The sequence below is a fragment of the Stenella coeruleoalba genome (assembly GCF_951394435.1).
Source record: "Stenella coeruleoalba genome assembly, chromosome: 20".
In the NCBI taxonomy this organism is placed as follows: domain Eukaryota; kingdom Metazoa; phylum Chordata; class Mammalia; order Artiodactyla; family Delphinidae; genus Stenella; species Stenella coeruleoalba.
The window spans coordinates 34,845,494-34,917,582 of NC_137166.1; the positions used below are offsets into that span (position 1 = coordinate 34,845,494).

The 72,089-nt window shown below is 44.7% G+C and overlaps 1 protein-coding gene across 1 annotated transcript; it reads left to right on the top strand.

Annotated features, from left to right (window-relative positions):
- Positions 1 to 45,383: 45,383 nt before the first annotated feature.
- On the top strand, positions 45,384 to 46,142 carry LOC307178432 (TSSK6-activating co-chaperone protein; the record flags this gene model as incomplete). The annotated part of the gene is made up of 2 exons (XM_079906627.1): positions 45,384 to 45,407; positions 45,720 to 46,142. 2 exons carry the CDS (start codon positions 45,384 to 45,386, stop codon positions 46,140 to 46,142), a joined length of 447 nt encoding a protein of 148 aa, XP_079762753.1.
- Between the last annotated feature and the right edge of the window lie 25,947 nt (positions 46,143 to 72,089).

Below are 72,089 nucleotides of genomic sequence, written 5' to 3' on the forward strand. Positions count from 1 at the left end.
CCAATGCAGGGAACATGGGTTCGAGCCCTGGTCCGGGAAGATCCCACATGCCACGGAGCAACTAAGCCCATGCGCCACAACTACTGAAGCCCATGTGCCCAGAGCCCGTGCTCCGCAACAAGAGAAGCCATTGCAATGAGAAGCCCGTGTACTGCCATGAAGAGCAGCCCCCGCTCGCTGCAACTAAAGAAACCACACACGCAGCAACGAAGACCCAATGCAGCCAAAAATAAAATAAAATAAAATAAAATTGAAATACAGGTATATAAGATGGTGATTATTAGCCAGACCCATTCCCGAAGAACAGATCTGAGCAGAGTGGGAGGAGGCTAAGGAAGTGATTCTGTGAAGAAAACTGTCTGCCCTTTCTTCCTTCCCTTTATTTGCACCCACAGATCCCCTAGTTAAGGGCACATGAAAGACGTCATAACAAGAGTCACACGGAGAATTATTAATCCTCCAGTTTCAACTGTTGCAATGTAATGCTTTGCTCCCGAGTTACCTGAAGCCAAGTTGGCTGACCTCTGGGGTAGGACTTTTCCACTGCAGTGAAAACAGCATTCTCCTGGGAGAGGAGCAGCCTCAGGCTATGGGAAAGGCGCCATGTGGGGCAGGGGTCCTTTCCACCAGGCTAAGTCATGCTCTCTACTGGCCTGTGCCCTGACCAGAAGATGACTGTCACTGATGGGTGCTGAACAGGGGAATGGTGGGTGGGCAGTGGGAACACTGACAGCAGAACCAGCTCCTTGTGATGCAAGAGGTTTTCAGAAGGTTTGCTGACATCACAGACATGCAGGGTGGATCAGAAGCCCTCCTTTAGGGAGGGTCATCTTTACATTTTATTTTTTGTTTGTTTTGTTTTGTTTTGTTTTGTTTTTGTGGTACGCAGGCCTCTCACTGCTGTGGCCGCTCCTGCTGCAGAGCACAGGCTCCAGACGCGCAGGCTCAGCGGCCATGGCTCACGGACCCAGCCGCTCGACGGCATGTGGGATCCTCCTGGACCGGGGCATGAACCCGCGTCCCCTGCATCAGCAGGCGGACTCTCAACCACTGCGCCACCAGGGAAGCCCTAGGGAGGGTCATCTTTGATTCTTCACTCCTAACCCTAACCATCTCCAAACAGAAGCGCCTTCCTCAAGATGGTCTCTCCCCCTCTTTCCCTCTTTCTTTATTTCTTCATATCCCTTGGCTTTTAACTCAGTTGACTAGTCTGCAGGCCTAATAGAGTCGTAGAATCCAAGGGCAAGGCCGTTTTGTGCACAGGAAAGTCAGAAAGGGGAAGGAACTTGCCAAAGCCATGTAATAAGCAGTGACAGAGATGGAGAAAACCAAGGTCTCCAGGTAGGGCTCCAATCTCAGGTTCTTTCCCCTGCAGGAGAGTGGACCCTGGCTGGATTCCACCTAACACTCCTGCCCAGTGCTAACAGAGATGAAATCCAAGCACATAGGTCTGTGGTCAATTATCTTGGGTACGACTGAGTTGAAATAGGAACAAGGAATATGCCGGCTGAATGCAGGACTTTCCAAAGCCTCTGATAAATTATGGTCCACAGGAAATCTGCTGATCTGGGGGGTGGGGGAAGGCGCTAGGACATACAGCATTTTCCACACTTATTTGATGCTTCTTTTCCCCAAGGACCATCTTGCGGACTAACACGCAGCAGAGCGCATTGGAAAGCTCTTTGCCACATGATGCAGCCCCATGACCCAGCCCCAGAACGGACACCCCTTCCAAACTGTGTGCCCAGGGAAGAAGCAGCTGCTCCCACACCAAGAGACCTGTCTGGGTTTTTGGAAAAACGGAACTTTAAAAGCAAAGCTTCAGCATAAAACAAATCCAAACTAACAAACGCTTTTTCTTTCACCTTATCTTAGTTCCAGAACTCCACATTTAATGAAATACTTCAGGATAGAAAAGGCGAGGAGATGGACTGTCTCTCCTGCTGCTGAGACTCTCTGCCACACTTCAGCCCAGAGCAAATTAAATCGGGGGCTCCTTAGACAGAAGTTCTGTGATGAGAGGAGAGAGCAAGCTAGGAGGGTTTGGGGCTGAGCCCTCGCCAACTGTGGTAATAAAACACAGTGCATGGACACGGAGGCTTTGGAACAAAAATACCTTGTAGCTATTATTTTCATGAGTCTCTGCCCAAGCACACCCCCCCTCTCCCATTCTTTTAATCTGGAGCCACGGAGAATCGGTATTTTTCTCACTTTTGCAATATGAGAAACAAGTTAATTAAAAATCGCTCCCAACTCCAGTCTCAGAGCGTCCCTGCTTTGGCTGCAGATCTATCAACAGTGTGTTTTGATAGCGGCGCATGAAGCTGGTTATTCGGAGACACTGATAATTGCATTAATTTAGGAGGCATTAGCTACATCCTACGATTAATTACACAGGCAGCAGACAGAGCTGTAACCCACCAGATAGCTGGATGAAAAAGGTAGAAATGCCAGCTCCCTTTTATTCAGATCCAAACACCCAGAAAACTCAAATAACCAGAACTGTTTGCACTGCTCACAGATGTTTATAAAAGTGACCCTGGGAAACCCTGAGACCTCGAAGGTCTTTCTTCAAGAATCCTGCAAGAGAGATTAGAAGCCTATTTGCATCATGTTCATTTTAAGGGAATTTTATTGGACTCTAACTCTTTGAAAGTTGGTCATTTATGAGGGGTATTTGTGACATAGCTCATGGAATCAAAATTTCTAGTTAATTAGTTTTGATCCCATTTCTCCACTTATTAACCAACCTGAAATAAATAGAAATTAGAAATTCTTTCTCGCTCTCTCTCTCCCTGTGCGCCCCCCCCATTTTCTACATCTCTCTCTCTCTCTCTCTCTCTCTCTCTCACACACACACACACACACACATACACACACACACCTATCTTTCCTGTGAATATAAAGACTACATGCAAGTATATACATAGGTAAATTTTAAATAGAGAAAAGGCAGTGGAATATGTGGGGACGTGGGAGGGAATATTTCTGTTTCTCCTGTCATTGTGCCACAGTTCCCCTCTCTCCACCCATTTCTTTTTTTTTTTCCCCACCCATTTCTTAATGCCCAACTCAAGAGCCTGGCTTTTTCTTGAAGAGTTTCACAAATGCCTGATTGGGATGACAGAGTTCTGAGCCAGTGCCCGAAAAGTGCTTCAGGCAGATTTTAGACCTATTTTCTGGCTCATAAGTGAAATTTGAGCTAATACTAACGTAGCTTTTTGGCAAGGGTGCGGTTTCAGAAGGGGCTCCCTGAGATGGGTGTTAACCCAGTCCTGCAGGTGAGGGACCCAGGCTCAGAGACGTAAAAAACTATATGTAGCACTCATGACTGCCTGACTCCAAAGCCCAGGATCTTGGTCATTGTGCTGCCCCCCCACTCCCAGCAGGGACTCCTGGCACCCAGTGGGCAAGGAATGATTCCATCTTGCCTGGGCTCTAAGGCCCACTTCTCCATGGGGCCATGGAGACCCTTTGGGGACCACCTGGTTTAAGAACCTCATTCTTTGCGTCCAGCTTGGCCACTGGCTGTGGAAAGGAAACAATTTTTATTTGTATCCCTCAAGTGAAATGTGAGTGCATTCTCATTAGAAAAGATTCAGATGATTAGAAGTAAGCCGGAAAACCCCAAACGGCTCTTTACCAACTTCGACTCCCTCTCTTCTCACTAGGGCTTACACTGTCAACAGTTTGGTTCATATATTCGTCTGATCATCTCTAGGTACATTTACACAGATCAGAGTTTTGTTCTGTTTTATGATCATACCACATTTTATAAGATGCTGCTTTATTTAATAATATGCCCTAAAAATCATTTCATAGTGGTACATATAGCTCTACCTCCTTTTTTTTTTTTTTTTTTTTTTTTTTTGCGGTATGCGGGCCTCTCACTACTGTGGTCTCTCCTGTTGCGGAGCACAGGCTCCAGACGTGCAGGCTCAGCGGCCATGGCTCACGGGCCCAGCCGCTCCGCAGCATGTGGGATCCTCCCAGACCGGGGCACAAACCCGCGTCCACTGCATCGGCAGGCGGACTCTCAACCACTGCGCCACCAGAGAAGCCCTACCTCCTTCTTTTTTAATGCATAACATTCTAATTTAGCTTTCTCCAAACATCTTCTAAAATACCTCTTTGTGAACACATGCAAGTAGATTGCCAGGCTAGATTCCTAGAAGTGAAATTTCCAGGTGTTATGGATTGAACAGTGTTCCCTTCCCCAAATTCCTATGTTGAAGTCCGAACCCACAGTACCTCAGAAAGTGAACTTCCTTGGAAATGAGATCATTGCAGACATAAGAAAAGGTCATTAATGGGGGCCTGACCCAATATGACTTCATAAAAAAGGGACATTAGGACACAGAGCCAAGCCGACAGCAGCCACGAATGCCAGAGATTGCCAGCAAAGCAACAAAAGCTAGGGGAGAGATTCTCTCTCGTAGCCCTCAGAGGAACTAACCCTGCCCAAACCTTGATCTTGGACTTCCAGCCTCCAGAACTGTGAGACAATACATTTCTATTGTGTAAACCTCCCAGTTGTTGGTTTGTTATTATGGCAGCCCCAGCAAACTAATATGCTGTGTGTGCACTTTTAAGCTTGATGTATAGTGCCAAGTCACTCCCCACCCCCTGCAAAAAAAAGAAAAGTTTTATCATTTCACAGCTCCAGGTATAGTGTGTAAGAATAGTGAGGGTTTCAGAACCAGCAGGTGTCATATGCATATGCGTCATCAGCAGTAAAGAAAAGGTCTAGGTCATCACCTTTGTGATTCCACTTAGTACTGGAGCTGAGTCTGTCCTGATTTCACATCTACCAACTTGGATTTTATTAGCAATATTATCACAACCTTTTTAGGGTGAGAACGGGGAGAAATGCCTCACTACAAGATAGTATAGGCTAAAGGCCCAAGAAATCCAGGCAGGAAAGTCTCAAGGTTCAGAGAACAGAGAACTTAATTCTAGCTTGCATGACCTATGGAGAAATGGGCCTTAGAGCTTGTGAGGATGGAATCACTGTTTGCCTACTGGGTGCCAGGAGTCTCTGCCCAGAGGAGTGGGCACAATGGCCAAGAGTCCATGCTTTGGGCTCTGGCAGTCATGACGTGTTTGCTTGTCTCTGAGCCTGGGTTTCTCATCTTCCAGTTTGGGTTCTTATCTCAGGGGGCCCCTTCTGAAACCACACCTTGGCCAGAAGCCTACATTAGTATTGGTTTACATATGAATGTAAACCTTCACCATGTCCTTGGGTTTATATTTGCTATTTATCTGACATGACTTTGTTTAAAAAAGAGAGAAAAACAAAAGAAAGCTGGTGATGACACTGATGATGATCAGGGCCGACTGAAACTGCTCTTTCTCCCCTGGCCTATGTTGAGGTTTAGTGTAGGGGGTCACAGGGACTAGTGTGGACACCCTTCTGATGTGTTTGAGAGAATAACAGAAATGGTGATTAGCTCCAGAATTATGTAAAATGTGCTGAAGGTAAAAACCGCCACATGAGCATTAAGTTCTGTGATTATTACACTAAACTGTACCAAGTCCATTCAACAGATGGACTCAAACTTACCCCCATAGGACACCTAGGGCCATAGAAATATTAGTGGAAGTTGATGTGTCTGTAAATATGGCCAATATCAAGGGCAGCATGTGACAAAGTGTCTCATCAGCAAGTTGAGATCAGCTTTGTTTTCTGCCAAACTATTGCAAGAGAAGCACCACGTAATCAAGGCTCTCTGGTTGCAGGTATTGAAGATCAATTCACATTAGCTCAAGCAATCGAGGGAATGTATGGTCAGTGTCATTTGGTCCCTGTCCCCTTCCATTGTTCAGCTCTGCTTTCTTCTGTGTCAGTTCCATCAGGCAGGCTCTTCTGTGGTGGAAAGGAGCTCACCAGTGAGTCTTGGTTTATATACTTCTCTGAGTAATTCCAATGGAAATCATAACTTCTTTTGCAAAAATAATCAGTAACCATCCAGGGATAGCAACTTATTGGGTCAGCTTGGAACATGTGCCCATCCTGAACCAATCAGTGTGGCCAAAGGGATGGGGATATGCTGATGGACCACCTGGACCACATGACACCCAGACTTGGGGAGGGGACTGAGAGCTGGGGAGGGTGTTGTGGTCTGAGGGGCTAATAAATAACACTCCTCCTTTTCTTTGCCCGAGTCCAGAACAATTGAGAGATGGACACAGAGTCAGGCAGACAGAGCTCAAAACATTACAGTTATTACCGGTAAAACGAAGTTTGGAGAATGTAACTTCAGTGTTCAGCAATAGTGAGCTTCTAAATACTAACATCCCCAAAGCAGCAGCCTATCACAGGCAGAACTGGTAACTGCAGGTCTCCCTAACCCTTGGGGCCCTGACCTGTAAAATCATGGCTCAGAAGAGCAGGGTCTCTGTAGTTCCTGAGGGATAAGTGGGAGGAAGGGGTTGAGCAGAGCATGCCCAGTTCCTTCCCTAAAAATTCACCAAACTGACAAGTCACTTCCTCTCCCTGGGGAGGGATAGAGGACAAGTGAGAGGTCAGGAGTGTTACTCTGGTGGAAACAAGCAGAGTAGAAACTAAGAGCCCTGCCCCTTGCTCCATAACTAATGGGGGATGTGCAACAGGAAGTCAGAGTGACGTCATACAGGAAGTGGAATGGTCTCAGAGCTGGTGAAAATGGCGGAACTCCACTACAGACATAAGTGATGAAATGCCTTCACCCACTCTCTTTCCCAAGTAACAGAAAGATGTACACTCAACACTTTAGCATATGTAAGTAGAGTTGCATACTCCAATCTGACTTTGAGATGGTCAAGATCTCAGATTTTTTATAAAGTCCTTTTTAGTGAAAAAATTTAAAGGCAAAGTAGAATGAGCCACCAGTGTGATCTGGGGTCAAGTACTAAAAATCACAGGCACCATCACACAGTCCTGGACATGGACTCAAGAGAACTGAACTCTGGCTCAGCTCGCCCCCGCCAGCAGGGTGCCCTGGACGAGGACCCTCACCCTCCTGAACTTGAGTTGCTTCCTGTGATGAGAATTCTAAGCCAATTGGCCCAGCTGATCTTGTAGTGCTGTGAGGGTCAAATGGGACTGGAGGAAGAGCACTTCGAATGATAATAATAATAGTTAACATTTGAAGCCTTTCCATATGCCAGGCACTTGCCTAAGAATTTCACATTGTTAACCTCTCCAATCTTTAAAACAACCCCACAAAGTAGGTACCTAGTATAGGTTCCATCTTATAGATGAGGATACTGAGGCACAGAGTGGCCAGGAAGCTTGCCCAAGGCCTTGCACACTGTAAAGGATGCTGCAGCTGCTGTCACAGACAAGGTTGTCACTGCTGACAGGACAGCTCAGGGGAGCAGCCTGAAAGGACAGAAGGATGTTCAGGCAGATGGTGGGAGTGGTGACCTTGCTGGCCCTGTGCCTCCTCACAGAGGGGTTCTGAGCAAAAGAACCTTGACACTTGGGCACAGGACAGAGTATCCAGACCTGGACGGGGGCTTCATCCATGTCTGGTCTATGCATGGGACTGGCAGAAGGTGTCAGTTCCAGAAGCTGACATGGGTGCCCAGCACACAGCCTGCCCCAGGCAAGATGCTCAGGAAATGTGGTACCAGCATTAGCACCTTGGCATGGACACCAGTAAGCCCACTGCTCACAAGTTAACCCCACCTGGCTACCTCCTCTTCTTAAAGTAGGGAGACTAAGGGGATCCAAGGCAAGGGGACCCTATCCAGGCCTTTCAGGAAGTGAGCAAGGTGACTGAGGATGGGCCCTAGGTCAGTGATACCAGCTCCACCGTGCAAGCCTCATGTACCATTGTATAGAAAACCTGACTCTTCTTCTAACCAAACATATCCCTGAGTTTTCTCAGCAAATTTAATATTAGGGCTGGAACAATTTTTCTCTTGTAGGGTGTCCTTTCTAGAGAGAAGAAAAAACATTCTTTACAAAGGCCTCCTAGCTCCCCAAAGACAGAAGGATATAGATGTTCCCTCTGGCTAAGAGAGAGAGTGAGAAGAAATCATTTTTTAGCACCTGTCCAAATTCTGGTATACTGTATTAGATGATTTAACTTTGCATTTCAACCTATGTTTGATTTTTGCTTGAAGATTTATAGTAAAGCTATAAAAACATTAGTCATGGTGTTTCCTTTACCCAAATAAGGATGGCAAATAGTTACCACACACAGCCCTACCTCTCCCTCCCATGTCAGTGGTAGATATTGCTAAGCAGTCATGATGCTCTGTCCCACTGACCCCAGACATGGGGTCAAAGCCTAAATGTAGCTCTCGACGCTATCAGAGCTGGCACATGAGATGAAAACCATTTGCTATTACTGCCAACGAAGGAGGGTAAGCTGGGAAGAACAGAAAACAACAGAAGAGACAGACATAACATCAGGTGACTGGGAGAAAAAAATACAGAGAGGGAGAGCTGAGAGCTCTGCCAAGTGGATGGTTCTAAGAGACAAGTGATAGAAAACAGGCATGGAGAATTGAAGAGAGCTGTTGATAAGCTGTAACTCTGGTAATCAAAAAGAAAGTGTTGCTGTGACACGTAACACATGGACTGTAACTCTTTAAGGGTTAAAAATAAGCTGGGAAAAAGTCAGAGCTGCAAAGGGAGCCAGAGACAGTCAGCAGTATTTGTAGGATAAACACAGCAATTGCTTAACCCTGAACTTTATGAGTGCCGAATAGCTGTAGAACTAGATACAGATACAGATCTACCTACACGCAATCCCTTTCTAATAATATTGATAATAGCTGACATCTGAGTGGTTACCATGTGTCAGGCACTGTGCCAACTGTCTTTCATGCAGTTTGACATAGGGATGATTATGATCCCATTTTTCACATATGGAAACTGAGGCTTGGGCAGGCTAAATAACTTATAAGATCAAACGGTTGGAATTTAGTGGAATCAGGATTGACTCTAAGCCATATTACGCCAGCAGCTTCCTAAATAAACAATTAAAAATCATATTTGATTGCAATAAAACGAGTCACATGAATTTTTTGGTTTCCCCGTACATATAAAAGTTATGTCTACTCTATACTGTAGTCTATGAAGTGTGCAACAGAATTATGTCCAAAATGCAATGTACATACCTTAATTTAAAAAATACTTTATTGTTAAAAATGCTAACCATCATCTGAGCCTTTAGTTAGATGTAATCCTTTTGCCAGTGGAGGGTCTTGCCTCAGTGTTGATGGCTGCTGACTGATCAGGGTGGTAGGTGATGAAAGTTGGGATGGTTGTGGCCATTTCTTAAAATAAGACAACAATAAATTTTGCCGCATCAATGGACTCTCCCTTTTAAGGAGGATTTCTCTGCAGCATGCAACGCTCTTTGATAGCATTTTGCCCACATTAAAGATTCTTTAGAAATTGCAGTCAATCCTGTCAAACCCTTCCACTGCTTTATCAACTAAATTTATGTAATATTCTAAAAAAAATTACCTTTTTTTAGCAACAAAGTATGTTTTAATACTACAAATCTTCAATTTGTAAAAAAACGCAGTACCTGTGAAGCACAAGAAAACAAGGTATGCCTGTATACATTTATCTAAACCCATAGAATATATAGCGCTAAGAGTGAACCCTAAGATAAACTATGGCTTTTGAGTGACTATGATGTATCAGTGCAGGTTCATCAGTTGTGACAAAGGCGCCACTCTGGCAGGACATGTTGACAGAGGGGAGGCTGTGCGTGTGTGGGAGTAGGGGGCATATGGGAAACCTCTGTATCTTCCTCTCAATTTTTCTGTGAACTTAAAACTATCCTTAAAAAAAGTCTTTAAAAAGAAACCAAAAAAAAAATCTATACTTGAACACTGCAATATAGAGTTTTCCTAGGAGAGAAGCTAGCCCAGGTCTTCCCATGTCTGCAGAATTTCTGTTTTATACATGTATTGCTTGCTCATTCATTCATTCACTCATCCACAATATTTACTGAGTGCCACTGTGTGCCAGGCACTGTGCAGGCACTGAAGATGCCAGATGAACAAGACAGTTGCAGGCCCTGAACTCACAGAGCTTTACTGCCCTTTCCCTGAAAGTAAAGAATTTCACAGCAGCTAGGATAACTTATACCAAGCCCTTCACACTGTAACTGGGGAAGTGGGATTGGGATTGAGGGATGAGAAGGGGACCAGAGGGAGCCCAGACTTATCCCATGCAGTTCTGAGCTTAACAGAATCAGCTCAGCCCATCTCACGCCCAGCACTTGCCTTGGCCCGGTCAGTGGGAGCTGTGGCTTCTTCTGGGTTGAACTAGGAATCAAATCACCTCTTTGGTCAGAAGGGTTCCTTTGCTCCAGATGATTCTGGTGTATAGTTGAGATTGAGAACCACTGAGGAGGAAGTTTCAACAAATGCATCCATCTGAAAACAGAAGACGACACAGCCCCTCCCCTCTGGATGTCCTCCCCCACCTCTAACATGAGTGGCTGGGGCACACGGGTGTCCAAGGTTCTTTGACCTGTGATGTTCCCTGGTAGGGACCACCTTAGAACTGGTGCTATGGTGATTCAGGGTCTCACCACTCCTTGGAAGGCCTTGCAGAGAGGCACATGGGGGCTGCACAGGATCGACCCCTGGGCAGCAGGCAAAGGGCACAGGATGAGTAGGGGGTCCCAGAAAACCAGCCTGACGACCCAGGGCCAAGAGTTGTTAGGGTTGATTTCAGAGACTATTTTGAGGACCTGGTTCAAAAGCTTCAGACAGTTTTGAAGTTCATTATAAGGTCATACTGGTTCAGTGGATATTAGGGTCTTCTGCTGATGTTTGAAAAATAAAATTACCTTGGCTCAGTTCACAAATCTATAAAGAGAAAAAGAAATCTGACTTGGTTTTGATACAGTTCGGGCTTTTGAAGGTGAATGGATGGTTTTAGTTCATGGTTTCACACGTTCAAACCCTGGAGTACAGCCTTAATGGTCAACATCAGTCCAATTGTTCCAACAAGGGTGGGAGGAGGGGCTGTAGCAGCCATTAACCCAGACTCCCAGAGCAAGAAATATTGTTGCGGAAGGTGACGAAGATTCTGTAAAGGAAAACTCACTTCTCCTGTGTCTCTCCTTTACTGCTCACACAGAACACTTCACTTCTTATACTTATGGTCAGCCAAATGTGTATGGAATTTTCCCCTACCAAGCGATTCTCTGAGACATCAGCTAAGTATCCTACACTTCAATTCAATTCTGACACTAACCAGAGTTCGCGCAGACCCCACAGCTTAAGGGCTCAGTCCCAAAGACCATGCCCACTTCAGATGCCAATCCCAAGTAGTGGGTCCTCAGGTTACCCACAACTTCTGTCTGGCTTGGCTACAAATCAGAGATTCCCGGGACCCACCCCCCTGGATTTGATGATTTGCTAGAATAGCTCACAGAACTCAGGGAAACACTTATTGTGTTTACCAGTTTATTAGATAGTAAGGGATATGATCAAGGGTACAGAGGAAAAGCCAGATAAAGAGAGACATAAGGTGAGGTCTGGAAGTATCCTGAGAGGAAGAGTGTCTATCTCTATGGAGCTGGGATGCACCACCCTCCAGGTGTGTAGATGAGTTCACCAACCCAGAAGCTCTCCGAGCCCCATACTACTGGGATTTTTATGCAGAATTCATCACGTAGACATGATTGATCATTAACTCAGTCTCCAGCCCCTTTCCCCTCTCTGGAGAATGTGGGATGGGGCTGAAAGTTCCAAGCTTCTAATCATGGCTAAGTCTTTCTGGTGACCAGTCCGAATCCAGGAGCCATCCATGAGTCACATTAGGACAAAACACGTCTATCACCCAGGAAATTCCAAGGGATTTATGAGCTCTGTGTCAGGAACCAGGGTCAAACACTAAGAATAAAAGATGCCTCTAGCACCCCTATTTACAAGGGTTTTAGGAGCTCTCTGTCAGGAACTGGGGGCAGAGGGCAGTACATATATATATTTCTTATTATGTCACAGGTTCCCAGAGAAAAGAAGCAACTCCCACCCCAGAGAACCCCAGAGAATATCACCCTATGACAGTTACCCCAAACCCCTCTGATCTCAGGAAACCTGGAAGGTAAATGAAGTGTGATTATAAATAAATGCTAGTGGAAAGTCCAAGGAGACAGTTACAAAGCGAGGCAGCGTAGAAAAACAAAAGTGAAAACCAGGGGAAGGGGAGGCCTAAGGCTGACTCGGACAGGTATGAAGAGTTGGAGTTGACCTTCTGCTCCGTCGACAAGTAACCTTGCAGGCAGGCGACTCACCAAGACTCCTGGAGGGGAGAGAATGGTCCCCCGGGAGTGGAAGAATGAGCCAGCACTTCTTCCTGGACAGAACAGATGGAGTTAAATTAAGACTCTTCCCTCTCTCACCAGGTTTTATTAAGTCTGGCTGCTAATTCACTCCTTTTGTAAGGATTCCTGGCTGACCTAACGGAGAAAGAAGTGTCTTTCTAGGGAGGAAGCCCCTAGAAAGTTCATGCCCTGCTCGGGCCCCCTCAGTGTGGCCATGGGAGCGCACTGGGCCCTGGACAATGACTTAGGCCACAGAAAGATGCTGCCCATCAACCCATCCCCAGCTCCTCTCCATCTCAACAGGCTGGGTCTGACCTTCAGGACACTTGTCATGGTCTTGCTTATTTATCTTCTTCATTTATTTGCATTCTTGTTCGTGGTCTGTTGCCCAGATTTAAACTTAAGAAGACAAAGATCTTTTCTGACTTATTTTCAGTTGAACCCCCAAGATGTAGAACAAGGCTTGATCCATAAAAGGCGCTCAAAATTTGTTCAAGGAAATGAATGAATGAGTGAGAGAATGGATGAGTCAAGAATCCAAAACTCCATCCAGAGATGTCACAGAGTGGATGAGAAAGGAGCTGCAATCAATGACTCAAATAAGAGAGGTGGGATGTGGTAAAAGTTTGAGGGTCTGAGCTGTTGTGTTCTAGTCTCTCTCCTGGGGCATCCAGTCACAAGGGGGTGGGAGGGAGAGAGAGGGTCTGGTTTAGGGGACTTGCAGTGGGGTGTAGAAAGGATTGTTAGGGTCATAAGCAGGAGGGGAGAAGGTGAGAGAAGAGGCACGGAGGAAGGGAATCAGTGAACCTGGAAAGGAAAGCAAGACCTCCCAAATGAGGATGGGACAGGGAGACCTGTGGGAGGACTCCATCTCTCTGGCAACAGGCTCACCATCCCAAGTCCCATCTCTAGCCCTGGGGCAATAAGTCACCCTAATGAGCCTCAGTTTCCTCATCTGTCAGATGGGGTAACAACAGCCCTCTCTGTTAGGGCTGTGCTGAGGATTTAGAGAGGTGATGTGGGTAAGAACTTGGCACCGGGCCTGGCAGGTAGCTTTTTTCTCATGTCAGAAGCCATAATACTAAGCCAGCTTCTCCAAGGGCCTTCCTGAACCCCTGGCATAAATGTGCCATCTCCATCCTGCACAAGCATCCTCCCTTGAGAAACTCACCTAAGGAAGGAGCTGGGACAAGAACTCACTCAGGGCTAACAGCCTAGCACTTGGGTGGGCTTGAGGAGGCAGAGCCCATTCTGGTCCACTTGAATAGGTCACAGGGTTGTCCTTGCACAAAGATGACCGTTGAGTGCCAGTGGCTTCTGTCTTCTTTACTGGTTTTCAACACTAATGAGCATTTCTGGATGGTACTGACCATAAACCCAGGTAAGTCGCCCTGGCTGCGGGCAAGCTCTAACCCCTCACAGGACAAGTTTCTGCCCTTGAAGCCCTCCTTCAGAGGAACAGGCTATGAGAAATCCTTTGCCCCTGCCTTTCTGAGTCATGGACACTCCCTCCCTCCCAGGGCCAGAAGGATCCTATGCCATAGGTCAGAGGATGAAGTTGTGAGAGAGACACGGAAGCTTTTTCTTCTGTTGAACAGAGTGTCCCAGGGAGAGTTGACCGCCCACACTCTCTAACTGTCTTAGGGTGGACCGACAGCCTGGGCAAGCCCACAAGAGCTCAAATGAGGACTTGGCTGCCTCCCCAGCAGGTGGTCTGGGAGCTTGCTCTGCATGGAGGTGGGTGGAGGTCTGCGGACCAGGCTTTTGTTACCCAGAGTGTGGGCGGTAGCAAGGTCTTGATTTTTCAAGAATAAGTTAAGTATCCATAAATTTTCACCAAACAAAAATTCCATTGCCAGGCAGGATCTTTTGAGAGCTATTTCACAGTCAAGGATGCTTAAGACATTCTGTGATCCTCTCTTGAGAGTTTCCAGGGTTCTTGGGGTGCTTCGTTCCCCATCCTCTGGTAGGGCTGCACCAGCCTTGGGTGGAGGGAAGATGCTGTTCACTGGCTCTGGGTGGAGGTGTGCATCGTGGAACAGTCATGAGCAGGGAAAACAGAGGCGAGCAACAGTCTCATCCAAACTAGCTCAGGTAACAAGGACCTTGAAAGGAAGTGAGTGGCCAAGGACAGGAACCCAAGAACAGCTGGACCATATAGGGTCTGGGACTGGACAGCCAGTGTCCCTGACTGTGTCTCCCTCTTATGATGATGCTCACCCCTCCTCTCTACATCTCCCTAAACATCTGCTTCATCCCCTTGATGTTTGCTGCAAACTTCCATTTTCTGCTAGCATGTGACCTCTCTGCTCTTCCCAAACATCAGCTGCAAGGTGGCTTGGCTTACCTTAGTTGACGTCCCATGTCACCATACTCCAGATGATACAGACCTGGAACCAGGAGGCCTGGATTCAGATTCTGCTCTACCTGTGTAACCTTGGACACATTACACCTCAGCTTCCTCCTCTGTACAAGTAGAAGAACTAGTGTTTCTGTCTCGTAAAGCTTGTGTGAGTATAAAATGAGTTGATTGATGAAAAACACTCAGCACGGTGCCTGACGAATAAGTGCTTAAAAACAGTAGCTTCTGTCAACTCCACGAGGGATTAAAAACTCAAATGCTCACCCAGCCAAGGAGATTCCTGAAGTCATTTTCATAGTGAAATTGGCCCCAGATCACCAAAAAAAGGGAGGCATAGGGCTGGGGAACAAAAATAGCATTTATCCATTCCACAAAGATTATTATTTCTAAAGAACTGCTAGACAGCTCTGTCTGTTAAAAAATATATATACATATACATATATATGTATATATATATATGTGTGTATATATATATATGTGTGTGTGTGTGTGTGTGTGTGTGTGTATGTGTATATATATATATATATATATATATATTTGGATATGCAGCCAAGCCCTGCCTGGTTTTTCTGCCCATTCTCTCCATTGCTCTTAACTCTGTCCTTGAAGAGTCAAGGAGAAAAATTCTGCTGTCAACATGGGTTTGAGAGTCAAACAACCCTGGGTTTGAACCAGATTTGCCCTTTTGCAAGTGACTTTGTACAAACTACTCAATCTTGCTGATTCTCAGTCCCCTCATCAATAAAATGGGGATAATAACTCTACCCACCTGTTATCATTGTAAAGAATGAGAAAAAAATGCAAATAACAGCTCTTTAAGAGTTTAAAGCTGGACCCCAATACCAGGTCTTTTTGCTTCCAGGCGAAAGAGCCCCATTCATTCATTCATTCTTTGGGTGGCACGTGTCCAGATCCCTCCCAGTTGTAGTGGATTTGTGCTGCTCTTTGCCTGCCTACATGAAATGTGTTCCCCCTTCTCTGGACAACGGCATCCTGTTTTGTTTTGAGGAACCACCTTTGGCATTGTATAGTCTGATGGGACTGTCGATCAAAATGCCCTGCTCTCCGCCTACCAGGCTCAGCCAATCAGATATTCTCCCTTCAAGCTTCCATCTTGAGCTGAATGATACAGAGACTGACAATAGCTGGCACTCATTTGCCTTGACTAGGGGGTAAAAGTGGTCCAGCTTTCCTGCCACCTTAGCTCCTCCCTTCTTCAGCCTGGATCTTCAGCCTTCCAATGATAATGTGAACTGCAAACAAATTCCTTTTCTGTTTGTTAGAGTACATTCCTATTGCTTGTACCCAAGGAACACTAACAGACTACAGTTCAGGTGGAACTTTGGGGTTCTTGGTGGAGTTGTGAGTATTCCTGTGGGTGAGCTTAGGATGAATTCTCTGGGTCTGGTGATATGGAAAGCATGAGAAGTGAACGCTGGAATGAGAGCATCTGGAAGAAAGACCTCATTAAAGTGGGAGGACCTCATGTCTGTGTGTGGTCTGAGGAAGCACTCGGAGGTGATGGGGTTTTAGGAAAGATCTGTCCAGGTGAATTACTTGGGAGACCTTACCAGAGCACTACCTGTCCTTTCTGCCTGCTGCCAACATACCACCAAGCTAGAATTGAGGGGACACGGGAAGGTTTCTCTAACTGGCACAACTCCCGGGCTTTGAGGGGGAAAGAGAGAAGTGCTAAAATTTGTTTCCTCCAAATGTTCTGGACCGCAGCCAGGAGCACCCATAAAAGAAAGTTGGCACCCACCTCAGAAGTGAGGCGATATATTTCTCTAAACTGCAGTCATAATTCCTAACTGAATGTCTCTCTCAAAAATTCATGACACGAAAGACTGAATTATTAAGTAAATAAAATCATAAATGAGGATCATAACGGAGCTAATAGCTGCACTGAACAGCTTTCTATCATGTGGGAGCTCTCAGACAGCTCCCCGATGGTCCAGGGTAGCTGTATCCCTGCAAACTTCCAGAACTATCCCTTCACCCAGCGAAAGAATGGCGCACCCTGCTTTTCAAACCTTGCCGTTGGTGGATTGGGTTTTTCTATCAATGAAGACGACCCAATAGCACAACTTTCTTTTCTCCAAGATGATCTGTACTTGGAGGCAGCCCCTGCTTGCCTGTTTCTCACTGAGCTGTCACTCGCATTCTTTCGGCATCAGCTGCTGCAGCCCTGATAGCCTTTGACAGCCACGAGTATATTACCACTTAGACCACACTCCTCAATCGGATTTTGATTTCTAGCTAGTTTGATCAATTTTTTAGATAGTTCAGCAGTTTTCTTCCATAACCTTTATATTTAAGTCTGAATTCCAGAACTGGTAGTTGAGATGGAGTCTTTTAAATGACTCATGTTCTACCCATTCTGGCTGTCCATCAATTATTCAACAGATATGTAGTGAGCTCAGCTCTGTGTCCAGCACTGTGCTGGGGGAAAGGCATTCTGTGGTGGCCAAAATCTCCACCACCCTGCACTCCATGACCTCATGGCTCAGCAGAGGGGAGGAGTTCAGCAAACAGGCCCAGAGATAATACTAGATTCGCAAACTGAGATATGTGTTATAAAGGAAACAAAATGACATGTTATGAAAAGGCCTGATGGAAGAGATCTTGTTTGAGGGGGGGAGGTTAGAAAAGGTTTATTTGAGCAAAACATACCTAAACTGAGGCCTGAGGATGAGCAGGATAGACAGCAAAGGGAGGAAGGCCCAGGATGGAGAGCACTCCAGGGCGGGAGCTGCATGTACAAAGCCTCTGGGGGAGCCCAGAGCTTGTTCTGTTCAAGGCACTGAGAGCCAGCCAGTGTGGCTGGAGGGGAGGTGGCCATGCTGAGGCTGGAAGTAAGGGTGGGCAGCTTCCTCTGATGGGCATGGGATGTTGGCTCAGCTGGGGGTCCCCTGAGAAGACACCCACGCCCTCCAGTAGTGGTTGTTGGCAGAACTCTGAGGCACAGTGTGAACCATGCTGATCTGGAAATCAGAGGTTGTGTGGAACCTTCTAGTGCTTGTGGCGGGGGGTAAATGGGTGAAGTAGGTGGAGCTCTGAAGTAGGTCTTGCGCACAGGAAGCACTCAATAAATGGTGGCCTCAGCTCTCTCTCTTAGCATTGGGGTCATGCTAAGTTCTTTCATTTTCTTGGACTAGATTCCCTTCCTATAGAATGTGGGTAGGGGTAGGTTTGCATATGTGGAGGATGCTGCCCATCTGGATTCCAGGGTCTTTTCCTTGATGGGATGGTACAGGCCTTGGCCTCCCAGCCCCAGGCCCTGGGCTGTCTGTCCCATCTCTTATCCCAGGCACCACAGCCCGGATGTCTGGCTGATGTGCTGGAAGGTGGCTGGGGCTCCACTTGATCCTGGTGTTTTCAGCCGTCAGTGTGTTATTAGTGAGAGGACACTGCTGGATCTGCCCTGGCGCCCCAGTTCCTGGTGTCCACAAAAGCATCCTTAAATTAAGAACAAGTAACGTGTACTCGACTTCTCCCCAGCACATCCTGACCTAGCCCTTCATTCTCCATCACTGGAGGGTCCCCAGATTCCTAACCCCAAACAGGTAAGTCTAGTGTCTGAGAGCTGCTAGTGGGGTCAGAGCGACTTGGGTTGGAATCCCATGTGTGATCTTGGAAAAGTTCCCTCTCTGAGCCCATTTCCTCATCTGGAAAATAAGGATTTCAATACCCAGAGTGTTTCTTCGAGCATTAAATGAGAAGGGACACACAGACTGCATAGCACAATGCCCAACTCACAGTATATTTTCAATACAGGCTAGTTGCTATCATCATTGAATTATTATTTTAAAAATTATCATTGTCATCAGTAACAGAGTAAATTCCTAATAAGAACAGTGAAGCTGAGAGCAAAGTAGGGGCTGAATCCAGACACCCAGCTCCTCATAGGTCCCGAAGTTTAGATCATCATAGAAAGACTTCCTGAGTCTCCAGGGGCCTCTGGAGGGAGTAGCAAGGCACCTTGATAGTATCCGGGAAATTTCACAGGGCCCTGCTACAGCTTTGGGGAGTTAGAAGCCCACTGCATCCTCCTCAGCCTCAGGCATTACTGGGGGAGCTTGAGGGCACATTCCAGAAGCCCTGTCTCCTGTGTGAGTTGACCACACGGCAGTGAGGCTTCCATTTGCAGTCTCCCGTCTCTCCATGTTCCCGGCCTCTCCGAACAAGACAGCCCTTCTACAATCAAGCTGGAGATTTCCGCTAAACATAAGAAAGACCTTTCAGACTGTCCATTGATTGGAAAGCCAGGGAAATCATACATTTCCGTAGGATGAACAATGTTAAGTAAGGTTTATGCACTAGACTTTGTTCTGAGTACGTGACATGAATGAACTGGTTTAATTTTCCCAGGGCCCTACACGTCAGGTGTTCTGTCCTTGTCCCTATTTCTACAGATGAGGGGACTGAGCTTGGAGACACAGCCCCCAGTCACTCAGCTGGCACATGCAAGGCAGTTCTGCTTGACCCCAAACTCATACTCTGGACCACCACACCGGAGAACCTGCCAGCCCCATGCTTCCGGCATGCCAGCCCCTTTTGGGCTCTGAGCTACCATGCTCAGACCCAAGCGTGCTCCGCTAGCAGGGCCAGGATTTCCACACGAGCAGCTTGTCTCCAGACCCCACACATGGTGCCGTGCTGCTTCTCAAAGAAACTCTCATAACGATAAAAAAAATCTTCCTCGTGTTTCCTCTTAATTCACAGAATAAGGGACTCTCAGCCAGGACTGACTTCTCCTGTGGGGCAGACTTAAGAGCATGGACTTTGGTTTTATGTGTGTGTGTGTTTTATTGAAGTGTAGTTGATTTACAATGTTATGTTAGTTTCAGGTGTACAGCTCAATTATATATATATATATATATATATATATATATATATATATATATATTCTTTATATAATATATATATATTTCAGATTCTTTTCCCTTATAGGTTATTACAGAATACTGAGCATAGTTCCCTGTACTATACAGTAGGTCCTTGTTGGTTATTTATTTTATATATAGTAGGATGTATATGTGAATTCCTACCTCCTAATTTATCTCTTCGCCATCCCTTTCCCCTCCGGTAACCATGGACTTTGAATATACACAGATCTGAGTTCCAATTCTGCAACTCCAGTTGTCCATCTCTTGAGACAAATGACTCAGCCCACCTGGCAGTAAGAGTACCTATTTCATTCTACTTAACCAGTGCCTGGCACATAGTAGGTTCACAGAGCTCTGCCCATTGCCAACGAAGCCAAGAGTAACAGTACCTCTTCACCCAAGCCTGGGCCACTGGCAACTTTACAAAAGTGATCTCCACGGGTTTCCTGGGCAACGCAGCCACACAATTCCAATTCATCAGCCATTCATCACCTTTTGACTTGTGATCATTCAGCTCGGGCCCAGGTCCTGAAGATGTTCACTGTTTTCCCTTTGATGGATTGAAGTGCATATTTGAGCCACATCCCACTCCCTCTACGCAGGTCAGGAGTCTCTTCTGACAACTGAAGGAAACAGAAAGGAAAGATTAACCCAAGAGCCCAGAGCCAGGGCCCCAGAGGAAGCAGCTGGACCTCCAAGCAAGGCACGTGGCCTCTCCTGCCCTTCTGTCTGCAGCAGGTGACTAATTGGATCAGTAACTGGAAGAAGGTTGGTCCCTGGCTCAGGTAAAAGCAAGGCCTGAGCAAACCCCTCAGATTATCCAAGTGGCATGGGTGCCCTGCTAGCCCAAGCCATGTGTCCCTTTTGTTCTGGGCTCCATGCTGTCTGTGGATGGAGAACAGGGCGGGCCTGTCCCTCTAAACTTAACTTACACTTGGCATTAGTTTAGCTGCTGAAGAGTCTTCCAGAGTTTCAGGATTGTGAATTCCTAACACTCAAGGGAGAAGGAGAAGCCTCTCCTGATATGAAAAAAAGATTGGAGATTCTCTTCTTAGGATGGTTCACATGGAACAGTGTGAGGGGTAAACAGGAACAATGATACTGACCGCTCAGAGTTCCTTGAACTCTGAGAATTCTCTCAAACATGAGACAGGGAGAATGTCTCTACTGAGGCCACTTTTTAAAACAGCAATATTTTTTTTTATAAATTTGTTTATTTTATTTTATTTTTGGCTGCATTGGGTCTTTGTTGCTGCACATGGGCTTTTCTCTGGTTGCGGCGAGCCAGGGCTACTCTTCATTGCGGTGCGCGGGCTTCTCATTGCCGTGGCTTCTCTTGTTGCGGAGCATGGACTCTAGGCGTGTGGGCTTCAGTAGTTGTGGCACATGGGTTCAGTAGTTGTGGCACACAGGCTTAGTTGCTCTGTGGCATGTGGGATCTTCCCGGGGCAGGGATCAAAACCGTGTCCCCTGCATTGGCAGGCGGATTCTTAACCACTGCGCCACCAGGGAAGCCCTAAAACAGCATTATTGAGGTATAATTGATATACTAAGAACTGTACATTTAATGTGTACAATTTAATGAGTTTTGAAATATGCAAATATCCATGATACCATCACCACAATCTAGCTAATAGGCATAGCCACTTATTTGCCACTTTCATGCACAATAGCTCCACCATACAAGAGGGCTTATAGTTGCTACTATTGTTATCTCAGTTTAAGGAAAGCAAATAGGCTGGGAGTGCCTAAGTGGCTGGTGCACGGACACAGTACTGAAATGTAAGGTTGGGGCTGGAACGCAGGTGTATCTGAGCCTAGGATGCCAATCTCCTTCCCAAAGTGAAGTCAAAGTAAGCCTGCTAGCATCATCTATGTCCATTTTGCAGATGGATAAAGAGAGGCCCAGAGAGATGCAAATTAATAGCTAGTAAGGAACATGGTCAGGTCATGGCACTCAGGGATAATGATGTCTTCCCTGGCCTGGCAGCATGGCGCTCTACAGGCCTCCCTTTTCTGTCCAAGCCTTGCACCAGCTGCCCCCTCTGCTGGGACCTCACTTGCTCACACACGTGCACACAAATTTCACCTGGCCCTCGCTGCACCCTAATGGCATACTATAGGCTGAATGTTTGTGACTTCCTAAAATTCGTATGTTGAAACTCTCAGGTCCAATGTGATGGATTTTGGAGATGAGGCCTTTGGGAGGGAATTGGGTCATGAAGGTGGAGCCATTGTGATGAGATTAGTGCCCTTATAAGAAGACACATGAGATCCCTCTCCCTCTCCTCTCTCTCTCTCTCTCTCTCTCTCTCTCTGTGTGTGTCATGTGAGGACACAAGAAGAAGACAGCCATCTGCAAACCAGGAAGAGGGTCTTCTCCAAGAACCTGGCCATGTTGGGGTCCTGATCTCAGACTTCCAGCCTCCTGACTGTGAGAGAGATGTTTGTGGTTTGAGCCATCCAGTCTGTGTGTTTTATCATAGCAGCCTGCACTAAAGACGTGACCAAGTGTCATCCGAAGCCCCACTTCCTGACCCCCTGGGGGGTCCCTGAGCTCACCTAAGTCACATACCTGAATGACTTAAGCCATGTGCTGCAATTCTTGGAGCACAGTCCGCCTCCCATCCACCATGAGCTCCTAGAGGGAAGGGCCTATGCCAGGCAGGTCTTCAGAGTCCCGTAGGTGGCTGGTCTACAGCTGTAGATGACGGACCCACAGCCGGTGTTCCCACCCACCCCCGCAGGTCTGCCTCCTCACTCCCTCCCTGACCCTTGCTGAAGTGCATCAGCCGATCCAGCTGAATCACAGGACGATCATTTCCACGGCTCAGCACAACCTCAGGGGAGCTTGGCAGTCCATACACTGATGGTGGGAATGAGCAGTGGCCCACACCTTCTGAAGGAGAATTCGGTGATTTAGCCACACGTGTCAAAAGCCTTGGAAACGTGCCTGCCTTTAAGTATGATTCCTCTTCTAGAAATGCATCTGCAGCGCTAATCCATGCTGTCCCCCAGGATTTGTGTTTGAGGACATTCAAGGCAGCGTAGTTTACAATAGAAAAGAATTAGACTCATCAGAATTGTCCAAGGAGAGGGGGGTTAGGTCGAGCAATTTTGGTTCATCCAAATAAGAAATATTCTACATGCAGCATTGCATGCTGTGTGACAGAGGGATACCTACGGACATAGGGAAATCCTCACAAAATGGCGTAAACTGTTCTTAAGAGTATATAATAGTGCATTATAGGGATGGTTATTTAAAAAGCAAATATATATGTGCATATTAAAGATTAAATTAAAACATACCACAGGTTTATACCATATACTAAAATATTCCCTAGCTGGTGCTTTACAGAAAAAGTTTGTAAACCTAGATCTTTGCTTTAATTCTTTCCTTGGTTTATTATGTTTAAGCTCAGAATAAATAACTTCTAATGATGCTTTATAGTGGTGTCATGAAACACGAGACTATTTTGTCTTTTTGACTTTACCCTTTCAAAAAAGGAATATGGGGCTTCCCTGGTGACGCAGTGGTTGAGAGTCTGCCTGCCGATGCAGGGGACACGGGTTCGTGCCCCGGTCCGGGAAGATCCCACATGCCGCAGAGCGGCTGGGCCTGTGAGCCATGGCCGCTGAGCCTGCGAGTCCGGAGCCTGTGCTCCGCAACGGGAGAGGCCACAGCAGTGAGAGGCCCGCCTACCGCAAAAAAAAAAAAAAAAAAAAAAAAAAAAAAAGGAATATGACACAGATGGAAAATATGAGTTTTTGAAGCTACCAGGAGGTGGGAGTGCGTTCAAGAGATATTGCAAAGATGCCCAACTTTTAAATTCTGACCAGACGACTAACACATGTCCCCTGTGTTCCATTAGGTCTATAACTACCACTTGTACAAAGAAATGATCCCATCCATTGACTCTTTTTTTCCCTTTCTTTCTTTTTCTTTTCATTTTTTTGTTGGGGTATACTTGCTTTATAATGCTGTGCAGCAGGGTGAGTCAGCTGTCTGTGTGCATGTGTCCCTTCCCTCTCGGATCTCCCTCCCCCGCCCCTCCTTCCCGCCCATCTGGGTCACCATGGAGCACCTAGATGAGCTCCCTGTGCTATACAGCATTGATTCTGATACCTGATTTTTTCTGATACCACAAACACATGGTGAAACCTGTTCACCACTGCAGAGCCTGATGCCAATTTATATTTACTTTGAAAACTTAAGTCTTGTTAAAAAGATGACAGCACGCTCCAGATGGAGTCACTTGGGCCAAACCCCACGTCAGCAAACTGAGACTTTATACCTAACCTAACTGCAGTCTCACCCTTCCTCTCCTGCCAGGAATATACCTTTAACCCATCAACCTGGAATTATCTAATCAGCACTGGTGAGGATAGTCTGTTCCCCTTTGGAGGGTGACATTCCCTGAAAGAATGCATTCTTTGATAATAATTTCCCTTTTTCACCCCTTTTCCTTTTCTACAGCTCGACCTCTTCATGACCGTCATAATTCTATCATTGTTTACTTTGTAGCAGACTTTATTGTTATATATCTGTCCGCTGTTGACAAAAAACACAAAACACAAAACAACACACACAAGAAAACCAAACCCTCAAAACTGTAAGCTCCAGGAGGATAGGAAAAATGCCTTATTCATGTTTAACACAGATGCCTGACAAAAAGTTGTGGCTCATAAAGTATCTGTTGAATGACTAATATCCCTGAACATGGCTCATGTTTTCACTAGAAAGCAATCTTATTTTTTTAAATCTTACTTCTTAATGTATCTTAATAAGAGAGTGAATTTGGCTTGCATATGGAGGAGATATTAAAAGCACTCATTTTTTTTAATGTCTTTATTGGAGTATAATTGCTTTACAACGTTGGGTTAGTTTCTGCTGTATAACAAAGTGAATCAGCTATACATAAACATATAACCCCATATCCCCTCCCTCTTGCGTCTCCCTCCCACCCTCCCTATCCCACCCCTCTAGGTGGTCACAAAGCACCGAGCTGATCTCCCTGTGCTGTGGGGCTGCTTCCCACTAGCTATTTTACATTTGGTAGTGTATATATGTCAGTGCAACTCTCTCACTTCGTCCCAGCTTCCCCTTCCCCCTCCCCGTGTCCTCAAGTCCATTCTCTATGTCTGCATCTTTATTCCTGTCCTGCCCCTACGTTCTTCAGAACCATTTCTGAAAAACACTCATTTTTACAAAGCATGCAAATAAACCACAGTGAAGACAAAAAAACCAACTTACCACACTCTCAGCAATACCTGTCTCTGGGCTGTGGCACTAGGGGTGATTATGTTTTCTTTTTCTTTCCACTTTTCTGTACGTTCCAAGTTTTCTGCGAGGAAATTTTTCAGGATGAATGGCCAATGACCTTTGTTCTGCTTTGTAACTTAATGAAAGTTTATTTCTTGAGAAATTTTTGGATAATCAGTCTTTATAAAAATATGCAATTGATCCATTTAGCCTAATTCAAAAAAAAAATACAGACAGAAACAAAAGCAGCCATGATCCTTCTGTCCAGGTAAGCCCTGTTGACTATAATAAACTTTTACGCTCAGAAATCAAAAAGTTTACTTTAAAAAAAAATCAGTTAACATTGAGGTTGACTGAAAACTTGAATTTGTGCCAAATAACCCCAGGTGGACTTCCCAGAAATTGGGGCCCTGGGGAAAGCATTCTTAGGGAAACACACCCCTAGTTTTAATTCCCAAGGGGAAGAGTGCGCCTGGGCCCTGTATTTGCTCATGGCTTCCTGCCTGGCTTCTGCAGATCTTGAGCATTCCTCAGTTCTGCTGCACCTGTATGTCTCCTTCCCTGGGCGGTAGTCATTAGAGTGGGCCAGGCCCACATTTCCTCTCCTTTCCCAGGCCCTCCCAGAATGAAGCCCCTCACTCCCTCTTCAAGCAGCTCCCCCAAGCCTACCCCCAAAGAATCCCTAAATCAGGGCAGCTGGGGGAATGCACAATAAAGGGGACAGAGGGGGCCTGGCGCTGGGGGCCTTCTGCACGTTGCCCCACCTTGGTCCACAGATCTGTTCCTCGTCGTTAACTGCCGCATCGTGTTCTCCAGCTGGGACACACACGCAGCTCTTCTTTCTAGTTCATCACAGTTATGGACAGGGCTGCGTCCTGCGAGGTCCAGTGCACGGGACACATGTGCAAACACAAGTCACTGTAGTGAAGCTCCTGCTTGCACCTTGTGCCCCAGCGTGCCCAGCCCTGGGCAGGTCCAGCCATCCTCCCGCCTCCACGTGGTTGGCTGATCTGGGTGGGGCAGGCCTGGGTTGTGGCAGAGACAGCTGGTTGCCCGAGAGGTATCTATCCTCCCTTCTTCCTTAGTGACAAACTCTGATTTTATTCTGGACTCAATGTGTCCAGCCGAGAGGCTGCATTTCCTAGCCCTGTTTGAAGCATGATATGGCCAGGGGGTTGTACATAGACATGTCAGGTAGGAGGTAGAGGCCCGCCCTCGAGCAGATGGCAGCTGACACGGGCCCTTTGGCCGCCCCTTCCCTCCTGCTTCCTGGCTGGTATGGGGCTGTGACCACAGGAACTCCAGAGGCCCTTCAGAACCAAGGACTTGATGATGAAAGCCACATGGCACAGCATGGTGGAGCAGAAATAAAGGAGCCTGGGACCCTGATGATGGTGTAGCTGCCACACCAGCCCTAGACTGCCCACATCCAGGCTTCCTGCATGGGAGGGAGAAACTCCCACGTTGCTTAAGAACTGTAATCCTGGCGCCTGTTACTGTCAGCAGTTCTCGGCAGTCACACAGGAGTCTCAGAAGGCTCCGCGCAGACCCCAGCCTAGTCAATAACGAAGCAAGACACACCTTCACCTCCACGACTGTTCCTGACGTGCACCGCTCCCTCTTGTAGGAACCCCAAAGAGAGGAAGAGCAGGCAGGGAGATAAGGCACCTCCAGCTCTCCACCCATCTTTAAAAAGCATAGTTATGGGCGAGAGAACCTTGTTTACCAGGGGAAACAGAATGAGAAGACAGCCTCAGAGGAGAGTCAGATACACATGCACAGCCTCACATTCTTTTGCGATGCTGCTTGCTGTCTTAATAATATTTTCAAATGCTAATTTGGTGTAAGTTTTGCCGGCACACGCAATAAAAATATGCTTGTCCGGCTCACAGCTACTGACCAATTAAATCTAGACAGACAGGAGGTTGAGTATTTAAGAGGGGACTGTCAGACCCTGTGAAAGCAACACCACGGCAACCAGGAAGCACCAAGGCACCCCCTTCCTCATTCACAAAGCCCATCACAGCTGACAGAGCTGCAATTAGCAGCCAGTGGCCTTTGTGAAGCTCTGGAGCTCTGAGCACAGAGCTGGTTTCTGGGAGATCACAGGGCTCTGAAAACTTGCCACCGAAACTGCCTCTCTGAGACCATAATAAATAATAATTTCCAGGATCTTCATAAAATTTCTATTCTCTTTTCCCAAGTATCCCTGTCCCTTTGCTCACTCTGTTCTCTGCCTAAATATAATCTCTGCTTCTCAAAGTCTTCCTTTCAAGACCCACCTCGAATGCCGCCTCTGAAAACCTTTCTTGACTCCCCCAACCAGAAAGGTGGACTCATCTGAGCCCTCCTAAGAACACTGATATCAAGCATTTGACATCAACTATTTCATCTTACCTCACTTGAGTTTTACAGTAATCTAGTAAATAGATAAATATTATATCCCCATTTCCATCAGAGACATCAAGACAGGAGCTCAAGACCACACAGCTTACTAGCTTACTTTTACTTACTAGTAAAAGTCCTAGACTTGAACTAAGTCTTCGGAGTTCAAGTCCTATATCTTTAAGTCCTAGCTCTTCAAAGTCTGTGTTCTCTGTTCCTGTTAGAGCACTTCACATAGCTGTACTTTTATTCATTCCTTCATTCAAAAATACTTCCTGGGGCTTCCCTGGTGGCGCAGTGGTTGAGAGTCCGCCTGCATCACCCGGTCCAGGAAGATCCCACATGCCGTGGAGCGGCTGGGCCCGTGAGACATGGCCACTGAGCCTGCGCGTCCGGAGCCCGTGCTCTGCAACGGGAGAGGCCACAACAGTGAGAGGCCCGCGTACCGCAAGAAAAAAAAAAAAAAACTTCCTGAGGTCATCCTAGGCACCGTCCTGAGGACTGGAACTTCACCTACAAGAGGACTGAGTAGCTATAGCAAGCTGGAGCCCCCTCCTGCACTCTGCACGCCAGACCTGTGGGCAGGGGCTTGTGTCTGATTTGTTTCCGCATGCCCTGCACCCAGCAGAGATTCCAGCACATCATAGGGCTTCAGCAAATGTGGAATGGAATTGAATGAGCTGTAAGGCTGAGCACCCGAGGAGCAGAGACAAAGGAGAGACTGAGTCCTTGAGCTTAAAACAGGCCAGTGGTTGAGTTGTCCGATCCAAGGACTCCTGCTGGTGTAACCTGTGGTTGGAAGTAACTCCAAGTGTTGCTAAAGTGGTGCTGAACACCTGCCAGAGCAGGAGACGGCTAGCGGAGCTCCTCCAGACGTGGAAGGGAGGCTCAGTCTCTCGGGGTGTGGATTAACTGCTCAGCCCAGCCTGTGGGGAGCATCAACTCCATCTCAGAATCCCAGGAAGAAAGGTACCCGGGGTGAGGATTGAGGACTTGGAGAGAGTGCAGATGGGCTGTGTTAACCCCTGAAAGGCCACCCCTGGAAGCTACCGTTGGAGCTGTGGGAGGTGCTAAATCAAAAGAGAAAGGAGGGATCCAGTCTGGGGGAGACCTCAGAGCGTCCACAGTGGTCCCTGCAAAGGCAAGGGAGGTCTGGGTCCTGTACGGGCTGGGTGGTGAGCATCCTTCCATCAGCTCCCTTTCCATCCCAGAGGATGTGGGGAGGGGTAGGGAAGAACTGGTCTTCCTTAGCAGCCCTTCTTTACTAGGGAGCAGGGCACAACATGGACCCTCCTCCACAATCCCAGGATTCAGTTCCCAGCAGACTCTGCAGCATCCAGCCAAGGCTCTCCCACCCGCCCACCAGCTCATCACAGACTCCGTGGTGAAGGGATTGTCCTCATTGTTACATGTTTTCTATAAGGACTCAAGGGGAGGTGATGGGAAGCAGAGCACTGCTGCTTTGTTTTTCTTTTTTTTTTAATTTATTTATTTGGCTGGTCAGGTCTTCGTTGCAGCATGCGAGATCTGTAGTTGCAGCATGCGGGATCTAGTTCCCTGACCAGGGATTGAACCCAGGCCCACTCCATTGGGAGCATGGAGTCTTAGCCACTGGACCACTGGGGAAGTCCCCTGCTGCTTTTTAATTCAGCATCGATTGGTGCTCAGGTCTGTGCTGGACCTTCAGTAGACGAACACAAACAGAACATGGACCCCGACTTCAAGGATTTTAAAACCTGGAGGCCCAGAGAGGGTTGGGGCCAGTGTTGAGGCTGGAAAGACCCAAGGTTGCCTTTGAAAGTGTGCCCTACACAGAACACTGGCTGCTTCCTCATCTTCCCCTCTTTGCTCTGCTTAGCCCAACACTGGGTCCTTTAGACCCAGCTCAGGTCACTCCTCCTCCAGGAAGCCTTCTCTGACTGCTTCAGCCCATGGAGTGCTGGACTTGAAAGTAATTTCAGACCAACAATTTTGTCTTATCTGGGGGAAGCTGTGGTCCCCAAAAGGAACATGGCTTGTTCATGGTCACATGGCAGGCCCCTTGTCAGCCGAGAGCAAAAGTCCAAATCCATGAGCTCCAGAGTTCCACGTGCTGTAACACACCATAGTGAGCTCTGGATGCCCTGCCCAGATCCCACTGACCCCTGGCTGCTGGCAGTCACCCTCAGCTGCAGAGAGCTGCCTCACCCAGGGTTTGGCCCTTTCCCACGGCCAAAGGCTGGCTGATGCAGGGATACAAAGGCTACCCCCCGTCCCTGTGTGCGACAGCTCTGATGAGCCACCCCAGCTCCAGAGCTCCCTGTAGGACGGGCTTCACTCCCTGACCACTCCTGCCGCCCTTGCCACCTCACAGGTGTATTTCCTAAGAGCGCTTCCCACCACACCTTCCACACACAGTCCCCAACTCAGTCTGCTTTCAGGAGCCCAAGCTAACACACACAGTTATTATTACTAGTAAATATGTAATATGACAACATGGATAGCAGTTACTGAGCAATACTTTCAAAAGACCTAACATTTGTTGAGTGTATACTATTTGCCAGGACTTGTGCTTTTTCCTCACATCAACCTGAAAAAAAGATTTTCTTATTAAGCTTGTTTTCTTGATGGGGAGGTGGAACCTCTTGGTGTAGTTTCCGCGGCTCACAGGTGAGTGGGGATGGGGGTTGGGATTCTGGTTTAGGGCTTTCTGGTCTGCAGCCAAGCTGTCAATCACCTCACTGTCACTTGGTGGTTATTGGATGTACATGGCGTCTTTCCTAGTTGACTGTAAGTTCTTTGAAGATACATACCAGGCCTGTGTCACCAGGCAGACAGTAGGTGCTCAATAAGTACGGTTGGTAAGTGTCCATTGACAGAGGAATGGATAAAAAATATGTGGTATATGTATATATGTATATACATATATATAATAGAATATTATTTAGCCTTGAGAAATCTTACCATTTGTGAAAACATGGAGGAATTATGAGGGCATTATGCTAAGTGAAATAAATCAGACAGAGAAAGACAAATACTACATAATCACATTTATATGTGGACTCTAAAAAACAAACAAAAAAATTTTAAAAGAGCATAAAACAAACCAATAGAAAAATAGATCATATTCAGAGGGAGGGAATGGGGGGAGCGGGAGTTGAATGAAGGACGTCAAAAGATCCAAACTTCCAGTTACAAGATAAATAAGTACTGGGGATGTAATGTCCAACATGATGACTAGAGTTTCTACTGCTGAAGGTTATATAGGAAAGTTGTTAAGAGAATAAATCCTAAAAGTTCTCATCACAAGGAAAATGTTTTTTTCTTTTTTTGCTTTTTCTCTTTACTGTAGCTATATGATATGATGATGATGGAAGCTAATTAAGCTTATTATGGTAATTATTTCACAATATATGTAAGTCAAACCAGTATCTTAAACTTATACAGTGATGTATGTCAATCACACCTCAAGAAAACTGGAAAAAAAATTAAAATTAAAAAATGTATATATAAAAAATTTTAAAATGCTGGCTGGTTGGTTGATACAGAGGAAGGTTTTCTGAACATGCCGAAATCAGGTCAGTAGCACAACCTGCAGGGCCAGTCCTCAGAACTTGGATATTCCAGCTGAAGCTTCCCACTCCCACACCCAGATCTCTGCTATTTACCTGAAGACATTTAAAGGTCAGGGTGGTAATGTTCAGCTGTGAACTTTTCACTTCTACCAGGATCACAAGTATTAAAGAGGCGCGCGCGCGCGCGTGTGTGTGTGTGTGTGTGTGTGTGTGTGTAGGGGTGGCCCAGCTCCCACGGAGGTAGCTGCTATCACAGTCTTTCTCGAGTTTACCCCAGAGTGTCTGTTTTCTCTCAGCAGGTTTGACAGGACTGCAGTTGATGTGGGAATCTTCTATCAGGGGTGCTGGCTACTGCCATGGTCTGCGGGAGCTCTGAAATCTAGCAGCTCCATTGCTGGCTCTCTGAACTCCTATAGCCCTCAGCTGATGATAAGCCATCCAATCTAACAGTGAATTTTGATCATGCCTTAAACCACTTACTAATTATTTCAGGCAAGTCTTAACTCCTTAACTAGACCAAGCTCCCTCCAGGAGGTGGACAGAGACCTCAGCATCCACTCCTGGTGCCCACAGCCTCCAGCTCAGTGCCAGACACAAGAGACATGCTCAGAAAGACAGCTGATGACCGAGGAGCGAGTGGGATTCCTACATCCTCAGGGCAGCTCATGAGACACAGTCCTGGTCGTGGCCCCATAGTCCCGCCTCTGGGCAGTGGCCTGGGGTGGGGAAGGAAGGAGGGGGGCTCAGGAAAGAGGCTGCTCCCAGGACCGCTCTTCATGAGTGGTGCATTTTGGGGGGAAACTTTTAAAAAAAGTTTATTTGAGTATAATTGATTTATTGCGTTGTGTTAGTTTCAGGTTTACAGCAAAGTGATTCCGTTATACATATACATATATTCATTCTTTTTCAGATTCTTTTTTCATATAGGTTATCACAGAATATTGAGTACATTTTGGAACTTTTTGACTTTTATCACAAAGTCATGTTTTCTGCCGCAAGAACCAGTTGCATGTCTGTGTGGTCACAGTTTAAAAACCATACCAGTATGTATGGATACCACTTGTGAGTAAAGACTAACAACTAGGTTCAACAGCAACAACAAAATCTCCACGGTTTGAATACTTATTCCATGCAGTATGAACATGGACACACGAGGTTATAGCCAGTCTCATAGAAATATACTGGTGCATTCTGAACAAACTTAGGGTACTGGATTGGCATGACCGATGGTTAAGAATGTGACAAAAGGACATTAGAGGAAGGAACAAGAACATCACAGTCAATCTGGTCTATCAGATATATCACTCTCCTGCCTAAAGTCCATCCAGAGTATTTCTGTGATAGCACTAAAGAGTCTGAACTCCTCACTCTGACCTGCAGTGCATGGGGTTTCTGGGCGCTCTTTCTTCGTCTCTACCTCATTCACTGTACTCCAGCCTCACAAGTTTCTTCCTGCTCCTCCGTTACACCAAGACCACCCCAGGACCTTTGCACGTGTGGATGCAAGGCTCTGCCTCCAGAACTTTGTATGGCTTGTTTTACTTGCCATTCATATTTTTGCTCCAGTAGCACTTCCCCAGAGAGAGCTTTGCTGACCACCCAACGGAAACCTAAAGAACCTTCCATCCCCAGTCACCCCCTCCCGCATTACAGCACTTATCATGTCTGGTCTTTTCCTGCATTTCTGTTTCCTTCGTTGTTCAACTGTTTCCCCTCACTAGCATGTAGGTGCAATCACAGGAGACATCTATTTGTTTTCCTCACGCCAGGTCTCCAGCACCGAGAGATGATCCTGGCTTAGCCCAGGCATGCTGTAGATGCTCACTGAATGATAATTAGAGCAGCTAAACTTTACTGAGGCCTTTAAGAGCTTTACAGGGATGTACTCGTTTAATCCCCATGGCAAGCCAAGAGGTAGGCACTACTATTATCTCCGTTTTACAGATGAGGAAACTGAGACACAAAGAGGCAGCATCTACCGCTCACAGGCCCATGACCAGTAAGAAGTAGACAGGGCTTTGAATGCACAGTCTGACTCCAGAGTCTATGCTCTTAACCTTGACACTGACTATGATGGAGCGTGCTGGGAACACGAGCAGTCAGACAGTGGAGCTGGAAGGCCTTCCGCAGTCTGCAACCCCTACCTCCAGATCTGGGTGCAGACAGGGGCTGGCGCTAATGGGACATCTCAGGCTTCCTTCCCTTTCTTCAGGCGTCCATCCTAAGGACAGTCAGGACTCAGTTTCTCCCCTCAGGCCTTTCCCATGTGGGCACACGTGGTCTGCTTCCTCCTGCCCAGCCCACTCTCCACCTCCTCAGGGAGGTCCCCCCTCCCCAGGTTAGGCCCAGCTTCTGTGACACATGTCCTCCAGCGGCATCGGCCCTCCGTTCAACAAGTATATCCTGTGCGGCCTCTCCTGGTCTTCTGAGGTAGCTCTTATCACATTGCTTTTCTATTTGTTTATCTTTATTGTAATTATTTGTTTAATGTTTGGGTTTTTCTGCCCATGTTTAAAAATAATCCTATGATCAGTGGTTGGCAGGGGTTAGGAGTGCAGGGAAACTGGTGAACTGGCAGTGCACAGAGGATTTTTAAGGTGTGAAACTATTTTATGTGATACTCTGATGGTGGAGACATGTCACCATACATTTGTCTAAACCCATAGAACGGACAACACCATGAATGAACCTTAATATAAACTGCTGAGTAACAATGATGTATCAATGTAGGTTCTGTCAATTGTAACAGATGTCCCACTCTGGTCGGGGGTGTTGATACTGGGGAGTTTATGCATATGTAGGGGAAGGGGCTATAGGGAAACTCTGTATTTTCTGCCCAGTTTTGCTGTGAACCTAAAACTCCTTTTTTTAAAAGTCTACTTTAAAAAAATTGGTTAAAATGGAAATTTTAATGTTGTATATATTTTACCACAATTAAAAAAATTAATTCTATGAAAGCAAGGCTCCTAATTCCTGAGAATCCCTCTCAACCTCCAATCCTCTCCTCCCAGAGTGAATCAGTGCCTGATGTTGTGATATTGTCAGAATAACCACAACACCTGTGGTTATTGAACTGCATAAAAGCAAAGGCACAGATTTTCTCACAAGCAAGAGAGAGGGGACCCTACAGCTGAGTCTCTGAAGGTTCATCATTTTCTCTTTGGGATGGGCTTAGGTTGAGCCATCTCCATCCTCCGCTCAGTCCCTTCTGTGTTTCCCTGGTGACTGGTGGGGTTGAAATTTGATTCAACATCTATAGACGTCATGTTATCAGTAGGTATCAAATGATGCACACTGCTTAACATAGAAATTCCAATTTTAGAAATTTAACCTAAAGAAATCATTGAATATATATTTGAAGATGTATGTGCACATATGTGCATAAGGGTATTTTTTAAATATGAAAAATCAGAAATACCCTAAATATCCAAGAGTAGAAAATTTATTAAATAAGTGACTCAATAAGTCCATATAGTTAAACACTTAGGAGCCTCTTTTTCATCAAGGTAACTTTGTTAAGGTTTCATTTACATGCAGTAAAACACACCCATTGATTCTATGAGTTGGCAAATGAATATACCCATGAGACCTTCACCTCGGTCAAGACACATAACATTGCCATCAACTCAAGAAGTTCCTTCATGATCTTGACAATCTCCCCCAACCTCTCAGTTCCAGGCAACCAGTAATCCATTCTCTGTCACTGTAGATTAATGTTGTCTGTTATAGAATTTCTTCTTTGGGGTACGATTGACCTACCAAAATACTATACGTATTTAATATATACTACTTGATGAGTTTGGAGATAATTATACATCTGTGAAAGCATCACCACAATCTATGCCAGAAACCTATCCCTCACCTCCAAAAGTTTCATCCTACCTTCTTTATTTATTATTACTTTTTGTAATAAGAACATATAAGAGCCGCCCTCTTGATTGTATTTAGGTGTGCGCTACAGCATTGTTAACTATAGGCTCTGTGCTGTACAGTAAATCTCTAGGATTTTTCCATCTTCCATAACTAAAACTTTGTGCCCTTTGACTAATACCTTCCCATATTCTGTTCCTGCCCTCCAGGCTCTAGCAGCCACCATTCTACTCTCCCCTTCTATGAGTTTGGCTATTTTAGATTCCTCATATAAATGGTATCATGCAGTGTTTGTTCTGTGTCTGGTTTATTTCACTTAGCATAATGTCCTCCAGATTCATCCACGCTGCTGCAAGTGGCAGCATTTCTTTCTTTTTCAAGGCTGAATAGAGTTCCATTGTATGTATATTCCACATTTTCTTTAGCCATTCATCAGTCAGTAGACGTTTAAGTTGCTTCCATGTCTTGGCTCCTATGAATAATTCTGCAATGAATATAGCAGTGCAGAATTTTATCTAAATTGAGTCATATACTATGTAGTCTTCTGTGTTTTGTTGCTTTAGCTAAGCATAATGTTTTAGAGATTCATCCATGTTGTTGTCTGTATTAGTAGTACATTTTTTATTGTTGAGCAGTATTCCATTGTACGAATACTGTATAACTGTTAGTGCACGTTTGGGTCATTTCAAGTTGGGACTATCCTGAGTAAAACTTCTATAAATATTCCTTTTTAGGTTTTTTTGTGGACATATGTTTTAATTACCTTAGGTAAATACTTAGCAGTGAAATGGTTGGGTCGTGTGGCAAGTATATGTTAAATTATTTTAAAAACTGCTTAAATGTTTTCCAAATGTTCCATTTTACAGCCCTACTAACAACGCATGGGAGTTCCAGGTGTGCCACAACTTTGCCAACACTTGGTATTGTCATTCTTTTTCATTTTGGCCACTCTAATGGGTGTGTAGTTGTATCTCACTGTGGTTTTTAATATATATATATGTATATATATTTCTTTTTCAGGTTCTTTCCATTATAGGTCATTATAAGATATTGAGTATAGTTACCTGTACTATACAGTAAATTCTTGTTATTTTTCTATTGTCTATATATTGGCAAGTATCTGTTAATCTCATATGCCTAATTTATCCCTCCCCCTCTTTCCCCTTTGGTAACCATAAGTTTGTTTTCTATGTCTATGAGTCTGTTTCTGTTTTGTAAATAAGTTCACTTGTATTATTTTTTAGATTCCACAAATAAGTGATATCATATAATATTTGTCTTTCTCTGACTTACTTCACTTAGTATGATAATCTCTAGGTCCATCCATGTTGTTGCTGCAAATAGCATTATTTCATTCTTTTTATGGCTGAGTAATATTCCATTGCACATATATATCACATCTTTATCCATTCATCTGTCGATGGACATTTAGGTTGCTTCCATGTCTTGGCTATTGTAAATAGTGCTGCTATGAACATTGGGGTGCATGTATCTTTTCGAATTAGAGTTTTCTCTGGATATATGCCCAGGAATGGGGTTCCTGGATCATATGGTAACTCTATTTTTAGTTTTTTAAGGAACCTCCATACCGTTATTCATAGTGGCTATACCAATTTACATTCCCACCAACAGTGTAGGAGGGTTCCCTTTTCTCTGAACCCTCTCCAGCATTGATTGCTTGTAGACTTTTGGATAATGGTCATTCTAACTGGTGTGAGGTGATACCTCACTGTAGTTTTGATCTCCATTTCTCTAATAATTAGTGATGTTGAACGTCTTTTCATGTGCTTGTTGGTCATCTGTATGTCTTCTTTGGAGAAATGTCTATATTTTGTCTATTTGAAAATTAGAATATCTGTCTTTTTAATATCATATTGTTAGAGTGCTTTAAAGATTTCATATACAAGTCCCTTGCTGGATGGAGGTATTGTGAATTAGTTCCCAGTTTTGCCTTACCTTTCCTTTTTTAAAGAGTGTTTTTCAAAAGAGTACCTTTTGGATTTTTATGAAGTCTGACTTATCCAATTTTTATCGTTTGTGCTTTTTATATCCTGTCTAATACAGTATTGCCTAACAAAGTTGCAAAGAGTTTTCTCCTATATTTTCTTCTAGAAACATCATAGTTTTCATTTCTATGTTTGTCTATGATAATTTCTAGTTTTATGTTTTATATTTTATGTGTAATGGTAGAGGTTTATTTTTTCAACACTTATATCCAATTTTTCTACATCATTTATCACATCAGGCCTACAATTTTGTTGAAAAGACTAGCATTTCCTCACTGAATTACTTTGGCGCTTTTGTCAAGAATCAGTTGGCCTTATATGTGCAAGTTTATTTCTGTAATCTCCCTTCTGTTCCTCTGATCTATATGTTGATTTCTTATGCAACGCCATACTGCCTTGATAAATGCAGCTTTATAGTAAGTCTTGAAATCAGGTAGTATATGTCCTCCAATGTCCTTCTTATTTTTCAAAAATTATTTTGGCTATTCTAAATTCTTTGCATTTTCATATATATTTTAGAATCAGCTTGTCAAATTAAAAAAATCCTGCTCAGATTTATATTGGGATCGCCATGAATCTATAGATTGCTTTAGGGAGAACTGACATCTTAACAATAACAAGCCTCTGATCTATAAATGTGGTTATCCCATTTACTCTGGTGTTCTTTAGTTTCTCTCAGGAATATTTTTAGTATACAGATTGTGCACATATTTTATTAGATTTATACCCAAGTATTTTGTTTTTTATATTATTGTAAGTGGTATTTATTTTTATTTCAATTTTTCACTGCTAGTAAATAGAAAAACAATTGGTTTTTGTTTTTTGACTTTCTATCCTGTACTAAGATTCACTTATTTTTTTTCCAATAACAATTTTTATGATTTTCTTGGGATTTTTCTATATCGATGATCATGTCATCTGTAAACAAAGAAGTTTTACTCCTTCCTTTCCAATCTGCATGCCTTTTATTTCTTTTCATTTTTTATGTTATTGATTTGTTGTACAGGAGTATTGATATGACATTCTTGCCAAGAGTTCCATCTTTCACCATTATGTATGATGTTAACTCTAGGTTTTAGGTTTATGAGGTTGAGGATGTTCCCTTCTATTTTTGATTTGCTGAAAAACTATGGTACATGAATGTTGAAATTTTTTTTTGCATCTATTGAGGTGATCATACGGTTTTCTCTTTTATTCTGTTAATATAGTGAATTGCATTGATTGATTTTCAAATGTTAAATTAATCATGCATGCCTGGAATAAACCCCATTTGGTCTGTGCCATGAAATTTTGGTTCTTAGATATTCCTTTAAGAAAGGAGTTGCGATTCGGATATGAGGAATATATTTAGCTGACAGCCTTTAGCTACAGCACCTATGGGATCAGCCATAGCACTTGAACCAAGACCTTGCTCTTCCCAGACAGCTCCTGGACAATGAAAGAGCGTAGTATTGGTCCTGGGACCTGACCAGTCCTGGCAAATACAGGAGTTCTCTAATGAGCAGTCTTTTCTACAGAGCTCCCAGTGGGTAGTCAAGGTTTTGTTAGGGCTGCGCCATAGTCTGAGGTTCTTCCTGCCCAATCCTACTTCCTCTCTTTCCTTTCACAGGTGTCAGAGCTACATCATAGCTTGAGAGCTTTCCCTGAATAATTGTGCTCTCACCCCTTATCCTTCACAGGCGTTACCCCCAAATAAATTTCTTGCAATCCTGGCTCTATCTCAGCATCTGCTTCTTGGAGGACTCAAACTGACATAATGTATTGTGCTTTTTGCATATTGCTGGATTCAATTTGTCAGTATTTCTTGGGGATGCTCTTGTCTATGTGCATGAGGGATATTGTTCTATAGTTTTATCTTGTAATGTTTTGATCTGGTTTTAGTATCAAGGTAATGCCAGCCCCGTTAACTGAATTGGAAAGTGTTCTTGATTCTTCTGTATTGAAAGACATGAAGAGGGCCATTTCATAAAGATAAAAGGGTCAATTCATCAAGAATACAAAGCCATCCTAAATGTGAATGCACCTAATAACGAACCTTCAAAATACATGGGTAAAAACTGACAGAAATAAAAGGAGAAAAAGACAAATTCACAGTTATTGTTGGAAATTTTAGCACACCTTTTTCAGTAATCGATAGAATAAGTAGACAGAAAATCTGTAAAGATACAAAACACTTGAAGAACAGTCTCAAGCAGCTCAACTGACTGGTATTTATAGAATGCAGTAGCTAAAATCAGTAGAATACACATTATATTTTTTAAAACATTTACCAAGATAGACCATATGCTGGGCCATAAAAAGCAAACAAAAAAGCTTCAGTAAATTTAAATGGATTGAAATCACGTTGTGTCTGGAGTCTGATCAAATTGATCAAACGAAATCAAATTTAAAAACATTAACAACAAATAAACAATTGGAAAATGAAAAAATATTTGGACACTAAATAACACATTTCTAAAGAGCCTATGAGTCAAATAAAACACCACAAGAGAAAACAGAAAATATATTTTAAATGAATTATGTTGAAAATACAACCTATTGAAATTTGTGTGATGCAGCTAAAGTAGTGCTTAGAAGGAAATTTATGCCTTTAAATGCTTATATTCGAAATAAAATGAAAGGTTTAAAATCAATGAAACCAACAGCCAGTTATTTGAAAATATAAATAAAATTGAGAAATCTCTGGCCATACTGATAGAAAGAAAGGGTAGGGGAAAGAAAGAAAGAGAGGGAGAGAGATGTTACCAATATCAGAAATGACAGAAGAAACATCACTATAGATCCTATAGAAATTAAAAGGAAATGAGAGAATATTATGAACAACTTTATGCCAATAAATTGAAAAGCACAGATGAAATGGGCAAATTTTTTGAAAGCAAAAATTGTCAAATAGAAAAATCTGAATAGCCTTATATCTATTAAAGAAATTGAATGTTTGATTTAAAACTTTCCCCCAGAGAAAACTCCAGGCCCAGAAAGCTTTGCTTGTGAATTTTATCAAACTTTTAAGGAAGAAATTATACCAATTCTACAAAAATTTTCAGAAGAAAGAGGAGGAGATATTACCTCCCAATTCATTTTGTGAGGCTGGTTTAACTCTAAAACCAAAACTTGACAACTATATTACAAGAAAAGAAAACTATAGAACATCTGTTGCAACTACCCAGTTCTGTCCTTGTAATGCAAAGCCGCCATAGACAAAATGCAAGCAGGTGAAGGTGGTCAGAGGATACAGACTTCTAGTTATAAGATGAATAAGTTCTGGAGAGGTGATGTAGTGCATGGTGATTATAGCTACCAGTATTGTATTAGAAACTTGGAAGTTGCCAACAGAGTAGGTTTTAAAAGCTCTCACCACACACCCAGAAATTGTAGCTATGTGAGGTGCTGGAGGTGGTAACTAACATTGTTGTGGTGATCATTTTGCAATATATACATATATAAAATCACTGTGCTGTACAGCTTAAACTTACACTGTGGTCTATGTCAATTTCATCTCAATAAACCTGGGGAAAAAAAAAGAAAACTATAGAACAATATTCCTAATAAACGGAGGGAGACACTTAAAAGGATGACATAATGTTATACTTATTTATATGATAGGTCATTCAGATTTCAGAACATTTTATAATTGAGTCCATTTTTATGTATGTATATATAAATATTGATACATAGACACATATATGTAGGCACACACATATACCTGTGTGTATGTGGAAAGAGAGAGAAGGGGAGTAAGGGAAGAGAAGAGAAGAAGGAAACAGAAGGTTATATCACAATGTTCCCAAGTGGAAAGTGAGATTTAGAGTGATTTTTTGTTTTGTTTTTTGCTAACCTGATTTTTCTTAATTTATTTCTGAGATAAACATTGTATACTGTACATACCCTTTAATTTTTTAATAAAAGGGAGAAATAAAATTATTTTTAAAAATTCTTTTAAAAAGCAAGCCAAGTGTTAACCCAGACAGAGGGGCCACAAGTTGCCATCATCAGATGTAGTCTCGGCCAACACTTGCCTCTCTGGGGAAGAAGGCAACCTGCTCCACTCAGAACAATTTCCCCTGGGGTAGCTCAACAGTTGTTGACTTGACTTGTAGTTATTTAGGAAGCCTCCCTATGCCTTCCCATCCCTAAACGATTTGCAGATGTAAAGAACAGTCCAGATATGCTGTCCCCTCTCCTGTTTGTATCTCTAATGCATCTACACCTTTTCAGAAACAGGGAAAGAACATCTCCATCCAAACAGCAGTTCCTAAGAAAGGCCCTTCCCAACTCCACAAACCCCGTGAGGTTCCTCTGTGTAGTGGACATTGTCTGTGTAATTCTCTCTTCCCACCTTTAACCTCCATACCTTTGGGGAGTTGTTCTTTCCCCATTCCCTGGGGTTCAGGTGGTCCCCATAGTTACAGAACTGAGCAAGTGATTGCTGAACGGCCAATCAAAGTCCTCTCTCAGGAGTTTTGCAAAGGGCACTGAGAGCTAAGTTCTGTTTCTTCTTGGATTACAAGCTGTGCAAACATATCCACAGGGCTGCTGGCAAGCAGGACCCTTAGCAGGGGGGGAAAGCCCAAGAGAAGAAGGCTAATGGAGGAAAGGCAGTGAGATAAAGGCCCAGTTACCTGAGCCAATTCATCTTTCTGCTTGGGCCATTTTGAGTCGGGTTTCTACTGTTGCAAATGAAAGAATCCTGATAAGACCCTCATAGCATCTTTTCCATTATAGCACTTAACCAATCAGTATTATGTATTTATTTGGTTCCTTCTTTAATGTTTTTCTCCACCAGTTTGTGAGCTCCATCTGGCCAAGGTCCATGTCTATTTAATTCATCACTGTTTACCCAGCACCTGACACAATGCTTCCCTGGAGCATAATAAGATATCAATAAACATAAAGTGAATGAACAGATGCATATATGAACCCAGTGGCTGAGCTATATCAAATTCTTCTGTGACTTCCTATAAACTTAGACTCAACTATTAATAGAGATCTTGAAAGAGAGGTCTCCTGTTCCTCACTTGGCCCTGCCAGGCAAGGTAACTTTTGAACTTCAAGAGAAAGTCCAGACCCCAAACTGAGTCATCTCTCACACTTCCCCACTCCACCCTCATCCTCCCATGAGGCTCCTCCGAGGTTCCTGCTCAGTGGCACTCTGTGACTTAACCTTCCAGAGTTTATCAAATGGAGAACAAGCTTGTGAACGTTCCAGTGCTCTCGGCCCGGACCTTTAGAACCAAGTGCTGATGGAACTGGTGAGCCCTGACCCACATTATAGGTGCAGGAAGGCAAAAGAGATCATGCAAGGGCAGTGGAACATCGTATTTCCTACCCTTCCCTGGATTCCCAGGTTGAACAGGCCTCCCTATCAACATTAAGACTGCAGGGAGAGGCTTTGGAAATCATGGCTGCATATCACCCAAGTGAGAACCACCTGGGCCTGTTAAAATGCAGATTCCTAGGCACCACCCCAGAACTTCTGAATCTCTTGTGTGTAAAGCACATTTTTAACAAGTGTTTCGGGTGATGCTGATGCACTTAAGAGTTCAGAATCAGGCACCCTTTATTCTAAGCCCCATTCACCCTGTTGCTGAGGCAGGGATTCACACCCTAGGGTTATGGGGATGGATGACACCTGACCCAGGACGCATAAGATCAACACGGCAGATTGTTATACTCATAGCCCAGGGAAGGAGGGCACTGAATGCCAGGCAGGGCCACACAGGAAGAGTGAAAAACCAGGGGCTGTGAGAGGCAGGCTTTCTAGTATCAAGAGGTGTTCCTTGTTTCCATGGGAGCATGTGGTTTTTGTTTGAATAATTCCATGGACTGGGAGGGAACTGAAACCCACTACCCAGTGTTAAGCAGGAACTAACTGTGCTTAGTCCCTTGAAAAGGAGGGTTGTTGAGCTGGGGACCTTGTCCTTGGAAACAGTCTTAGAAGAAGAATTTGCAGTTAAACCATTGGAGGCCCTCCCAATTTTACGAGATGCCAACGCAACACGTAATATTGAGTCTTAATTTTAGTTCTTACGCCACACCCTTCTGTCACCTCTTCCAGAAAGCACAGCCTCCTTCAAGCTGCCTGGATACCTGTCTGTTTCAAAGTGGGGGCAGGTGTGTGTGGAGGACAAAACTCAGGCCAATAGGCTCTAAGGAGGAAACCATAGTGCACACGGCTTCCCCTAAACTATTAGCTTTAGCACAGAAAGAAAGTGGGGGAAGGAGTCCCCATTTCCAGGAGTCTCCATCCTCCTGGAAAACCTAAAGGTGTCCCTGTGTGTGAGGCCGGCTGGCATGTCCCACATCATCACCCAGACAGCCTGCAGTTGACCATAGTGGTGCTGAGCTATAAACCAGGCTGCACAGGGCTAGCAGTCAGCCACAGATGACAGTCAAAGAGAGCTTTCACACTGTCCCTGCCCATAAAGAAAACAAACAAAAACAGAGGGAACAAATCCAGACCCATATCAAAAATACCGGCCCCAAAATGAACAGGATTCACAGAACACCAGCCGAGAGACCACCTGTGCATCAAATAAATAAAAGTCCCAGCAAGCTGGGCTCTTATGTCTAATTCCACTTGGAATACCTTTGGTCTCTTTTTCCTTTCCTCTTCCCACAGAAGGTCCACTGGCACTACCCCACTCCCCGCCCCCATATGTCTTACTCTGGGGGAAAGAAATGTTTCCATGTAGTTGAACTTTTCATATTCCTGAGGCTCTAATTAAGATCTCTCAACACAGAGAGTTTTCATTCATTCGTCTATTTGACGAATGCTCATCGACCATCTACTATGGGCTGGATCTGTACTAGGAGCCTTTGGAAATCCTAGATGAGTGAGAAAAGAGGCAGACTCATACAGTGGAATGCTACACTGCAATTTTTTAAAAGTTCTATACATACTTATATAAAAAAGATCTTCAAGATAGATGACTTATTTTAAAAAATGTAATAAGCAGAATAGTGTGGATTGTATCATTTGGGTAAAAGAGAGACAGGGAGCAAGGTAAAGGATGAAGGAGGAATAGAGAGGGAGGCAGACGAACACGCTCATTTCTGCATCCACTTTCTAGAAGAACACACAAGAAGTGGAAACGATGGCTGCCCAGAGGGTGTGGGGCAAGAATGGGGGCTCCAGCCAGAGGAGGCTTTTCATCATAGACCATTTTGTACTGATCTAATTGTCTAACCACCTTTATGTGTTACCTACTCTCCCTCCCAAAATAAGACATTTTTAAAAAAGAAATAAAAATGAGAAAACTCAAAACCAGGCATAGGAGAAAGACTAATAATCATACAATTAGTGAACAATGTAGTAAATGCAATGATGAAATTTTCAATGATAAAATGTAGTTCCTGGGGTTCTTGAAGAAGGGCACCTAACTTAGGTGGAGAAGTCAAGACAAACGTATTGGAAGGACAGGTATCTTGACTGACTCTCAAAAGCTGAGTAGAATTGAGGGCCACTGTCCTCCACATCATTTAACTGTCAAAAAAAATCTAGAGGCTCTCAGGAGAGACTTCACAGGTCTATGTGGCCTCTTGGGACTGTTAAAGGCTGATGCCAGATGCTCCCAGCGGAAGTGGCAAATTCCCATATTCCCCAAGCGTGCTTAGTTATCCAGGGAAAAGAGCAGGCCAGCTACTGAGCTAGCCCAAGCTGGGTGCAGTTAAAGTAAACATTTGCAGAAATCATTTCTTAATTAGCATCACAGCCTTCCTGCCAATTCCAGATTTCCAGCAATGTGCAAAGCTGGGTAAGGCCTCCCTGGCTTTGATTCCTCAAGGTTATCTTTTAAGTGCTTCATTTCTATCCAGTGAAATGAAATTTCTAAATTCCAACTTCATGAGAACTACCCATTTCTTCCCCACCCCCATTCTTGAGCAACCTCTCAGAACGAGTATTCTTTTAAAAGAGACAAGGTCTGTGCTGACATCTCTCTTTAGAGAGCTCCATCAAAATCCTGCACTTGCCCAGTGTCCTTTCCTTGGCCACCGGTAACCAAGGAAACGAGATACTATGGTAACACAGGGAGGAGAGGAAAGGACGCATCCACTTCCAGAGCCCTTCCTCTCTCTCTCTCTCCTTTCTCCTGGAATCAAGGCAGCTACTAGGGCAGAGAGAACATCTGTTCTCAACTTCCAGGGGGAGGGGACGAGGACACCGATGGGCGGCTTAATGGCTGACATCCAGGCCTTCGGATTCCATAACCTGAAGTCTGGTGCCCACCAAAAATATGCCCTTTCCCAGCCCAAGGGCGCAGTGCACTCTAGAACCTGTAACATAATGCCCAAAATTCCAGATGTAAAGCATGTTTATTCAAATGAGTTCAATAATACAGATTGGGGTAATGTCTAAGTAAAGCCCTAAACATACTGAAATTATGACGTACGGAAACTTACCACGTGTTTGAACAACTTTAGCAAGCGTTGAATTTTTCTCGTGGTTTCATCCCTCCTTTCTGCCTCCAAACTTCTGCCTCCGCCCTCAGCCCTCTGACCATCTCTATCTCTGCTTCTCAGATGCCCTCCTCCTGTATTTTTCTCTGTTTACCTACCTCTTCCTCTGAGGCTTGCCTTCCTGCTTCTCTCTGTCTCACTCTCCTGTCTCTCCTCCTCCTGACCCACAGTTCACCTGTCACTCTCAGGATGGAGGGGCTTAAAGAGAAAGATTCCCCGTGTGCTGGTGCCGGCTCGGGCCCTGCCATCTCCTCTCCACCTAGAGCACTGTTAATCACCACCTGGGACCACACTGTGGACATGCATGATGTCGGGCTCAGAGGACCTCAGGGTGAGACAAATGACACCTCGGCTTGAAGGAGGCCAAAATATTACAAATTGTGAGACGTATGACGACGTCATGAGTAATCCAAGTGTGGTGCTCCAGGGCAGTGGGAAAACCTACTATTTGTCTCCAATCTTTTGTTTGTTGAATCTTCTTTTACAACCTTAAGAATTCTCTTTAGAACTCTAAAATCTTTTCTTCTGACTCGTACATGAAATCCTCCTGAACAGGAGCTCTCTGGTCTAATTTTTTCAGCACTGAAACCATCGGTTGAGGGAAGACATGGCCGATTTGATGAGGGGTGAAATGGGAGTGTAGTCCAATCGGACTGGGCTGGGCAGCACCACACCTGTTGGTGTTCAGTTGGAGCAGCGTTCTAGTCATCCTACTAACAGAAGAGCCAAAGAGGAAGGTAATGCTGTGCCTCTTTGTCGAGCCAAACCCTCCCCCAGCTTTATTAAACTTCAAGCAAGTTCCCCACCAGCCACTTTCCTGAAAATCCTGGCAACAAAGCTGCCCTCAGGAATTGAGCACAAGCCCAAGGAATGCCTAGGACTCCTAGAATGTATGTGTGCCAATCTCCAGCTTCAGACCCAGCTTGCCCAACAACAGATGGCTATTTTGGAAGATCTACAAGCATCCATGACACAACTGGCTCCTGGGAGAGAAAGCAAGAACTCTTCTCTCCCAGCCTTATCTCGCAATCTGTTGTTAAATCTCCTGCCCCAATTCAGTAAATGAATTGTGGAACAACAACAACAACAACAAAATTTTTATCACTGACTCCCCACCTTGGAACAGTGGTCTCCAAGTTGTGTGATCACACAGCTCTATCAGTCAAAACATTTTGAACATGGACCCCTCCCTACCCTGATATAAGTGCACGTTTACTTATAAAGCATATACATCTACTACTGTATTAATATTGTACATGATAAAATATACACAAAGATGCGATTTAAGATGAAATGATAATATGTTATATCTGTTTCCATCACCCTAATAGACTGTTGCATGCATCTCATGTTAGTCTACTCAGTCCCTTTAAATGACTGAGGACCTGGCTTTGTCCCCCAGGTCTGTGGGTTAGAACCCAGTGAGGATTGGCTGGAGCATCAGATTGTGATAGAATTTCTTTGCCAGAGGGTGTATTCATTTCCTGGGGCTGCTGTAGCAAAGTATCACAGACTGGGGGGCTTAAACAACAGAAATGTGTGGTCTCCAGCTCTGGGGGCTAGAAGTCTGAGATCAAGGTGTCAGCAGGGTTGGTACTCTTTGTGGGCTGTGAAGGAGACCTTGTCCCATCCTTTCCCCTAGCTTCTGGTGGCCTGCTGGCCATCTTTGGCCTTCCTGGCTTGTAGGTGCATCCCCCAGAGCTCCGCCTCCATCCTAATGTGCATTCTCTCTGTGTACATGTCTGTCTCTTTGTCCAAATTTCCTTATTTTGTAAAGATACAGTTATATTGCATGAGGCCCCATCCTAATAGGAATCCTGATCTTAGTGATCGTAACTCGACATCCTATTTCCAGATAAGGTCACTGTTTCAGACACCATTGTGTCCCCCCCAAATTTCATATGTTGAAACCCTAATCCCCAGTGTGACTGTATTTGGAGATTGGGTCTTTAAAGAGGAATTAAGGTTAAATGAAGTCATAAGCGTGGCCCTGATCCAATAGTATTGGTGCCTTTATAAGAAGAGGAAGAGAGGTCAGCAATATGTGTGCACAGAGAAAAGGCCAGGTGAGGACACAGGGAGAAGGCGTCATCTACAAGCCAAGGAGAGAGGCCTCGGGAAAGACCAGTCCTGCCAACACCTCGATCTTGGACTTCCAGCCTCCGGGGCTGTGAGAGTCAATTTCTGTTGTTTAAACATCCAGGCTGTGGTACTTTGTTATGTCAGCTCTAGCAAACTAATACAGTCATATTCACAGGTACTGGGGGTTAGAACTTTAGCATCTTTCTGGGGACACAGCTGAACCCACAATAAGGGGCTCATGGTAAACGAGACAACAAGCTAGGGTCCTTAGCCCAAGAGGCGAGCATGATGCTTCTCCAGGGTGGGCAGCTTGGGGCAGCCAGGAGAAGTGGGAAAGGGACCCTTGCCAGGCTGCCTGCTACCAGGGGATGGGATGGCCTCTCTCTGAGGGCTGCCATCCCCAGACACAGGTCTACTCCCAGGCGTGGGGCTCTGGTCAGCCACTAGTTCTAGAAAAGTCTACATTCACCAAAGCAGTTTCACACTGTCTTTTATTTTAAGGTTTCCCAAACACTTTGTAGCTGTTATTTCTAGAAGAAACTTCCGATGCTCTGAAAAAAGTGTCCGTGTTTGAAACAGCGACACAGCCAGGCTGCTCCTGGAAAAACAAAGACACACCTTCCCAATTCCTGATAGAAAAGAAGCCAGATCGGGGCATTTGTTTCCTAAACAAGAATTGAACTTTTATTACTTGCGCTATTTAATTATGACCCAAGAGGTTTTCTAACCTTGCACATTTTGTCTGCAGTGCCTGTTTAATTTTGGTATTAAAGAGACACGGTCGCTCTATAGTTACCAAGTAACAAGTGCTTAAACCTCAATAAATAACAGTTTTAATAATAACGTTCTGAAATGCATAGATCACATCTCCCTGTTCATTCTCTAAGAAAAACATTTTAATTATCTATTGACACGTATTGCACATGGAACAACAGTCTTTTTAAAAGATAAATGGTTTTATAGGCGAGTCGGGTTAATTAAAAGCCAGTGAAATATTACAAGCGTATTTACTGGGGAATATTCACTGTAGGAGAGGAAAGGTTCTTACACAGTTGTCAGAATTCTGTAAATGTATTGTTTAATAACCACTTGGCACTTAATTATAGTGAGATGGTGAGAGCTTAAATCTAAACAGAGTGCACTCCAGTTATCTCTTCTACATACATGGCTTCTCTTCAGCCACACAGATTTTCCAGTTCAGACCACACCAAGGCAGGATATGATGGTCTGGACAATTGCTGACCAGAAGCTTCCTAGGTCCCTGGGACTGTCATGAGCAAATACTTGTTCAGATCCTGGAAACCAAGAAGGAAAGTTCAGATTCATCTCCAGAGGTGAGGCCAATTCTGAGGAAGGGCTACAAGATGAAGTAAAAACTCCTTATCATGGTGCTCAAGGGCCGTCACCACTGCCCATTTTTCTAGATGTTTCACTCCTCACCCCACTCGCCTCTAATTCTAAAACGCTGTGCGTGTCTCACCAGCACCATATCCCCTGCCACAAGGAAAGCTGTGTTCCAGAGAACAGCTGCTCCATCAGTTTGATTCCATATGAAGGATGGACAATAAACCCCCAGCCAACCTACGATGACAATCCAGCATGAGCAAGAAATAAACCTTCATTGTTTGAGTCACGGAGATGTGGGGAGTGTTTGTTATGCCAGCAAACTTAGCCTGTCCTGACTCATATGCTCCGCCAGTCCCAAAGCCTGCCATGGAGAAGATGCTCTGTGAATGCTTGCCAATGGATAAATACATGAGTCCACCAATGGATCTGCCCTTACTTCTCCTCTGGAATGTTATCTGATCCTGGGAATCACTGCCAGGCTTCTGAGGAACTTTGAGGATCTCTACCTGTGTATGTAAGCAAGAAGATCCACCAGGGAGCTGAGAAGCTTGAGTTCTGGGTTCTAGTCAGAACCTACTAAGGCACAATGATCCATGGTTATTATTATGAGCAACTTGGTTTTTGTGAAGGGTTTGGGAAAATAATCAGAGGAGCAATGAGCCACTGAAATAACTGTGTGTGTGTGTGTGTGTGTGTGTGTGTGTGTGTGTGTGCGCACGCGCTTGCATGTATATGTGTGTGGGTTGGCCTTCCCATCATCCATTCTCTGGTTCCCCGTAGTCGCTCCCTAAGTTTTTTCTTTGGGGACCAACTCCCATCCTCATCTCAGGTCTTGTGGTTTGGGTGGCACTGACCATACCCCAAGTTCTAGGAGTGGATGTAACTTGTTGAGGTCACAGAACAAGGTAATGATAGAGCCACAACAAGAACCAAAGTCTCCCAATCTTGGGTCTGATCCATCCTTTTACATCGATTTGGTGAGCTCCTGCTCTGAGCCACTTCCAGGATCTAGAACTATTGTGGTGAGTAAACCAGATGGAGAGTCTGCTGTCAGAGTCCTCAGACTCAATTCAATGCACTGTCCACCCAGAAACCAGCCCTATCCTCCCCGCCTCCCATCCAGATGCTCCATCTTCCCCAAATCCTCTGATGCCGCGACCATCACCAGCCTTCCTCTCTTTTCTGAATTCCTTTTGCCACAAGTCCTAGCACATGAACAGACCAAAGTTGGACAAGTCACCGAAAGGAATCGCCAACGAGGAGTGAGGATGCCATGGCCTAGAAGAGGAGGGACCAGGGGATGATTGAAGTGATGCTCTTTCACAACACCGCATAAGTCTCCCCCACTGAATCTGGAGCTTCTTGGCCTCGTGGAAAGCCCAGGGCACTGGACAAGCTGTCTCCTCATCCCAGATCAGGGCATTGCTGGCTGGCCCCTCCAGGCACCCCACCTCTGACCAGATCCTAACACTGGTTCCCCATCTCCAGGGAAGGAAAACAGAATGTCCTGGAAGTGACAGAGGCCTAAACTACTCGGTTGGAAACAGAGTCACTGGAAGCCACAGGGAGAAGGAATGGGCCAAGAAGCTGATTGCATTGCCCTTGACAACAACACGTCCCAACAGCTCGAGTCAATACTGCAGCACTCACTGGGATGTGGTTTCCTGAAGCTCACAAATCTATATTGTTCTCAGGAGCAACCAACTTTTCTGCAGGCAGCACATGTCCCCTCCCGTGTGTGGGCAGCTTAAAGGGACAAAGAAACCAAGCCCAGAAGGTGGCTAAGCCCCAGCCCCCAGACTGACAGCCTAAAGGGAATATGGCATTTCACCCGCATGCTGTCCCTCTCCCTCACCCCGTGGCCACACCTCTCAGCCCCACAGTTGCAGTGGCCTCCAAACAGAGATGTGATCTTTGTTGTAGTCTCTCTCCTTTCCAATCCAGCCTAATAATAGTTGCTAACATATATTGAGCATTTATCATATATTAACTGTCCAGAAGATAACTTTACAAATATTAACTCATTTGATTCTCAGAAAACCCAACCCTATGGGGTAGAAATTATTAGTATCCCCATTTTTTGGCTGAGGAATCTGAAGCACAGAGGAGTTAAGTAACTCACCCAAAATCACACAGCTCCTCAGGGATGGAAACAGGCAGTCTAGCCCCCACTCTTCACCACCATGCTATACCACCCCTCACAGAGAACCCTTTCCATAGCTCCCCTGGTTAAAGGCAAGGGCTTTGGAAACAGACAAATCAGGATCAAATTTTCAGTTCTAGCCCTTACTAGCTCTGTGACTTGGACAAGCTGCCCAGCCTCTCTGATCTCATTTTCCTCATCTGTAATACGGATAAAGATGACAACAGTATCTATCTTATAGGATAATTCCAGGGGTTCAATTAGATGACCCATCAACCTTTCCATCCCCACTGCCCATCCTACTCTGAGCTGTAACGATACCAAACTATTTTCAGTTGCCCACACGTGCTCTGCATATCCTGCTGCCTCTGCCTGGATTGTTCTCTACCCCCTCTTATCTGGCCAGTTCCTTCTCACCTCTCAGGTCTCAGCTGGATATGCCTCCTCTGAGAAGCTTTCCCAAACTTCCATTATGCACTGCCTGTCTCTTCGGTGTTTTCCACAGGCTTGCACGTCCTACCATGGTCCCCATCACACTCGACTGTCCACAGATGTGTCCTCCATTGGGCTGTGAGCTCAGCAAGGGCATGACAGTGATCTCGTCCCATCCTCAATCCACAGTGTCTAGCGAGGTGCACAGAATAAGTCAGTAAATATTTGCTGCACAAATGACTAAATGAATATTTCTTTTTATTGATGTTTATATTCTTGCTTTGTCCTTCTCAATAGATAGCAACAGCCATGCCTTACTAATTGTCTCTGAATTCCCCACTAGGCCCGGCAAATAAGAGCAGAGCCGGGACTGGGGGAAGAAATCTGAAGTGCCAAGGGCGCAAAGGTAAGGAGAACTCAGCTTCGTGCAAGTGCAGGGTGGGCTCCTCCATTAATGACATCTAATTTAAATGAATGGATGGCCCAACAGTTCAGTTATGAATCTCCATCTCTGTCCTCCATCTCTGTCCTCAGACTTGTGATGATTTGTATTCGTCACTGAAGACTGACAGAGCCACACCTACCAGCTTCCTTCGGGCCCCTCGCTGGCGCCAGCCCCATCATCTGACACTCTGCTGTGGACCCCCACGTGGACCAGGCTGTGGGAGAAAAGGATGTTCTCAAAGACCAAGGACATGTGATGGGCAACCATGACGGGTGGATTGAAGTCAGACAGGCAGCGAAGGGACGAGAACATTCCAGGCAGAGAAGTGGATGAAGACAGCCAAAGGAACGTCAAGTTCATTGGGGCTCCAAAGAAACTCCTCTGACTGAAACTCAGCCTATAAGCCCATGAGAACAGCTAGAAAGGCAGCAGCAACCCCACCTTCGCATAAAACCTGCGAAGAATTTTTCCATCCATCGTTTCATTTGATCCCTACAAGAAAGGAATTATAATTCCTCCCATTTTATTGATGACGACACTGAGGTTTGGAAATCAAGTGGCTTGCTCAAAGCACACAACTAGTAAAGCTGGGTTTGAAGACTTGTTTAGCTACTTTGGCAGTTCCCACCCTCAAGGCTTAGTGGTGACATCCACCGCCCAGGTGCCCTACACCTAGAATGACTTTACACCTCCCATGGAGCATTTATGGGACCAGAGTCTCTTGTGATCAGAATTCAAAGACTCTTTGTTGAGAGTGGCTGCAAAGCATTTTTGATCGCAGTCTTTCTCTTACACAACTGGACAGAGGTCTGGGAGGACCAAGAGGAAAGGGGCTTGTTCTGTTACCCTGGTTTCTTGCTCAGCTCAGCGAATGGAATAACTAAGGCCTCCAACGCAGTGCCTGGGCTTAAGTGAAAACAGCAATTCAAAGACTCTCTGGCAAAGAATGCAGACAGCATGTCACTGCTCTCTGATGTGTCATCCAGATCTCTGTCCTTTGTGCCTACTGCCTTTGTGGGTAGGCACAGAAGCACAAAACAGGATGGATTAGCTAATCCCCTGCTGGCGGCGAGATGGGAGCCTGAAATTCAGCTCTGAGGATTCCTTGACTCTGGGGGTCAAGAAGTTAGCAGTGTCCAGAGCCAGCCCTGCGTGGCTCCCATTGCTGACAGCTAGCTGAAGGGCCCACATGGGCTGCTGGGAGGTCACAGCGGGGCGTTTCCATTTTAACCCCATTGTTTAGCCAAATGAAGCCAAGATATTCCTGCTCCCCACTGGAGAAGTCAGCCCGGCTTCAATAATTTCTGAGTGCTGACAGATAATTCAGAGATATTGGATATTCCACCACCTGGGGACTGCCCTTACCTACCACAGCAATCAGTTACTGCCCGCCAACCAGGGGCCATGCAGAGGCCCTGGGCCCCCTCACGCCTTTACGATCAGGCTCCAGCGTCTTGGAAAATATTGCTTGAATTTATTTATATAATCACGTTAGGAAGGCAGTGAGTTATTGTGAAGTCAGCATTCTTCCATCTTCCTTCCCACTAATCCTTTGTTTGAGATTCTGCTTGAAGGACTCCGATTACTAATGCAATTACATGCTACCTGGTAAAGGGTAATCCAAAAAAAATTAAACCCTTCCACATATTGTATTTTTCACTCAGAGCCACCCTTCTCCTAAAACTGAGTGCTCACATAAATCAATTAACTACTGATTTTATGACTACCTGCTTTTAAGAACACATAGGCTTTGGACACCACCCTCCTCTTAAAGATAAATGCTGCCTCTCATTTGGAACACCAGCCCTTCAGAGATCTCTGAGTAAAAGCCAACACTCTGAATGGAGTTGATTTTAATAACAACAGAATGCAAGACCACCACCAAGCAGGACCGCATGTGTTTTATCCTGGTATCACTAAAACCCGAAGGCTTCAGGCTGCCTTCCTGACATTCATGGGCCTTAATATCATGCCCTCTTTCTTCCACTGACCATAGAATAAATGTGAAAATAAATAAAATGAGGCTGCAGACTCCAGGAATATTCTTCTTGGAGTGGTTCAGGAGGCATGACATTGAACCTGTGGATTGTAATGCTAAGACACTGTTTGGTTCTGCAGTAAACAATACTATAAAGATCACCTAAACACTACTGAGTTTCAAATTTTACATCAACCTACAAACCACACAGGCTAAACTATGGTTACAGAGCAAAATATAAATGTTATCCAACTTTACAACATAAAAGTAAAAATACAGCGTACCTGAATGGGTGGAGGGGATTGGGAGGAATTAAAAAGCAAATGATATTGTCTGTGGTCAATGAAATAAGAAATGGATCACACCATCCCTCCTCCCCCGCTTCCCACCATCCATCTATCTATCCCCCAGCAAGCAGCCCCTGAAATTTCAGACGTAGCTCAAACACCATCTCCTTTGTGAAGTTTCCCCAGGTAAAGCTAACCACGCCCTTTTTTTTCTTTTTCTTTTTCTTTTTCTTTTTTTGCGGTACGCGGGCCTCTCACTATTGTGGCCTCTCCCGTTGCGGAGCACAGGCTCCGGACGCGCAGGCTCAGCGGCCATGGCTCACGGGCCCAGCCGCTCCGCTGGGGCTACAGATACTTTGGTCCGGGGCACCTGCATTTCTTCTTTTTCTTTTTTCTTTCTTTTTTTGTTTTTGAACCTTTTTGGTCCAGAAAGAAAACTCAAAAGTTCAAGAGTCCCAGTAGAAAAATACTCCTTACAAATTGGGACAAGATCAGAACTGGAAAGAGGAGAGTCAAAGGAATCCCTTTTCTCCACATTGATGTTGAAGAGGTTGGGGGGCGGTGACACTGGGGAAGAGAATACACCAGCTGGGCCAAACCAAGTGTGGATGCTTCACCACCTGGGGACTGCCCTTTGCCACTGCCCGCCAAGCAGGGGCCAGGCGGGTGGTCGATGGCATCAGGTATCCAAGGGCTAGGAATTTAGGATATCTTCTGCTCTGAGACCTCTACACCAGGGGTCAGCAAACTGTGGCCCAGAGGTCAAATTTTGCCCACTGCCTGTTTTTGAATAGCCGGTAAACTAAGAATGACTTGACATTTTTAAATGACTGAAAAATATCAAAACAAAAATAAAACATGCCATGACACATGACATTTAAATTTCAGTGTCTATAAACAAGGTTTTATCGGAACACAGTAGTGTTCATCATTTACATATTGTCTCTGGCTGTTTGCTACAACAGCAGGGTTGAATGGTTTCAACACAAAGCCTAAAACACTTACAATCGGGTCCTTTACAGAAGAAGTTTACTAAGTCCTTCTCTATACCATGGCTAGTAAAATAGCATCTGTTCATCCGGCGCTTTTAACTCCCAAAGTACTTGTCTCACTTTGTCATGATCTTCTTGTTTAACATGCTGTAGGAGGAATTTGGAATCATAGAAGTGGAATCAAAGAATTTGCAATCATGGAATATAAACAGGCCCTGGTTTGCAGACTCCCCAACCACGACTCCCCTGTTTCACATCTGGGAAGCTGGAGTCCCTCCCGAGAAAGTGCTCCCCTTTGCACTTAGGTCATTGTCTCGGGGCTCTTGCGTCATGTGATCAAATCCCCCTCAAGCTCCCTTGCAGCACGGGGTTCAAAAGAGGAACTCAGGGGCTTCCCTGGTGGCTCAGTGCTTGGGAGTCCGCCTGCCGATGCAGGGGACACGGGTTTGTGCCCCGGTCCGGGAGGATCCCACATGCCGCGGAGCAGCTGGGCCCGTGAGCCATGGCCGCTGAGCCTGCGCATCCGGAGCCTGTGCTCCGCAATGGGAGAGGCCACAGCAGTGAGAGGCCTGCGTACGGCAAAAAAAAAAAAAAAAAAAAAAAAGGAACTCAGGACCAGAACTCAAGCACAGGAGGCTTGGTCCACCTTGCAGATAAGGCAACTCATCAAATTGCCAATTTACTGAGCTCATGGCGGTTTTGTTGTTGGGAAATTATCATTTGCCTCCAGTCCTCCTGGTGTTTCTGAAAGCAGGAAAGCTTTCTCAGTCTTCCCTGCCTTCGCAGAAGAACGTCCGTTCTGATTTTTGGTAGGAAAATGACTAAGGAGAATTGCCCTGGCTCAGTTACTGTAGGGTTTTACAGTCTCTGGGGACAAGGCAGGAGAGAACAAAATGTTGACAGATTCTTCAGTTATTGGATGAAGTGCCAATTGGTGTGTTACTTGTTTGACAGATTGATTTTTGGTGAGCTGACTCTTGCTGGCTTCCAAGCAAAGCGCAAATCTGAGGCTGGATTTTGGAGACCACTCACTTGGGGGATTCTCTGTGGCAAATTAAAGCTAGGGAGTGAGGCCAGGCCCCTGCAAAGGCTCCAGTTCCTCAGCTGCGTCCAGCCGGCTAGTCGTGCTTAGCTCCCAGCTGTGTGCCTGGACTTGGCTTCCCAGGAGGCAGGGCTCTTCTCCCCTCGGCCTGACGGGTTGCCTTGGAGACCGAGAGCTCCAGGGAGAAGAGAGGTACTTGCAGCCTCCCCGGGCTTGCCTAAGTAGTGGGCCTTTTTACCCTTTTTTCCTTGCACAAAGGACAGCATCTGTCAGATAAATTCATCTCAGCGAAGTTGGAGGACACCTGGAGCCTGGCCGATCACCCCGGCAAGCCCCATCTCTGCCCACCCGCAGCACAGTGTACAGTAAGTGAGCAGCTCTGCCCTGGGGGCAACCGCACACTTCCCCTTGCCCGTCTCACCTGTTAATAGCAGAGTTCTGAAATCAACCCACCTGGTTTCAAATCCTGGCTCCTCGTGTACTAGCAGTGTCACCTGAATGAATGATTTTGCTCCTCTAAACCTCAGTTTCTTACCTGTAAATCTGTGAAGTTGAGTTTTTTTCAATGTACCTAATTCAGAAAGTAGTGAGGGTTCATTGAGATAATGCACGTAAAGCCCTTGAACACTACCTGGCCCACAGAAGCAAACACCATGCTATTAATATTTCCTTTGGGGGGAAAAGCCCTGCCAAATGTGAACTGGAGTGCCTAGCTAAAGGAAGAGCTGGAGTCCTCTGGCCTGCCCATCACTGAAGCCCTGCGGGGTGGCGATGATGAGCCCCAGGGGTTGTGGGCTGGTTATTTGTTTGGCTGGTCCAAATGACTTATTATACCAGCCCCTGGCAAGGGAGTAGAAAGGAAGAAGATAAAAAATCAGAGCATCGATTTTTCCAGCACGTGAAACCAGAAATGTTATTTCCAGATCCATCCTTTCTGAAATTAAATTAAATAAAGTTTAGTTCAGTTTGTCAATTTGCTGAAAACCATCATCACCTGACTTTCGGCTTTGTAGTGAAGGGGCTCATGGACGATGTGTTTTCCAGGTAAGTGTTATTGCTTTAGGAGAAGTGAGGGCTTTTGATGACGGTCCAGAATTTTAAGAGCTTTTCAACCGAATGAGGTAGCAATTTGCAACTGTGTTTTCCATAACCATTAGGCGGACATTTTAATAAATGGGGGCAGTGGTGACAGAGTCCTCCAGTAGTGAGTTAAAGCTGCAGGACTCCACACTCTTACTCAGAATACAGTCCCCAAGGTGGGTGAACAGTCCCCCTGCCTTGAGATACACTTTTGAAAAACCAGAAACATATTCCCCTTTTACTTCAATTATGAGATTTTTCTTTCCTTCAAAAACAATAAATGTGCCAGTTATTTCAGGTGAGAAAACATAATCTTGAGATTGCCTTAAGGAGAGGTGTTTTCCAAGCCCAAGCTCACCCAGGTAAAGGGCTAATAAAAGCCTCCAGAGGGGCCAGGCGGGGGCAGACAGGAGTAATAAGTGGCCTGTCAGTCATGGTAGACAGGCAGAGCCAATCAGATGGGCTTGGGGGAGATCCCACATGGTGAACAGACTGGAAGTGGGGAGGGGTTCATGAAAACCGGTTCTATATCACTGGGCCACTGTGAGGATGTTTCACTAATTACCTCCACACTGCCTGGGGCTTCAATCTGTCCCTAAGATCCCTGACCACTGAAAGGTCAGAACCATGGTTTCCAGGATGAGTAAATAAAGATGGCCAAGGGAATCAATCTTTTATTGAAAGTCATGGCTCGAGGACATGAGCTGTTCCGGGTGGTCTGAGTTGTTCAAGAGTTTGGTCCTAGGTCTGGTGGGATGTCCAGAGTGGCTTCAGCAGGGCCGACAGCTGAATTCACTCTTTCAAAACTGGTTCCCACTTATGCAAACTCTGAGTTGAGTGGCCCCCCGCCCCATTTGTGTGAAACCATCCTCAACCTTCTTGGGGCAGAATTACCTGGTGTTCCCTCGCTACTCCCAGAACATTTCATACATACCCCAGTGAATACCCTCGAGCACCCAGTACTGTAATGATCTGCCTGGGTGCCCATCTCCAGCCTCTGCAACAGTGCCTGGCACAGAGGAAAGGCTGGCCGACTGCATGAAGAAAGGGATCCCATGGAAACCCCTCTAGGACACAGTGACAATGGTTTGTCAGAAATTCTGGCTTGAGTTCATTATAATGTGGTTTGTAGTTGGGGACATTTTAGAAAAAAACGAAAGCCCTGTTTAAGTAAATCACGGTACATCCATTCAATAGGCTATTATATAGCCAGGAACAATGATATAGCAGATGTATATTTATTTCTTTGAAAAGATCCTTGTGATGTGTGATTAAAGGGGGAAAAGCAGGCTACAAAACAGTTTGCATAACATAATCCCAGTTTTATTGAAGGAAAAAGTTTGTATTTCACACACACACAATCTTGGGTTACATCAATAGAGGTGACCACAGGAGCTACACTGAAGTATCAGATTTAAGAAGAACTTTGACAAGGTGATCTTCACCCAGAAAAGGGCGATTGATTAAAATGGAGAAGAATCCAAAACCACGTCATTTGAATAAGGATTGAAAGAACTGAGTCCTTTCCTAATTGGGATAAAAAAGACTCAGAGTCGGACTGAAGGATACGGGGCCAACGAGAACACTCACAGCATAAGCTGAAAGCTCTTAAGAGACACGGGAGAGGTAGTAACGCTGCAGGGAATGGGATCAAGTAAGGTCCCATGAACAAGGTGTCCTTCGAACTTGGCTCTAAACTCCAAAGCTGAAGGCGGCATTTCCCAGCCTTGATCTACTGGCGTCCCAATCTCACAATTTTGGCATTTCCTTGTTCTGCCTGTATGATTGTTTACTTATGTTCTTCTTTTAAATTGTCTTATTTTGAAATAAATTAGTTCCAAAAGGTAACTCTGCCTCACTAATGATATGGAAAAACCAATATTGCCACCACAAAGAAAGCAATCATAAAGACACATTTTAAAACACTCCAGAGTTGTTAAATCCCAGGTAAGTATTGGTGGCTGAAACCTCTGCACCTAAGATCTGTTTCTTCTTAATTATAAAGGAGAGAGTAACAAGTATTATAAAGGTGTTAGAGACATGCTCACTGCCATCACTACCACCCTAGCCCTGCCACCCAGGAACTCTGTCCTGGCCAGAGAAGCATGAGAGGAGACCCGCTTCCCTTCCCTCCAGGGATCCGGTGTGATGGAACACAGCATCCCAGCAGGTAGAGGAGGGCAGGAAGGCCTCCAAGACAGGGGAAGAGCCTAGCAAAGTTGGGGGGTGCCGTAGTCTCCCCAGAGTAACAAAGCACAGACTTCTCATTGTAATCTTGTTATACGGCTTTGATTGTTGTGCTATGTGAATATATTAACCTTTCAAGACAAAACAAAATATATGTATGATTTTTTTAAATTATCATGCACACTCATACACATACATACATAATGCCTTGTACAGCAATATTCAAAACAAACAAGTGGTGCAGACACAGTACAGAGCAATGGCCTTGGAGCTGAGCTGCCTGGGGTGCATCACAGCCCTTCCACTTACCAACAACGTGGTCTTGAGTAGATCTTTTAACCTTCCCAAACCTCATTGTCCTAATCTGTACCAAGGGGATTCGATCTCTGCCCCTGGGTTATGGGACACATTAATAAGGTGATCTAAGGTGATCAATGTAAAGGCCCGTGCCCTTCACAATCATTCAGTGAATCATTGTGTCACTACTTCCTCACCTGTCTCTGTGGTCCTTTGCTTATTTCAAGTGCATCTCTATGTGTATCTTTTCCTATCTGTCTCTGTCACCCTCATTCCCTTCAGTTCTAAAATAAAACTGAAGCATATTTTGTGTCATTTATTATGTGTAGTTAATAGACTGTGAGAATGTTCACATTTCTCGAAGCAAACAAGCTGGTTACTTTAAATTGCTTTTTACTTCCTTGGCCTTCCATTTGATTTCAGGAGTGTGGGTCAGCGACTTTTAATAGCAAAACTGTTCACCAGCTCTGGTGCAGAGACCAAGGCCATGGTCACACACACAAAATGTGTACTGGCAAGAATGGGCCTTTCCCATCAAGCATTCTCCAAACCACAATGGTGGGTGAAGAGCCCCGGAGAGATCGAAATGTTTCTGTTGAGTTTCATTTCTTTGAATATTTCTGCTGCAACTCAACAGAAGTCAGTAAATCTCGGTTTAACTGCCGCTATTGAAAGGGGAGGGCACAAAGGTGCAAAAGTCTTCTGGGGGCTCCTGAAGTGTCCATTTACAGACAGCCTTAAAAACATGACGCCATTTGTTTTCTAGTTTGCAGACTCGCACACAACTTCATCCCCCTCCATGCCTCCATCATCCAAGGCTGCTTTCTAAAGATAGAAGGTTCTTGCAGGACACTCCTTTTTCACTCATTAACGGTGATCAGTAAACCCTGTGGTGTTCATTAAAATGTTCCTCTGCTGCTCAGAAACATTTTTTTTTCTTTGAAAGCCAACTTTAGCTGCTGTGAGGTCAAAGAAATATATAACAATTATGAAGAAGGTAATCGCCATTGTACTTTTTTATTTTGAGTACATCCTGGGGGCGGGCAAGCAATTGTGATTTATTTCCGCTCAGACGCATGAGTCTCATTTGAATATTTACTGGGGCTGTGCTCCAATGGGGCGATGCGGACGTGCGGCGGGGTGAAGAGCCAAAAAGTGACGGCCCTCCACACAGAGGAGCCCGTGACTTCTAACCCTACCTGGGTTTGCTTTTATGACTTTCATATCCTTGAAGTTATTTAAAAGAAGATGAAATATGACAGGTGCTGGGGTTGGCAAAAGCCGCAAGTTGATTGCATTCTGGGCTGCCCGTGGGAACCTCCTCTCGGAACGCCGTCAGCACATTTAAAACTACGCGGTGCATTGCTGTCCTCTGCACTTCTCCCCTGACCTGCAGAGCAAACCTGGCTCAGCGCGTAGACAGGTGGAGCCGGACATTTGCTTCCTGCTGGCTGGCTTCTCTTTTAGGTATGTCTCTATTGCCCAACCTCAGTGCGTGGGGTTCAGAGGAGCCTGACTACTCCCCATTCCTCAGCGTCCAGGGATAGGCATGTGACCAATGCTAGCCAATCAGAGCACACCTGCTGGTCAGAATGATTGCTTCATGTGACTTACACTGGGCCAATGAGAGCCTTCCCTAGGGCTTTTTGAGGACTCTGAGAAAGAGCTTTTCTCCTGCCCCTGTGGTTATAATCCGGCTTGAGGTAAGCCTGGATCCAGCATGCTGGGAGAGCCTGCATGGTGGGAGGATCCAACATTATTAACAACAGCTGAGATCAGAGCTGCGGACCCCTCTGAGGCCATTCAGCCTTGCCTGAAACTCTTGGAATTTTTAGTTAAACTGAGGCCATAATTCCTTTGCATTAAGTCATATTGACTTCAGAGTCTGACAAAATCACAAGATGCCTGACTAGAGGGGAAGTCTTTTTTTTTTTTTTTTTTTTTTTTTTTGCGGTACGTGGGCCTGTCACTGTTGCAGCCTCTCCCGTTGCGGAGCACAGGCTCCGGATGCGCAGGCTCAGTGGCCATGGCTCACGGGCCCAGCCACTCTGCAGCATGTAGGAACTTCCCGGACCAGGGCACGAACCCGTGTCCTCTGCATCGGCAGGCGGACTCCCAACCACTGCGGCACCAGGGAAGCCCTGGGGAAGCCTTTTTACTATAACCAGAAGAGCACAGAGAATATTCCCTGCCTATAATACTTTCCCCGCTGGTTCCCTAAAATCAAAGCATACCCCAGAGTTTGCCACTCCCTTACTACCTCTCCCAAGAGCAGTTCTTTAAAATATCATTGCACATGAATCCTCGTCTTAGGGACTGCTTCTTGGGACCCCAAACTAAGAATGTGAGGATTAAATGAAACAATCTGTAGAAAGTATTTAACACAATACTTGACTCCTAATATATGCTCCATAAATGTTGAGCATTATTCTTATTTTTGCTACTGTTGTGGTTGTTATGTCGATAGAAGACCTTGAACCAGAATCCAATTTCCCGACGGCTAATCCTGTATTCTTCCAACTATGCCAGTGTTTCCTAAAATGTCAAACATATACCACAGTTGATCCACAAAATGATTTTAATTGTTAGACGTTTTAATGTTTTTAAAGTTATGTAGTTATGGCAAGTAAGTGCTGTTTTCTATTGATGGTAGTGGTCATAAAGTTTCTTTATAAAATAAATGTCTTTTGGTAATAAATATGAGTCAAATTTTTTAAGTAAGTAAAGGACACCCCAAACTTTACGAAGATATGGCTAAAATTGTGGAGTTGATCTACTAACAGAAAACCCTGAGTTACCCACACCACCCATCAGCCAAAATCTTCCCTGCAAATGGCTTTATGGTCACCGCTAAGGTCTTGCAGGACCTGGCAGAAATGAGTGGTGAGTCAGAGCCCCCATCGTAGCTGTTACTGTGCCCCTTATATGCTGATGCTGGGCTCTGTAGTTGCTGGAGGGAGGGAAGAGAATGAGCAATGGGCTGAGGAGAGAAATGTAGCATCTCTGGGAGCTGGAAAGAAAAGTAATTTGGGTTCCTCAGCCTGAGAGAAAGATAGATAAGAACACAGTAAGTGAGAAACCACAGCCTGGAATGCTTACCAGGTGGGATGGAGATGCCCTAATATGAGGCTGGCCCCAGAGAACCTCACCAAGTGAGGTTACTCTTACTACCCACCTTTCCCAGCCCCAGCCCCACTCTTGTGGACGCTGTCATAGTCCAGGTCCAGAGCCAGTTAAACCCCACCAACTAACTAACTGTGTAACTTGAGGACAGCTACATAACTTCTTTGAACCTCCATGACCCCATCTGGAAAGTGGGGAGAGTGAGCCTCACGCCATAGCAGGCCGGCCAGCAGCACAGAGGAAGTCATTTTCAGAGCCTTTAGCACAGGTTATAGTCTAGGAAGGGCATTTTCAGATGTGTGCTCTCTTCATTCCAGTCCTAACCAGGGCAGAAAGTCCAGTATCACCCACAGCTCACCAACAGATAGAGTCCAGGGATTGACCAGCACCTGCAGCCAGGGTCTGGAGCATCTCCTCCATATCTACCTGGGTCTTTGGCCCAGCCTCAAGCTTCCCTCCAAGGAAATACACCATGCCCTTTATGTAGGGTGCTGTTGGTGCCCCACCCAAATCCCCATCACTGGGCCAGTTACAAACCACGTACACTGCATGTTTGGACTGCTAAGGGCTCACAGCTTCATCTTCCTCCAGAGAATTGCCCCTGACTGATGGGAATCACCTCACCCAGAGAAGCCTGTGGGTCTTCAGGCAGTGACTGGCGCAGGGATATAAAACCTCATCACTTTGCCTCAAGAAGATGCAACTCTGGGGGGCTATTCATTCTCCAGGGCCTTCAGAGGGATCAGGCTGAGGCTCGATGTCAGCTGAAACCACATCTTTGCTTCTTCCCCTACCCTATCCTGCCCTCCTCACTCCATCACAAGTTTCTTCTGAACATACTCCCTGAATAGATCACTTGCACAAAATTCCCATCCCAGGCTCTGGTTGGAAGCTGATCAAAGATACCTTTGTGCATTAAACAACATGCTTTCCACAGAAGGCAAGATAGGCCAGCTCCTGCAGAAGCTAGCTCTGGCTGACATTTTCCCTAAATGAAGATAGTGTGACAGAGGATGTTGAGAGGCAGGGGGCCTGGTTCACTCTGTTAAGCATTGCTGAAGAGCCAAAGCTCTGGGAGGGCAGGACTCTGGACAGCTCCAGGGATCTAAGCAGTCGTGACAGCCCTTTTCCACAGGGCTCTGGCCTTAACAGGACTCAACTCCAGCAGCCTAGAGCATGTGAGATGAAAGCCAAGCCCTTTGCTATGGCCATCAAGGCTTCGCGTGGTCCAGCCCCTGCCGAGCTCTCCAGACTCACTTATTATCACTCTCCCCCTTGCTCACCATCCTCCAGCCACACCAACTTTCCTTCTGACCATACATAATGTCAAGTTTTTCCACCTTAGTGTACTTTTTGTCCCTCTTTTCAGAAAACCCCTTCCACATCTCTTCCCATGAATAAGTTCTCATTCAGGACTTAGCTTCAATGACCCTTCTCAGATAGGGACGGGACCTGCAACTCAGGGAGGGAGCTGTGATGGAGGAAAAGTTTCCACACACTAGGAAGCCCCTTCACTGGCAGAGATGGGGTGTAGCGAGGGGAAGCTTCAGAACTACAGAGGACAGCACAGCAACAGGGGTGCGGATGGCAAAGTGGAGAGATTCCCGCACAGAGGATCAGTGCCGACCAGCACTCACCAGGCCGAGAGACTTGTCTGCTCACCTGCTGGGGCGGGCGGGGGCTAGGAGCTGAGGCTTGGGCTTCAGAGGTCAGATCCCAGGGAGAGGACTGGGGTTGGCTGCGTGAACACAGCCTGAAGGGGGCTAGTGCACCACCGATAGCCAGGAGGGAGTCTCAGAAAAAGTCTGGAACTGCTAAAGAGGCAAGAGACCATTGTTTCGAGGTGCACGAGGAGAGGGGATTCAGAGCACCACATAAACGAGCTCCAGAGATGGGCGCGAGCCGCGGCTATCAGCCCGGACACCAGAGACGGGCATGAAAAGCTAAGTCTGCTGCTGCTGCAGCTACCAGGGAGACTGTGTGCAAGGTTCCCCTCCCGGGAGCCTGTGCAGCCTGCCACTGCCAGGGTCCCATGATCCAGGGACAACTTCCTCAGGAGAACACACGGCATGCCTCAGGCTGGTGCAATATCACTCCAGCCTCTGCCACTTCAGGCTCGCCCTCCATTCTGTACCCCTCCTTCCCCCTGGCCTGAGTGAGCCAGAGATCCCTAATCAGCTGCTCATTTAACCCCGTCCTGTCTGTGTGGGGAACAGATACCCTCAGGCAACCTACATCCAGAGGCGGGGCCAGATCCAAAGCTGAACCCCAGGAGCTCTGCAAACAAAGAAGAGAAAGGGAAATCTCTCCCAGCAGCCTCAGGAGCAGCGGATTAAATCTCCACAATCAGCTTGATGTACCCAGCATCTGTGGAATACCTGAATAGACAATGACATCATTCCAAAATTGAGGCTGTGGACTTTGGGAACAACTGTAAACTTGGGTTTTGCTTTCTGCATCTAATTTGTTTCTGGTTTTATGTTTATCTTAGTTTAGTATTTAGAGTATATCATCACTGATAGATTTGCTTATTGATTTGGTTGTTCTCTTCCATTTTATATTTTTTTATACATACATATATATATATTTTTTTTCTTTTTACTCTTTTCCTGAGTGTGTATGTGTATGCTTCTTTGTGTGATTTTGTCTGTATAGCTTTGCTTTTGCCATTTGCCATAGTGTTCTGACTGTCTGTTTTTTGTGGGTTTTTGGGGGGTTTTTTGGTATAGATTTTAGTGCTTGTTATCATTGGTGGATTTCTTTTTTGGTTGGTTGCTCTCCTCTTTCTTTCTCTCTTTTTTATTACTTTACAATTTTTTTTCTATTTTAATAACTTTATTTTATTTATTTACTTTTTTCTCTTTTCTTTCCTTCCCCCCCCCCCCTTTTGTTCTGAGCTGTGTGGCTGACAGGGTCTTGGTGCTCTGGCCAGGTGTCAGGCCTGAGCCTCTGAGGTGGGAGAGCCGAGTTCAGCACATTTGTCCACCAGAGACCTCCGGATCCACATAATATCAAATGACAAAAGCTCTCCTAGAGATCTCCATCTTAACGCTAAGACCCAGGTCCACTCAATGACCAGAAAGCTACAATGCTGGACACCCTATGCCAAACAACTAGCAAGACAGGAACACAACCCCACCCATTAGCAGAAAGGCTGCCTAAAATCATAATAAGTCCACAGACACCCCAAAACACACCACTGGGTGTGGTCCTGCCCACCAGAAAGACAAGATCCAGGCTCATCCACCAGAACACAGGCACCAGTCCCTTGCACCAGGAAGCCTACACAACCCACTGAACCAACCTTACACACTGGGAGCAGACACCAAAAACAACGGAAACTACAAACATGCAGCATGTGAAATGGAGACCCCAAACACAGTAAGTCAAGCAAAATGACAAGACAGAGAAATACACAGCAGATGAAGGAGCAAGGTAAAAAGCCACCAGACCAAACAAATGAAGAGGAAATAGGCAGTCTACCTGAAAAAAAATTCAGAGTAATGATAGTAAAGATGATCCAAAATCTTGGAAACAGAATGGAGAAAATACAAGAAATGTTTAACAACGACCTAGAAGAACTAAAGAGCAAACAAATGATGATGAACAACACAATAAATGAAATTTAAAATTCTCTAAAAGGAATCAATAGCAGAATAACTTAGTCAGGAGAACGGGTAAGTGACCAGGAAGATAAAATAGTGGAAAGAACTAATGCACAGCAGATTAAAGAAAAAAGAATGAAAAGCATTGAGGACAATCTCAGAGACCTCTGGGACAACATTAAACGCACCAGCATTCAAATTATACAGGTCCCAGAAGAAGAAGAGAAAAAAAAGGGACTGAAAAAATATTTGAAGGGATTATAGTTGAAAACTTCCCTAATATGGGGAAGGAAATAGTCAATCAAGTCCAGGAAGCGCAATGAGTCCCATACAGGATAAATCCAAGGAGAAACAGGCCAAGACACATATTAATCAAACTATCAAAGATTAAATACAAAGAAAAAATATTAAAAGCAGCAAGGGAAAAGCAACAATTAACATACAAGGGAATCCCCATAAGGTTAATAGCTGATTTTCAACAGAAACTCTGCAAGCCAGAAGGAAGTGGCAGGACATATTTAAAGTGATGAAAGGGAAAAGCCTACAACCAAGTTTACTCTACCCAGCAGGGATCTCATTCAGATTTGACAGAGAAATTAAAACGTTTACAGATAAGCAAGGTTAAGAGAATTCAGCACCACCAAACCAGCTTTACAACAAATGCTAAAGGAACTTCTCTATGCAGGAAACACAAGAGGAGGAAAAGACCTACAATAACAAACCCAAAACAATTAAGAAAATGTGAATAGGAACATACATATAAATAACTATCTTAAATGTAAATAGATTAAATGCTCCAACCAACAGATATAGACTGGCTGAATGGATACAAAAACAAGACCCGTATATATGCTGTCTGCCAGAGACCCGCTTCAGACCTAGGGACACATACAGACTGAAAGTGAGAGGATGGAAAAAGATATTCCATGCAAATGGAAATCAAAAGAAAGTTGGAGTAGCAATTCTCATATCAGACAAAATAGACTTTAAAATAAAGACTATTACAAGAGACAAAGAAGGACACTACCTAATGATCAAGGGATCGATCCAAGAAGATATAACAATGGTAAATATTTATGCATCCAACATAGGAGCACCTCAATACATAAGGCAAATGCTAACAGCCATAAAAGGGGAAATTGACAGTAACACAGTAATACTAGGGGACTTTAACACCCCATTTTCACCAATGGACAGATCATCCAAATGAAAATAAATAAGGAAACACAAGCTTTAAATGATACATTAAACAAGATAGACTTAATTGATACTTATAGGACATTCCATCCAAAAACAGCAGATTACACTTTCTTCTCAAGTGCTCATGGAACATTCTCCAGGATAGATCATATCTTGGGTCACAAATCAAGCCTTGGTAGATTTAAGAAAATTAAAATCATATCAAGTATCTTTTCTGACCACAATGATATGAGACTAGATATCAATTACAGGAAAAAATCTGTAAAAAACACAAACACATGGAGGCTAAACAATACACTACTAAATAACCAAGAGATCACTGAAGAAATCAAAGAGGAAAAAAAAAATACCTAGAAATGAATGACAATGAAAACATGACGACCCAAAACGTATGGGATGCAAAAAAGCAGTTCTAAGAGGTAAGTTTATAGCAATACAATCCTACCTCAAGATACAAGAAACATCTCAAATAAACAATCTAACCTTACAACCAAAGCAATTAGAGAAAGAAGAACAAAAAAACCCAAAGTCAGCAGAAGGAAAGAAATCATAAAGATCAGATCAGAAATAAATGAAAAAAAATGAAGGAAACAATAGCAAAGATCAATAAATCTAAAAGCTGGTTCTTTGAGAAGATAAACAAAATTGATAAACCATTAGCCAGACTCATCAAGAAAAAATGGGAGAAGACTAAAATCAATAGAATTAGAAATGAAAAAAGAGAAGTAACAACTGATACTGCAGAAATACAAAGGATCATGAGAGATTACTATAAGCAACTATATGCCAGTAAAATGGACAACCTGGAAGAAATGGACACATTCTTAGAGAAGCACAACCTTCCGAGACTGAACCAGGAAGAAATAGACAATATAAACAGACCAATCACAAGCACTGAAATTGAGACTGTGATTAAAAATCTTCCAACAAACGAAAGCCCAGAACCAGATGGCTTCACAGGCAAATTCTATCAAACATTTAGAGAAGAGCTAATGCCTATCCTTCTCAAACTCTTCCAAAATACAGCAGAGGGAGGAACACTCCCAAACTCATTCTGTGAGGCCACCATCACCCTGATACCAAAACCAGACAAAGATGTCACAAAAAAAGAAAATTACAGGCCAATATCACTGATGAACATAGATGCAAAAATCCTCAACAAAATACTAGAAAACAGAATCCAACAGCACATTAAAAGGATCATACACCATGATCAAGTGGGGTTTATCCCAGGAATGCAAGGATTCTTCAATATACACAAATCAATCAATGTGATAAACCATATTAACAAACTGAAGGAGAAAAACCATATGATTATCTCAATAGATGCAGAAAAAGCTTTCAACAAAATTCAACACCAGTTTATCAAAAAAAGTCTTCAGAAAGTAGGCATAGAGGGAACTTACCTGAACATAATAAAGACCATATATGACAAACCTACAGCCAACATCATTCTCAATGGTGAAAAACTGAAAGCATTTCCTCTAAGATCAGGAATGAGACATCATTGTCCATTCTCACCACTATTATTCAACATAGTTTTGGAAGTTTTAACCACAGCAATCAGAGAAGAAAAAGAAATAAAAGGAATCCAAATTGGAAAAAAAGTAAAACTGTCACTGTTTGCAGATGACATGGTCCTATACATAGAGAATCCTAAAGATGCTACCAGGGGCTTTCCTGGTGGAGCAGTGGTTAAGAATCCACCTGCCAATGCAGGGGACACAAGTTTGATTCCTGGTCCGGGAAGATCCCACATGCTGCAGAGCAACTAAGTCCGTGAACCACAACTACTGAGCCCGCATGCTGCAACTACTGAAGCCTGTGCCCCTAGAGCCCGTGCTCTGCAACAAGAGAAGCCACGGCAATGAGAAGCCCACTCACTGCAATGAAGAGTAGCTCCACTCACCACAATTACAGGAAGCCAGCGCACAGCAACGAAAACCCAACACAGCCAAAGATAAAATAAATAAACTAAAAAAAGATATACCTATTTAAAAAAGATGCTATCAGAAAACTACTAGAGCTAATCAATGAATTTGGTAAAGTACCAGGGTACAAAATTAATGCAGAGAAATCTCTTGCATTCCTATACACTAATGATGAAAAATCTGAAATTAAGAAAACACTCCCATTTACCATTGCAACAAAAAGAATTAAATTCCTAGGAATAAACCTACCTAAGGAGACAAAAGACCTGTATGCAGAAAACTATAAGACACTGTTGAAAGAAATTAAAGATGATACAAACAGATGGAGAGATATACCATGTTCTTGGATTGGAAGAATCAACATTGTTGAAAATGACTATCCTACCCAAAGCAGTCTACAGATTCAATGCAATCCCTATCCAACTACCCATGGCATTTTTTCACAGAACTAGAACAAAAATTTTTATAATTTGTTGGAAACACAAAAGACCCCGAATAGGCAAAGCAATCTTGACAAAGAAAAACAGAGCTGGAGGAATCAGGCTCCAGCTTCAGACTATACTACAAAGCTACAGTAATCAAGACAGTATGGTACTGGCACAAAGACAGAAATATAGATCAGTAGAACAGGATAGAAAGCCCAGAGATAAATCCATGCACATATGGTCACCTTATCTTTGATAAAGGAGACAAGAATATACAATGGAGAAAAGACCGCCTCTTCAATAAGTGTTGCTGAGAAAACTGGACAGCTACATGTAAAAGAATGAAATTAGAACACTCCCTAACACCATACACAAAAATAAACTCAAAATGAATTAAAGACTTAAACGTAAGACCAGACACTATAAAACTCTTAGAGGAAAACATAGGCAGAACTCTCCACGACATAAATCACAGCAAGATCCTTTTTGACCCACCTCCTAGAGAAATGGAAATAAAAACAAAAATTAAAAAAAGGGACCTAATGAAACTTCAAAGCTTTTTCACAGCAAAGGAAATCATAAACAAGACAAAAAGACAACCCTCAGAATGGGAGGAAATATTTGCAAATGAAGCAACTGACAAAGGATTAATCTCCAAAATATACAAGCAGCTCATGCAGCTCAATATCAAAAAAACAAACAACCCAATGCAAAAATGGGCAGAAGACCTAAATAGACAATTCTCCAAAGAAGATATACAGATTGCCAACAAACACATGAAAGGATGCTCAACATCACTAACACTAGAGAAATGCAAATCAAAACTGCAATGAGGTATCACCTCATACCGGTCAGAATGGCCATCATCATCAAAAAAATGTACAAACAGTAAATGCTGGAGAGGGTGTGGAGAAAAGGGAATCCTCTTGCACTGTTGGTGGGAATGTAGATTGATACAGCCACTATGGAGAACAGTATGGAGGTTCCTCAAAAAACTACAACTAGGACTACCATATGACCCAGCAATCCCACTACTGGGCATATACCCTGAGAAAACCATAACTCAAAAAGAGTCACGTACCACAATGTTCATTGCAGCTGTATTTACAATAACCAGTACATGGAAGCAGCCTAAGTGTCCATCGACAGATGAATAGATAAAGAAGATGTGGCACATATATACAATTGAACATTACTCAGCCATAAAAAGAGACGAAATTGAGCTATTTGTAGTGAGGTGGATGGACCTAGTGTCTGTCATACAGAGTGAAGTAAGTCAGAAAGAGGAAAACAAATACTGTATGTTAACACATATATGGAATCTAAAAAAAAAAGTTCTGAAGAACCTAGGGGCAGGACAGGAATAAAGACACAGACGTAGAGAATAGAATTGAGGACACGGGGAGGGTAAAGGGTAAGCTGTGACAATGTGAGAGAGTGGCATGGACATATATACACTATCAAATGTAAAGTAGCTACCTAGTGGGAAGCAGCTGCATAGCACAGGGAGATCAGCTCGGTGCTTTGTGTCCACCTAGAGGCGTGGGATTGGGAGGGTGGGAGGGAGACGTAAGAGGGAGGAGATATGGGGATGTATGTATATGTATAGTTGATTCACTTTGTTATACAGCAGAAACTAACACACCATTGTAAAGCAATTATACTCCAAAAAAGGCGTTAAAAAAATACAGAAAATTGAACACTTCTTACATCTGGTAGCTGATTAAAAAAAAAAAATGACCCTTCTCAGAGAAGCCTTCCTTGTTTACCTGGTTATTCTTTGTCGCACTCCTCTGTTTCATTTCCTTTTTAGCAGTTGTCATCTGAAACTATCTTTATATTTGTGTCCTTATAAATCTATCTTTTAAAATCTATGTTGACTTAGAAAAAGTGATCTGAATCCCCAGTACCTAGGACAATATCAGCATGTGGTAAGTGCTCAAAAAGTTTTACAAATAAAAGAATGATCATGCCCAAGCTTCTGAGTCTCTGCCCCAAGGGTTGTATTCCCAGGAGTGAGAACCTGATGGGCTCAACTTTGTCACATATCCCCCTCCCCAGACCAATTAGGGTCCTGTCATACAGACATGCCCATTGGTGGCTCCCCCTTGGGGATGGAGCACCCATCCTAGAGAAGGAAGATCTTAATCTGAGGAGCCCCCCCAACTGGTGTTTGCCATGGCTCAAATTCACAGCTGCTGCCACTCCCCACTGCCATGCCTTCTGCCATAACCTTGCTCTGTGGGTGCTGGTTCCTGCCTCTGTGGCTAGAATGTAATAGTCGCTTGCGTGTTGTGTGCTGGAACCTCAGCTCTGATCTCTGCAGCAGGGCCTACCCTCCGTATGACAGGGGTAGCACTTAAACTCTCCTTCTTCACCTCTCCAATGACAGGGGAAGCACTTAAACTCTCATCAGC